The sequence below is a fragment of the Tasmannia lanceolata genome, unplaced genomic scaffold (assembly GCF_043159265.1).
Source record: "Tasmannia lanceolata isolate RefF3 unplaced genomic scaffold, GAP_Taslan_0.1 ptg000019l, whole genome shotgun sequence".
NCBI classification, from domain to species: Eukaryota; Viridiplantae; Streptophyta; class Magnoliopsida; order Canellales; family Winteraceae; genus Tasmannia; species Tasmannia lanceolata.
In genome coordinates this window covers 5,457,068-5,522,301 of record NW_027518696.1, presented here as the reverse complement: position 1 = coordinate 5,522,301, position 65,234 = coordinate 5,457,068, and the positions used below count along the sequence as shown (strand labels likewise).

Genomic DNA, 65,234 nt, shown 5'->3' with positions numbered 1-65,234 from the left:
GCTGCATTGGATCGCATATGCCTGAAAATATCAAATTCATGCAATTATATGATCTAATAATGTGTGATTTTTTGGCATTGAAAGTGGTGTATTTTACCGATATGTAATTTTTGATCATACATGATCAACAACAACAAAAAAAATACCCATTATTGGATCTTATGCAAAGCAATCGAATAATGTATATGGATCAAATTCATACGGCGAGCCCTGCCATAGTGCCATTGATCAATTCAGACTGGCCATCAATTGCCGCACCCGATGAGCTAAAAATTGAATTATCAGATGAAATTATCTATCCAATGAAGAGGAGCAGTTCATATTCAACAGTAAAAAATTACATTAGATCGTACAGTTAGGATTGCAAATACAACACTGGCCTTGACCTATCCATGGTTAGCTCCAATGGGGATGTTCTCTGTGGGGATAGGAAGCCCGGGTTTTTTTTGTCCTTGTTTAGGATTACTATCCTCCGTTCACTATACTTTTATCTTGAAGAAGCCCCTGATATTGGCTGCCCTGCTTGCACGGATACCCTATCCATTGGGGCCATTTTCGACCTAAATAGAGGATAGTAAACCTATCCTAGGATAAAATGAACCCTGACTTGCTATATGCAACGGTTCACATTCTAAATTCAATGACAGATGATGCACATTATCAAATGGTAGGATTGAATAACTATGTGCCGTAGGAGATCCAAAGCAAGTACTATCAGATAGATGTGGTTCAGATCAATCAAAGGTGGGACCCACTATGCCATGGTGGGCGCCACCACCCTACTGAGGCATCACTGAGAGAAGTGAGTTGCTACAAAGTATGAGTAATGCAGTGAAGAATAAATGAGAAGAGGAAGTGAAAGAACTTACTCCAACATAAAAGTCTCTTACAAGTGCTGCGTACGTGGCCCAAACACCTCCATTGAGGAAGAGGAAAAAGGAGAGAGAGAAAGGCATGAACTCTACGCTTTTGGTCTTTATCACTATCCTCTGTTGGTTTCAGATTTCAAGAGAAGAGTGTTATGGTGGATCCTCCTATTAGAATAGATCAGATCTATCAAGATCTGACGGTTGTATGGTTCCGCTATTAGATTAGGAAATTATCCTAATCAAGAATAATTTCCTAATCTAATAACGGAACCATCCAATGGTCAGATCTTGTTAGATCTGATCTATTCTAACACCTCTAAAGCTTAATGAAGTGATTAGTAGAAGGAATTGTGTCTTACCATGGCTGCCATTGGTGAAGCATACATGCCCACAGTTAATCCAGCACATATGCATCCTATCACAGTGAGACGCATATCTCCATGAATCGCGAAGAGGGTGATGGCGATCACTGCTCCCACAGAAGCCACGTTGAAAATAGCCACCAACTTGCCTATCTTAACCTAAAACACATCGATGGTTGATTACTTTGATGGTGGCTATCAACCAAAGATAGGACCCACTATGGCATAGTAAGGGAGGGAGCTGACTTCATTGTAATACAATGAGGAATGCCTACTATGGGTCCCACTTTGAATGATCTGAACCGTTCATCTGGTAGGCCCTGCTTTGGATCTCCTATGACCCAAAAATCAATTTCATCACGCAATTGTAACATCAAACAATGTGTGTATTGTTGAACATGGACGGTCAAAAACAATATATCGCCAACGATTCCCAGTCTACAACTAAAGACGCGAATTATTGGATGTTATGATTGCCGTGATTTTGGAGATCTACCATAAGGACTTTCAGATGGACGGTTCAGATTGGTCAAAGGTGGGACCTCTCAACTAAGGGCCTGCTTGATACTGATCTTATGTGCATGAACTTAAACCTCCATTTCTTTTCATCCTAAATATTGAGTATTCTAATATCCATTTTTAGAGAGAGAGAGAGAGAGAGAGAGTTACCCTTGTATCTTTAGGGGCAAAAATGAGAAACAGAGTGACATAGGTGGCTTGGAGGGCAGAACCCACTCCATTGACAGTGAGAATGAGTAAACCTCCAGGCTTGAGAAGACCATAGTAAGTCCACAAAGATGTGCTTAACAGTGTAGTCACATATGGAATCCCCTTGAAATTCTCTGTAGATTTATTCTTCACCACTCTCCAAAACGTACCTCTATCATCACATCCACCAACATTGAACAATTTACTATCATTCCAAAGCTAAACTCATCTAAGAAATCTATCAAAAGCCTTTCAAATGAATAAAAAAGGTTAGAGAATAAGCTTCTTAGTTCTTACTTACATTGGAGAAGCAAAGACTAGTATGGAAATTATATTGCCTGCAAGAAGAAAAGATTTTGCATAGAACTCAAAAACCCAGAAAGCTTCACCTAAGAATTCCTTAAAAAATCAATGTTTTATGAGGTTTTGAAACTTACCCACAATTCCTACAATGAAGCTTAGGCTTGCCATTGCAGGAACTTAGAACAAACAAGTGGGTTTTTCCTTGAAGGGTGTTTGCATGTTAAGGGAGGAGAAAAGATGTGGTGGAGTTTGACCGGGGGTAGGCACTAATGCACTATTGTCAGCCAGGGATCTAGACCGTTGGATGCCTGCCACGAATGCAGCTAGGTACTTCATCAGAGGGCTGAATTTGGACCGCTTTCTTTTCCATTATTTCCCTCTTTTGTGCCCATCTCTTTTTTGTCTTGCCTACTGTTTTTAAGCGATGGATGGGTCACCTCTTTGATGGAACACGTGGTCAAATGGGTCAGACATGCAACGACCGGTTAAGATGATTCCAATCGGGGCAATCTTTTAAAAACGGCTAAGTGTTAAGATCCATCAATTTGGTAGCTCAAATTATAGGTGTTATGTAACTTGGAGATTCACTGATATAGTCCATCTCCCCGCCCATGTTGCTTAGTATGTTTTGTTATCATACTCGACATTTGGCGGAATGCAAGAGTTGCCACCCGTTGCAGATTAGCAGTCGGGTGGCACAATCTGGTACGTCGATTGCAAGATCAATTTACTCCAACAAAGATGATGATAATGTTGGAATTAATTCAATCGGTGACTAAACTTGTGGGGCCATCCAAGCCACCCAAGTCTATCTTCAGAAATTGTGAGAGTCCTAATTAATTAGAGTTGGATGTAAAGTTGAGTCGGATCTCATTGTTGGGTAGATTGTATCATTATCTTATTATTTTTAGAAGAAGTTAGTCCATGTGTGGGTAGGATCAAAAGAGACAGAAACGCCTGAATTTTTTGTAACTCGTAGCAACATCTATTAAAAAGCTGTGTGGAGATTCCTTCTGCCTGAAAGTTGAAAGAGATGGCATTGGATATGGACTGTAGCGTTTAAAAAGCAGATAGAGATAGAGAGAGAGTTGAATGCCGACCCAACTCTTGCAAAAGCTGGTGGTAGGGGACTGAAAAGGTTAAGAAAAATGTGACTGAAGAAAGGCCTCTGCCAAACTACTGTACGGCCCTGTTCGGCAGACGTGGAAAAATTTTCCATGGAATATAGGAGTTTATCCAGTGGTAAGAGAGAGGGACATGTAGCCGAGGGTGGGAGAGGGAATGAGTTAGGACTTAGGAGTACCGTGTGAGAACTGAGAAGTGGCTGAATTATAGGAAAAATAAATTCAAAATAGAGTTTTATTTTTCCTATTTTCCAGCCTCCTCACTATGCTGCCACCTGAATTCTCTCCCTCTCTCATTCTTTCTGCCTACCTCTCATGTCACTTGGCAAACTAATATTCCCTGAAAAAAAATTAATTCTTACAAACATGGCCTACATGTGGGCCCTGCTTTGAAAAATCTGGACCGTGATACAGCTAACCACGCCGCCCCAAAGTCAAAAGTAGCGATGAAGCACGTCAGTAAAATGGATCATCAGGGTTATAAACTTATAAGTTATAACAACAGATGGGATTGAGATAGACAGTTGACATATGGTTATTACTCCAGCTTAAGCTAGTGGCATCATAGGTTATTTGGCATGGCATCAGAGCAAAAAGCAAAGGTCCTGGTTTAAAACTCTCTATATTAAAAATCCAAATATAATGGCCAACCCAAAAGAGGGCCCACATGTGCCATGTGTAGGGAAGTGTTAAAAGTATAAAAAAGTTTAAATAACTCCTCCGACGCCTTAAGGTTTTGGAGTAATTTGTTGTTTGACATTAACAAAAAGGGGGATCCGCCCCTCTTATATTTTTTTTACCTGCAGCTGGCTGTCCCATTTAAAGAAAAGGGACAGCCAGCTGCAGATGGCTGATATACTTCGCATAGCGAGGATTCAACGGACATGATTGCCAAGTACACCGCAGCTGGCTGTCCCATTTAAAGAAAAGGGGCGAATTTATCATTTACCTAACAAAAAATGTCAAGGCTCACATTCAATGTGCAGAAGTCCATTTGATTAAATGGGACCCACTCCAAGAATGAAATAGAACCGGTGATTTTGTATCACCAACCCAACACTTAAACAAGTAGCAGCTCTGCAACAGATGCCTTCTCTTCATATAGATTTGATAGAAGCTTTAGATGACAGAAAACAACTAAGATACTAACAAGGAACTTGCAGGAATGTAACCGAATCTCAAGCTTTATTACTCTATCAGCTGAATCCTGATGACATTTTTATGTCCATAGAAGATCACCATCAACAAGCTCATCAGCCGCTACTAAAACTAACACTGCCTCGATTCAAGATGCTCCACAGCGTCTTATTTAAATAATTTCGGTCTACAGCCTTAACTTAGATTTACCTGAGATTGGGTAAGCACAAGGGAGAAGACTGTGATATGGTTCTACAGACGGGACTTGACCGGCTCCGCTGGGGCACTCTGCATGGGTTTTAGATGTCATGAGTTCACTCAAATCAGCAAGCAGATTCTATAAAGTATTAAGCTGAAAACCCACATAAGAACAGTATTTTCTCACCAGAGAAGCCCCTTTGGCAGCTCTTTCTGCCAAGTAGGCACAAGGCTTAAAGAAATCTCCATATGCCTTTGACCATGCGTCCAGTCTCGAATAGATGTAACTGGATCCGAAGGAATCAGCCCAAAACATAACACCCCCTCTGATCACAAAGAAATGCTAGCAGGTTAAAGAGTGATAGTTCTACATAGTTTTGGCAGCAAAAGAGTAGTTCTACCATTAAGGAAAATCAGAGGACCTGTATGCTGGGAATCCGAAGCCCATAACGGAGGCAATGTCAAGGTCTGATGACTTCACTGCAATTCCCTCAGCAAGTACACGGCATGCTTCATTCACAACTGGGAAAAATATCATCTCCACAATATCCTTATCAGATATCTTCATTAGCTGCATGCAATACGTATCGTAGACAAATCAATACAACTTTCTGAAATGCAGACCCTCAAAATGGTTCCGAATCTCGGAATATAAAACAGTAAGAATTTCAGACACAGGCAGGATCTTAGTAAAGAGACCCAAAAAACAGATGTGGTTTTGAGTTCTGAAATGGAAAGGGCATTGCCATGGCTAAGTTCAAAGAGATAACTACACTGAAATTATTAACAGAGATTATTGAGTTGCAGGATCACATTCTAAGCTTGAATATGAAAGCATAGAATCAAACAGGTGCACGCAAGCACACATAAATACACAAACAGAGAGAAAAGAGGGGGGGGGGGGGGGGGGGGGGGAGAGACCTTGGGATCAGCAGTCACACCAACAATGCTCCTAGACTTTTCAACGTATTTCTTTAAATCAGGGTCTGGACTAGCCTTTCGCTTATTATCGTACATGTAAAAACCCTTCCGAGCAGCTTCACCTGATAGACGTGACATAAAAACGAACTGTAGAATTAATGGTGAATACATCCTAGCTGAAATAATACAAAGATACAGCATGAGCAATAAGAAATGGGAATTGTAAAAAGTAGTTCAGTTAAATGAGCACAAACACAAATTCGTCGTCACCTGTCCTCTTATCCTCAGCCATGATGGATATCAGTGGCGATTTGTAGATTCTTTCAGGGAAGTTTTCAACAAACTGTATACCCGTAGCCATCGCTACCCCAAAACCAACCAGATCAATCATTCTGGATAATTAAGGAAAGATCAGAGAGATTGAGTTAGTATGTAACTGATACAAAAACACTGCAATTCCATTGACTTAAGGACCTGAACTTATCTTCAAAATGTGGGGAGGGAATGATTTCTGGCAAGCAAAGGGAAATCACAAGTCCAGAAAAGTCGTGACTTAATTACCTGAATGGGCCCATTGGCATTCCGAATTTGGTAATTGCACGATCAATCTGATAAATATCTAAACCATGATCAACAAATAAGAATGCAGATTGTGAATAAGGAAAGAACATCCGGTTTACAGCAAAACCGGTGCAGTTCCCAACCACAACAGGGGTTTTACGGATCTTCTTTGTGGCATCTAGTAAGTCAACAATCACTTGAGGAGATGTCTTTTTAGTACGAACTATTTCCAGGAGTGGCATGACGTGAGCAGGACTAAAGAAGAAAAATTCATCAGTTGGCTATAAAAGAAGAAAAACCAATCTATAGAACTGTTCTGAAAGTATGCTTTACCTGAAGAAATGTGCCCCAACAATTCGGTCATGAGACTTGGTTCTTTCTCCAATCAAATTCAAGTCAATGGTAGAAGTATTACTGGCAAGAATGCAATGGGGTGGGCAATACTTTTCAAGATCAGCAAAAATTTGTTGCTTTAAAGATACATTCTCAATAACAGCCTGTTCGAATACACGAGTTTCCAAACTACGGTAAGGATAAATCAATAGAGAAAGGAAGATAAGAATGACAAATCAAAATAAGCTAAGCTCACCTCTATCACCATGTCCACATCTTTAAAATCTTCATAGTCGAGAACGCCCTTAAGAAGAGAGAGAGTTCTCTCAAACTTCTCTTGAGTCATTTTTCCTTTCTTTACACGACTTTGCAAGTTGGCTGGAAACACATTGCATGCAAATAAGAATTCCCTACCACATAACAGAAAAAGGTGCTACAGTCTAAAAGGATTCAAAATAAAAAGGTGTTAAATTGGAGGAAAGTACTTGTCTTCAGGTAGTATTGAGTAAATTAGAGGTGGTTTATATTGCTTGGTACATGATAGACAAGGAAGTGTTGGCATGGATAATCAAGTGTCCTTGATTGAATCTCCCTATTCAAGACCGTAGAAGAATATTTGCAAGAGGTAAAATTTGATGAAAGTAATGAAGATTTCACAAACAACATGTGGATATTCAAGGTTAGAGATATCAAAGCCATAGATCAAAATTCTTCATGGAATAGAGCTTTTGATCATAATAACTTAGGCACTAGGACAAATTTTGACGGGAAGATATGTTATTGTACAAAAATCATAGAAAAAACTTACGATATTAGAGATGCACAGCTTGTAAAAAGGTATGAAACTCTACTCCAAGTATGTGATTGAATGGAAGGACTTTCCACAGTACATTTCAAAGAATTCACAAGCATTCGAATTTCTGCAATGTTGGAGTAAGCTGATATGTGTGTGCTTCATGATTGAAACTTGAGGACGATTTGCTTCAATTGGGACGGTATGATGCAAATCAAGTGGGCCTACATGCCTCGTTTCTCCAAAGAAGCTCAACCAAAATGGAGCAACAAGAAGAGTCAGAAAAGGGGATACAAACAAACCCAATCGATGAAGGCATCACTCATGCTGATGTCAGCAGGGTGCACAACATGGTCTGTTTGTCTTGAAAATGGGAGAGGATGGTTAATTGTATACACAATTATTTTACGCTTCCCAAAATTTTAGAACATTCCAGACTGGGTTTTAGAAAGTCAAGTTTAGGGAGATCCGTGGTTCACTGGTTCTTAATCAGTAAATTATCGCAATTTAGGTTACCATATGTGTTGTGATTTGAGTTTAAAGTTGTTTGGGAATAGGAAAGTGGTCTAAGAGTAGTAGTTAGGGTAAGATTAGAAAGCGAGAGTCCGAGCCTCTATAAGATAGTGGATTTCATATGTCAGAGGCACCTTTTACCCTTCAGATCACTATTACTGTTACAGTACACAAACCTCGATTTTTCTTCAAGTGCTGTACCAAGTACCAACAGCTCTAGTTAGTTTTTATTGATTTTATTCTTGTTTTCAATTGTTACTAGCTTGAATTTTTCATATTCACAGCAGGAGGTTTTGTTTATTGCATTAGGCTATAAGGTCCTTTTGGAATCAAGGAGCAATCACATTCTTCCGAGAATACGTCCCCATGCCATTTCATGAGAGAAATGGAAGGAGATGTATGAGAGGATTCTTAATTAGAAGTCGGCTCCTACTTGGAAGATTGTCGAAGGATTAATTTCAGAATTATTCATTGGGGCATTGGTTAATATGGACTTAAAAGGAATTATAGAACAAGATCTGCATAAAAAATGGAGGGAAGTCATCAAAAAATGATGGTAGAAAGGTGATAGCTCAAGTAAGGCAAGGAAGAACAATGAATGAATGCACTTGACCTTAACTTTGATGAGAGTTTTCTTGGTGACTTGGACCAGCCAGTTTAGGTGGTGTGTTTTGGATCCATAGGAGAGCAGTTGACTCAAATTAAAGACTAATGAGGTGACAAGTAAAGCTTTCTTAGAACGTTTAAGGATTTTGAATAAGAACCTATGGGGGAAGATTGGCAGTGAAGGGGATTCAAGTAATGCAAATGCTTGGCCCTTGAAGAAGAGGTCAGGGCGATAGATTTGGCAAAGCATTATATAGATGAAATTGGGATTTTGTTGGTTGATTAGAGGCATGGTTTGAAATATCGGATGACACGTATATGTGTTCATATAGGCAAGGTCTGATACGATTTGAAAATATCGACTAATATGAACAATACGCAAGTTGTATTGAATGATATGGCCGATACAACTGATATGAGGTCAATACAAGGTCAATATTATGTCATGTTCATGCAAATACCTCGAACTTCATTTACTCTTTCTTTTTTGCCATCTTCAAAGGGGTTAAGGGGTTTTGCTTGATTTAAGGTTCTATGGCCTAAATCAATATCGATCTACTAAATTCAATCACGAAAAATATGATTCTCTGCGCAAATCAATGGATCAAAGTTGGATTCACAAAATTTTGAGAATTTTCATTTGAGCTAAAATCCGTATTTTCTCTCTTTTTATTTATGGATTAGCTGTCATGCATCAAAATAATGCATGATTCATTTGACAAGCCTGTTTGCAACAAGATTTGAAAAGATTTGGGTGTTATTTATGGGTCTTATATTGTTTTCTATCTTTTTTAAATTTTCAATTTTTTCGTAATATTTCATATTTTTAAATGATAAATTTATGTGTATTGTATTTTATGAATCTTTTCTACATTTTTTTTTAATGGTTACAAGCTTTCATTCAAAAGAAAAAGGAAGACCGAGATGGTCAACCCAAAGTAGTACAAAAATAACCAGAGCGTAGACAGAAAAGAAGATACAATAGCAAAACAAAAGATCAAGGGGGGAGAAAGTCAAACATCTCCAATTCCTGCTTCCCTACACTTTCCCTTGCTAATCTATCCGCTATACTGTTAGCCGATCTTATGCCCTCTGGGAAGGGTGGCCAACCATCTGTATGGAATCAGTTACCTCAGTGAAAATTCGATCCTCCTGGTCTCCCCCTCCGCCGGGGTCCCTGAAGCTCAATTTTGACGGTTCTTCTATCGGCAATCCAGGAGCGGCAGGAGTGGGGGGGTTATGTCGGAATCACAAAGAGGAAGTCATTTGGGCCTATTCGGGGCCTATTGGATTTGCAGACTCGACTGAGGCGGAGGTTAGAGCCGTTCACAGCGGGATTCTCTCCATGCCTTGCTTGGAGTGCGACAGACTGATAGTCGAAGGCGACTCCATAAATGTTATTCGTTGGCTTTCGGGAGCCGCTTCTCCCCCATGGCGACTTCTGCCTTTCTTTGAGGAAATAGAGGATAGAGCTAAGGGCTTCTCCATGGTCTTTCAGCATGTCCGGAGATCAGCCAATGTGGCAGCCGACTCCCTGGCTAAGAGCGGTGTTTCTCGGGCCGAGTTGGAGTGCTTTGACTATCTCCCCCCTTGAATTCTTGTATAGCCATTTTCTTTTCTCTTTGTTCCTTCAGGACCATCTCGGTTCTGATTATTCATCTATATATACATATTATGTTGCCTTCTTCAAAAAAAAAAAAAGAATATGATTGATGATCCTCCTACTCGATCTTGAATCTTATCAAAGAACTGCACAAATCTCCAAGGGGATACCCTAGAGCCTCTAAGCCACGGAATTATATTGAGGCAAACACCTTCCACTACCACCCTGTCAAGGCAATCTTTCTCCAAGTGTTTAATCCCCTCGAATACAGGCCGAACCTACGCCTCGCTAGCATCTACTATCCCAATAGGACTTGAAAAGGCCCAAATGACATCTCCCCGTGAATATCTTAGGATGCTCCTGATACCACCCGGACTGGGGTTAACCATACTAGAGAGCCATCAAAGTTTAACTTTAGAAACTTAAGAGAAGGTGGCACCCATTCTTGAATGGAGTAGACCTGTCAAGTTATGTATGGTTTTTGTTTTTGTCATTTTATTTATTGGCTTATTTTTAATTATTTTAATTTTAATTTTATTTTATTTTATTTAAAAGGGAGTTGCTAGCGTCCATCGTAGAAGGCATTTCGTGGATGATCTGTTGCATGTGAGAGCATCCACCTCATGAATCAAGACAAAATCTGCTGAAAAGTGAGCCTTGGTGGGTACTCTCACATGCAACAGACCATCTGTGAAATGCCTTCTGCGATGGACGCTAGCAAATCCCTATTTAAAATGTGTTATTTTCTTATTGTTATATAGTTAGATTTACATTTTATTTTCTGATTGTAATATAGTTAGATTTACATTGTAGAGGGCGAGCCTTGGAGCAACGGTAAGGTTGCTCCATTGCTCCATTGTAACCTGGTGGTCACGGGTTCAAGTCACGAAAACAGCCTCTCTGCAAAGCAGTGGTAAGGCTGCGTACATCTAGCCCTCTCCAGACCCCACAATTTCGTATTTTTTTCATATTTTAAATTTTTAATAATTAACTACATTTCGTGTTTGATATTTTAGAGATTTTGACCTAAATCCATGCGTAGCCTTATCTTGTTTATATTAGACTATTTTTTTAAACATTTTAGGACTTGTTAGTACTTGTGCAATTATCATAGTGTTTCACCTATTTTTATTGTTTTTATCATCAGTCTTTAATTAAAGAATTATTTCTATAATTTTAGTTCAAGTGGCATCATAAAAAAATTGGCACATCAGCAAACAGAAAGGCAACTGATACGCTCACCAGCATAGCATCTAATAAACCATATTAAAATTATCAAATCATAGTTTTAATTGAGGTAAATGGGCCATAAATCAATAAAAATATGGTCAAAACATTGCATGTCGCTTTGTTTTTTCAACTATGAGAATTTGTATCGGCAGAGTCACAAGTTCATCATTGATAAGACCGATGCGTATCGTCTTGGCCTCTGACAGATACGTTGACAGATACTGAGTTTTTGAACCTTGCTTAAAGGTGCTCTTGGTCATGTTATTGTAAGAAATATATTTATGAAGTTTATGAGCCCCTTTCTAACATTTTATGACGGTCAATGTAATTCAATTTAGATAGGTTTGAGCGTACTAGTGTAATGATGATAGAATACAACCAAAGAAAAACTCCTCTCCTTTCCATCCATGCTTTTAATCTCTTCTCTCCTTTATTTCTAACAGTTGCGATGTGAAGCAATTATTAAGCAGGTTCTTAAGTTCTTTTGTTCCTGATTTCTGCATTGAACAATCCCTTCCGTCTTGTAATTCCATTTCGTTTATTCATTAAAAATAGTAAAACAATAAAACAAAATAAATCATATATGCATTTATGAAATAACCAGGGTGCAAGTTTAATATGATGCTCACCTTTGACTCTTCCAATCCCTGCCTCTAGGAATTTTTCATTTACTTCTTTTAGGATCACGGGAAAATTACTCATTATCAATGAAGTTGCTATTCCTGAACCCATTAATCCTCCTCCAAGAATAGCAACTTTAGTTATTCTTCTCGGCACCAAACCCAGGTTAGAGATCCCAGGAACCTGTTGTTCATACGAGAGACAAGTAAATAAAATAATTGTATCAGTGAATGATGACTTGATGAGTAAGTGCTATCTATGTCTGCACAAAATATGTGTGTGTGATAGTAGTAGTTTAATTATGATAATGACAGTAAAAATCACCTTTTCAAAAAAAAATGACAAAGCAAAAAATAAAAATATAAAATATAAAATTAGAAAGCACTAGCATAATGAAAGGGAGAGCTACCTTAAAGAGATTGGCAGGCCAAGAAAGAAACAACATAACTATTTGAAAGGAGAGCTACCTTGAAAAGGTGGTTTCTTATATTTATTTCGAGTTTTTGTATGGTGAATGAAGGGGAATGCACGTGCAGTAAACAAATATAGTGGGCCCACAGTATTGGTGATCTAACCCGTTCATTTGTTGGGCCCAAACATAGATAGGTCATGCCCCAAAAACCCTCTCTATAGGATGATCCTAACCCTCCAATTTGCGAAGGTTTAAAATGGGCGGAACAGTATTAGAAACCTCCACAAATCAGTGTTGGGATCATCCTATGGAGAATATTTTTGGGGCCCGGCCTAACTACATCGGGCCCCAACAAATGCATGATCACCCAGTCCCACTTTTTTCTTTTTTTTTTTCTTTTTTGCAGCAGTGCATGCATAGGCATCCACGATATACAAACTCATTTATTAGTACACTACAGACAGTTCATGTCTTTCAAGAAAAATTGAGGAAACACTTGATTTCTCAAGCCCTTTCTACATCTCAAAGACATAAAAAAAAGGTAGAGTACCCAATTCCAAATGTCTGTTCACACAGTTAGTAATTTGATTGACAAAAGTTAAAAGGATAGTTGATGATATCAATTCCTTAGTTCACGGTGACACCCATTTTCATGCGAAACATGTGCATACACATGCATACAACATGCAGAAGAAGTCAAGAGCAAGGAAATGCCCAAGCACACATGCAAGAACAAAGCCACACTAATGCATAAATATAGTAGAAATTACAATATTTTTTTACCTTTGAGGTTGCACGTTGTGCGAGGAAGATGTGGACCAAGCTCTTGCAGGTTTCAGAGTTTACAGCTTTGTTAAAACCCTCCATCTCCTACAAGGCCAGATGTGGCATCATACAGTCTGCAAAGGCTTAAATACTGACTCTATCTTGCAAGGGAAATCTGAAGTTAAATGTACCTTGTGAAGTCCCGAACGGGAGCCGGAAACAATGCCCTCCTCAATGGCATCAATGCAAAAAAATGGGTGCTGGAGATTAGCAGCTTGTTTTCTGGCTTGAGCTCTTGCAAACTTGAGTATTTCCCTAGCCTCCCCAAGAGGCTCTAACTTGTCACTCCTGAAAAGACTAAGAACCCATGGTCTTCTACTCTCTGCAATATCCAGAGCCCAACGGCGAGCTGTCATTACCAATTCATTCGGTGAGGCTATGGCATCCACAAGACCCAAGGCATGAGCTTCCTCCCCTTTGATTGACTTTGACATCTGTTCAGACAGAGAAGAGTGAAGGTGTCAGAAATTATTTTTGACTTGAAAAAAAATAAATAAGTATTTAGTAACAGAAAAGTGTTTGTGTGTGTGTGTGTGTGTGTGTGTGTGTGAGTGTGTGTGTGTGTGTGTACAACTCAACTCAACTCAACTAAGCCTTTGTCCCAAACTAGTTGGGGTCTGCTAATGAATCCTTTAGAAAATTTTCATGAAGAAGCTGGTAATGACAGCATACCAGCATCATTTCAAGAGCCTTAGAAAGGCCAACGAGGCGGGGTAGACGCTGTGTTCCTGAAACAAGTCATGAGGGTCAGATATCTAAGGAGGAAGAACAACAAAGTAGAAAAAACAAGTTTCATTAATCCCTAGTGCATGAACAACAAAAACATTCAGAAATTTTTGTTAAAGATGATAATGCAGGAATTGCTTGTTATCAATTTCACAGTATGACAATATTCAGTTCATTAGGTTAGCATGGCAAATGAAGTTATATAAGTTTTATAAATATCATTTCGCAGTTGAATGATAGTCAATTCATTCTGACTCAAATTTGGTTCCAAAACTTCAGAATATAAGAGTCAACCACGGGCCTCCAACTTGATCATTGCATTGGACCATGCAAAGGTAAAAGCGTTAATATGATGTTTGTTGCTCAAGCAGCATCAGATCTTTTCTTCATTTTATTATTAAAAAAAAATCGACCTCGTATCGCTTTTCTTCCAAAGTCTAAATTTCCAGTGACATTCCCACATCAGTCTCACCTGTTTGAAGTTATTTGATTGCTGTCTTTCTAACCGTTGAAACATCAACGTCGTGTTGTGTGGGGGGATATTCGATGAAGATCTAGAGGTCAGTATCGTGCCCGGTGTAGAGTTGATCCAAGGTTCAAGGCGAAAAAACATGAAGTGAATGGGTTAACCATAAGGACGAGGCAGGAGAAGCTTCTGAATAGGGGCCGCCACGTAGGCAAGAGGGAGTAGGGAAGCACTGTGCGCCACACATAATTCCTTACTTTACGATAAACAAGGTGGCAATCTGAGAGACGTGCTATGAGATAATCTGAGGATACCCAAAGGGCAGTGCCTCTCCGCAGAAAATGCTATAAATACCAGAACCTTCGATTGGTCCGGGGCCTTCGCCAGACACACATCATCTCTACTAATCTTTTACTTTATCTTTATAACCGTCGGCAATCCCGGGGCGTAGTTTAGCTGAGCTTAGTGTAACCTTAGCACAGGATATCATGTCTTGTATGCCACTATCATTAATGCAATAAATCCCTTTTGTTGCTTTCTCTCTTTCGTCGATGTGGTCATTATCTTCACCTAATAGAATCGCACTTCGGCCACCGGCCAATCACTACCACCACAACCTGCCTCTTCACTCCCTTTGTTAAAATGGTTGGAGACAGAGGAGACCCATAGCACCATACAGATGAACCCAGACCTCCATAGGACGATTGATCGAATCGACGGCCAACAAGCCTCGATTGTGAACAATCAAATGGTTAGTTAGGTGCTTTGGGTCACAATTGGCCGATTTTATTGAACCTCGACGGTTCTGGCACGCCCGCGAATGAACACCATAGGCTAAGGTGCTTGGGATTGGCATTTGTCCCCACTCATCGAGTGGGTGAGGCATCTGTCTCCAAACAACGAGCGGCCCGCCCAGTGGGACCCAGTGAAAAGGCAGTCCCCGTCAACATGCCAAGAATGAAAGCCCCAAGCGACCAGGCTGAGGCACTAGATGCCACGGACAATCTGCTCGGCGAGGAGTCAATGAACTATGAGGTGCAGTATGCACCAGCTTCTGATGCTCAAGTCGCCCACGTGGATGGCTTGGCCCAGTTGAGAGTCAATTCACTACGGGTTTCAAAACTTGATAATCCGCATTGAACTCTTCAAGGCTATTGTCTGCCAGGAGCAGGCCAAGATTAGGCACGAACAACAGCCCACCAAAATCAATGAGAACTTAGACCAACTGATTGCCCCCATGGGAGAGCAAATACAGCATGGTTCGCGTCCTCCAGATGGATGGAGAGCCACCTGTGGCTAACGGGAAAATGTGGCAAACGCCATTCAAGAGGAGGTTGGACAGGTCTACCCTCGAAGGATGGCCAAGCCGGCTTATAGAAAGCCCTACCCAAATTGGGTAGACCATAATTACAAATTCCCCAGGGGCTACAAGATCTCTGAGTTCACCCTCTTCCCGGCAGAGGGATTCCAATTACGGTTGAGTACATTGGCCACTTTACCATCTAGTGTGACAAAGTGTCAACCAATGATTATCTTAAGTTGAGGTTATTCGGCAATTCCTTGGCCAGATTGGCCTCTCGAGGTACATCAGCCTCCCTCCAAACTCAGTTCATAGTTGTGCCGAAATGGAGGAGAAATTTCATTCTCAGTTCTTTATGGCTCAACCGGAAGTGTCGATGGCAGACCTTTCTTGACTACGGCGACATCTAGACAGGAAAGCGGAGAAATTTATATCTCGGGTCAAGAATGCCGGGAACCGATGACAAGCTATTCGATGACTAGCTATGCTTCCCGAGCTGAAATTCGAGAAATTCGATAAGCTGGGTCAAGAAGGCCTCAATGTCGAGCTTCGAAAAAGGTTCGAAGGCGGAGAGTTTGAAGATCTCTACAAGTTGTCAGCCCGAGTCAATCGTTATGAGTGACTCTCGAGAGAAGAGTGTGACCTGAGGAATTCATCCTTCGGTAGCTATATGAATGGCCCCAACTATGACCTTGCACCGGCTGAAGTGGTAGGAAGCAGACCTTTCACCTGCCAAGCACTGCCAAAACAGAGTCAGGATGTTCGCTAACCCCAGCAAAACAGATTCTAAGCGCCTCTATTCGTTTAATAGAACGAAGGTCAACGAAATTTTTGATCTTATGTTGGCTGTTCATTTCATTCGACTTGCTGCCGACCAAAGGCTTCCCTCGGCCGAAGAGTTGAAAAGGGTTGGGTTCTGCAAGTGGCACGACCGGAAATCACATTTTTTTTTTTGAAATTTTTTAGTTTAATCTTCTTTGTAAATGGGACATTAAGGGCGTGTTTGGAAAGGCTTTTCATTCTCGCCTGATTAAACAGGCAGAAACAGATAGATGAGAATTATCAGAAGCGAATATGGAAATCACATTCAACTAACAATTGTGTTGTCTTCCGCAATGTTATCCAAGATAACATCGAAAGAGGCTTGCTAAAGTTACCAGATGACCAGATGGGGGTCGACATTGATACGTTCCCACATGCCATCCGAGCAGCAATGGAGTCAGCCGATGAATGACCAATGATAGAAAACAGATCAAGCCCAAAGGACTATTCTGCCATCTTAGGAAAAGACACACGATAAAGAGATATGAGCGGTTTACCACAAGGACGAGGCAGGAGACGCTACTAAATAGGGGTGTGCCACGTAAACAAGAGGGAGTGGGGAAATGCCAGATGCCCCAGGAAACATCATTACTTTGTCAATTCATGAGAAACAAGGCAGTGATACAGGAGACGTGCAACAAGACATTATCAAGGGACCCGATAGGGCGGTGCAGTTCCCTAAAAACTGCTATAAATACCTGAACATTCAATTGGTTTGAGGCCTTCGCGCGCGCGCACATACACACGCCATCTTTACTCATCTTTTCCGTTAACTGTGTAACCTTCGGCAACCCCGGGGTGCAGTTAAGCTTAGCTTAGTGTAGCCATCATCGGTGAGATACCTGGATGTCTTGTACGCCCCTATCCTTAACGCAATAAATTTTTACTCTCAATGTCATCCGCCTTTAATTTCACCAGAGAAGCACAACACTAAATCATTAGCTTTCAAGCATTGATCCCTAGAATGAAAACTAATAGCCAAGAAGCATTAATCATCCACCAAGTTAGAAAGAAAATTTTAAGAACGTCCATTTCCCGAGTGCTTGCAATCCTTCGCCAACGTCCTACTTACTCAACACCCAGCTGACTAGACATCTAGAATTGAATACCTTGCATGAAATGTGTTGTAGACAGCATTGAAGAAGAATAAGAAGAATGAAAAAGAGGAGGAGAAAGGGAAAGAGAAAGAGAGAAGGGAATGGAAAGAAGTTCAAAGTCCTCAATGCAACTTACAAAACTTCATGTTACAGCTACCAAAGAAGGATCAAATGAAAGGAAACAATGATTCAAACCATAAAAAAAACAGAGGCCTTGTAGTATATGTTATTGCAGAGATTCAGAGATGATTCATTTCATAAAATGCTTTTCACATAAACTTCGCTCACTCAATATATACAATAGCTTTCTCAACATTTAAGAAAAAGAATGCTTGGGTTTGATTTCATAGAAAACCTGTAAATTTCATAAATTAAAAAAATACTATATTATATTTGAAGCACAGACAAAGCATGTAAATTTCGCTTCTCCTAGCGAACAAAATGAAAGAATATCCAGGATATTAACCCTATATTAGCAGTCCAAGAACCACCTCAGAGTCATGCTATAAGACTCCAATGTCACATTGTATATTTCATAACCATACCTCCAAATCCAGGAATGATTCCAAGTTGAAGTTCTGGCAGTCCTAGTTGAGCAGTAGAAGTAGATATGCGTGCATGGCAAGCCTTACAAGGTAAGAATAACCAAGTCAAAGAAAGGCAGCAGAAACCCAAGCATACATCAATATGAAAGCATGGCAGAAATAAAACACAACACATACCATTGCAACCTCTAGTCCACCGCCAAGAGCAAGGCCATCAATAGCAGCCACTGACGGTTTTCTTCCAGCTATGAAGTAAAATATCCATGGAAATGATAAACACAAATCAGGCCCAAAATTAACCACAAAACCTCAAATGTGGAAAAACAAAGATGGAAACCCTTACCTTCAAATGTGTCAGTAATAATGTCTATTGATATGTATCCAGGCTTTTGAGGCACTCCTGTGGGATGCACATATGATTTTATTTTTTTTAAATTAATTATTAGGATTTAACCTATCCATTTCAAAAAATATATATTAAGATTTAAGGCACAACAGATACTAATCATACTCTGCCCCCCTTGCATTCCACCAAAGGACATGATATCGAAACCTCCAGAAAATTTGCCTCTCGAACCTGTCCAATTAACTCAAGCAATAAGACTTATGCCTTAAAGACTCCTACCCTGACAAAAATGAAAAAGCTATAAATCACTTCATTAACCTGTAACAACAATTGCTTTAACATCGTCTCTTCGCAAAGCTTGCTCAAAATTCTCCTTGAAGCTGTAAAGTACTGGAAAAAGAAACAAAGCTTCCTTTGAGCATTTAAAAAAAAGTTAGAAAGGCAAGAGATAAAGAGATCTGATAAATGATATATACAACCTACATGGCCAACCTTAACAGGACACATGCTTCGTCTAAACCTAAGTAGAAACCCAAAATGCAATGTGTTTTGGTAGATTGCGATGGAGCAGTTTTTTCCTTGGTTGATGAAAATAGAGGAAGTTATTCTGTCTTGGTAGTGCTAAAAAAATTGATGATAACTCGTGTTGGCTGCTAATCGGAGTCAAAAGCCGGAACTTCGCTGCTGACCATAGTCAGTTTTGGGAAGCACTTGATGAGATAAGAACGTTGTGGCAGCATCCATGGTGTTTAGGTGGAGACTTCAACGTCATGAGATATATCGAGGAAAGAGAGGGTTGTAGCCAAGCCAAATTAATCCTAGAATGGCAGCTTTCTCTGATTTCATTAACAAGCAAGATCTCATAGTCATAATCTCCCCTTGATAAGGACATGATACACCTTGTCGAGGAACCAAAGCAAAAACAGGCTTGATCATTTTCTGTTGTGCATGATTTGGGCAGTCCGTGTTCCTCACGTTTGCCAAATTGCTCTTGTCGCGACAATTTCTGACTGTTGCCGGTCTCCTTGGATCCTCGGATGGAGACGTGGGGTCAGTCCCCCTTTCAGATCGAATTAGCAAGGCTTGAAGAACCAAATATGGAGGAAAAGGTTGTCAGTTGGTGGAAAGAAGCTGATTCCTTAGGTCCAGTTGATGTGAAGGTAAGCCAAAAAGCTCAGATTTGTGATACATAAGTTTGAGATATGGAATCGGGAGCGACTTCAAAGTCTAGCCAACAGGAAGCCACTGGATGGCATCAAGAAGATTAACATTAAAGAGGAGATAAACCAAATACCGTCTGTATGCCTGTTTTGTGGTAGTTCTACCATCATTTTTTACTGAATATGAGGCAGCCTCATTATGGAATTCTCATTCATCTTACCAGTAGTCTTATTTCTCAGAACTCAGACCCCCAATGTCCCATTTCTTTGTTTTCTTTTTTAAATTAACCCAACGTTGCCCTTCTTATTGGAATTCTCTTCCAAGTTCTCCATTGAAAGCCCAATCATGAAAACGGTTTTTTGTCCAGCCCGTAATATTTTCCACGGCCTTTTCTGGACTATCACACCTACTGCATACGACCTTACAGTTACCCTCCTTCCAAAAGGCATCTCAAAATAATTGATACAATTTATTGATGTTCTAACTCATTCCAAAAAATAACTAATGGAGTTCCTTCCCTTTTCCAGCGCTGAGTATGTACACCCTCTTACGGATGGCAAACACTTGGCCATTGAAGACGAAAGTGGGCAGATAGGGAGTAGCTCACAAAAGATCAGATGTGTTTTTTAATCATATCGTGCACGAGGAAAATGAGTTAGTAGATGTGGTAACTAGGGAAAGTATAGTTAGATTGAAGTTAGGTATTTGGTGATCTTTTCCCCTCTTGTGCAGAACTTCTGTTATCTTATTAGTGATGCAATTATTTATCACGAATGAAAAAATCATAAGAAGCACGAAAACACATCAGTAACAAGCTCGCATATTTTGAAATTGTCGCATAAAGATCTATAATTCAAATTTCAAATAAATAAAACAGTTGGGCAGATTCCCTTTGTTTAAGTTTTAATTTAAAGACCTAAATAGACATCCAACAGGGCAAGTCGCTTGCACTGGCCCATCGATCTTAATAAAAATCACAAAAGCAGGCATAACGAGAGATACGATCATGAATAAATCAAAACCCCCTATTACACAACGAATTCCTACATAGATACCCAATTCACCCCAAAAACCCTTACATAAAAAATATCACCCAGGACCAAACATCAAAGGAAATTGGAAATCACACAATTTAGAGAAAAGGGAATTACCATCAAAGGATAGTGAATTGACAGGAGGGTTTGTGATGGTAATGAGAGCCACACCATCAGCTCCCACTTCCATGTCTGTTCTTCCCTTTGTGCTGCTACCCATCTCTGATCTCTCTCTCTCTCTCTCTCTCTCTCTCTCTCTCTCTCTCTCTCTCTCTGTGTGAGATCCGGGTATTGCTCCTAGGTTACTAGTAATGAAAAGAAAATCAAAAGCGGTTGAGATTATTAAATAGGATTTCGTGAGCCAGTACGTCTGCTGTTTACGTCATAGACGTTTGTTCGAAAGCCAGGTTTAGGGGTTGGGATTTGTAAGTTTCCTTCTCTTGTGTTTTGTGTTTATGCAGAGAAGCAACTAGGATTTTAGATTTTTGTGGGATGTTAAAATCTATGTTTGGATGAGGGCGAAGCTTTCGAGGTTCACCCCTTTCGATGATCTGCAGCTGCACGTGCGAGTCGTGTGGAGAGAACACGCAACTAATCTTATGACCGATCATCTATCAAATGATTCAACGGTCCAATGGTTGTTGGGATATGACATCTTCCCCATTCTAACAGCAATTGGGTGGGCCCCTTTTTGCAGTTAAAGTTTGAATTGTTCCAACGAATTGGTAGTGGATAAGAGGAGATGTGCCGATGCATGGATTTGCAAACTATGCTATCATGTGATTAGGATAAAATTTGCATGACATTAGCATGATTTGGATTGCTCTAGGTGGGCCCTACAATGGAGATGCCATAGCTTAGAGTGCCTTTGGATTGCCGGAGTAAGAGTTTGAATTGGTATCCTATTCCAATTCCAGCATTTGGTGCGGAATGAAGGTGCGGAAATGTCACCAGGTGGAATTTGGGGGAAATGCTGAATTCTGTTTCCTGCCCTAGTAGGCGGTATTTTGGTTCCGTCGGATTGGAATGAATTTTTTATTGAATTTTATTTTTTTCCCATTCTATTTCCAAGGTAATAGGAATAAGAGTCGGATTGGGATACTATTCCAATTCCTGATTCTGGTAATTTTCACTCATTACCAATTTCTTTTGGATCCATATGTGAGTGCCACTGGTCAAACAGTTACACTGCGTTTGGATTGCCAAAGTTAGGAATTAGAATCAGCATCCTATTCTGATTCCGTTATAACGGAATGAAAGTAAATTAAAATAAAAAAAGTAATTCAAACTCAACTCAACTCAACTAAGCCTTTGTCCCAAACAAGTCGGGGTCGGCTAATGAATCATTTAGAAAATTTTCATGAAGAAGATGAAAGGATCTACCCAGCTCAAATTGACCAAGTCTAATCCCGACACTATTTGGGTTCGTCTACATGAATCAATTTCTTCCATTTTATCATTTATAAGGTCATGTTCTCTATTATATTCCTAGCCCTCAAGTCTTTCCTCACTGTTCTTACCCAAGCTGTTTTAAGTCTGCCCCTACCTTTTTTAACTCCATCAACTTGGCACGAGTCACCTCTTTTCATTGAAGCATCAAAGGCCTACATTGGATATGCTCAAACCATCTAACCTTGTGTGGTTGCACATCCATCTAAGCATTCACATCTCCGCTACGCTTATCTTATGCATATGTTGCTTCTTGGTGACCCAACATTTTAAGCCATACAACATTGGTGACATAATTTCAATAAAATTTTCATTATAGACAATAATAGAATCTGACTGCTACCTTAGTGTGGGAAATTGATCCTGGCATTTTCTCCCTTTAATCCCGTCAAGTGACATTTTGTCCCATGATTCCATTCTTTTTTTAACCAAATGCCGAATTGGGAGGAATAAGAATAGGATGTAGATTCCGACACCTGATTCTAGCAATCCAAACATTCCCCCAACCCCAGGGTATTAAATGTCCCTTAACAGCACTCCTGCATTTTTCAGAAAGTACCATATGGATCACATGGACGGTTTAGATCATCCTATTATAGCTTGGGAATAAAAAAAAAACAAACTAGGGTACCTGTGGGTCCACCGACCCATACGGGTGGGGTCCAGGTTCACAAAATAGTGACCCATAAGATTCCGGGTCATTTGTGACCCAGCCCTTACTACCCGGACCCATTCGGGTTGGGTGAAACCCGGCCCGCCCGGCCCGTTTGCCAGGTCTACTTTCCGAGACCACACTGTCCCGCGCAAATATAAAATCTCTCCAACCTTTCAAAAACCCGCTGAGAGAAAGACGATACCCTCCTCACTCCCAAACCCTCCCGCCACAAGACATCATCATGGACACCGATCCCTGCAACTCTCCACCACCGCCTCTAACCGAAGCTGCTATCTTGCACCTCGCCCAAACATGCGCACCCCTCCCCTCCTCCCTCTTATCCTCCACCCCTCACTCCACCCTCCTCTCTGTCCTTCAAACCCTCTCCACCTCTCCTTCCCTCACTCACTACCTCTCCTCCCTCCTCTCTCATATTTCCCAAACTACCCCTCAAAACCCTTCTATTTCCTCCCTCCTATCCTCTCTCCTCCTCTCCTACATCCACCTCTTCCATTCCCAAACTACCCCTCGTGACAAAAACTCTTCTACTCTCTTCCACCTCTTCACCCTCCACATCCAAAACCTCCCCAAAACCCTAATCCCATCCATAATCGATCTCATAATCTCCGATCTCCCCAAAATCACCGACCCCGAGGATTCACAGCCGCTCGATCTGCTCCCTCGCTTGCTTGATCTCATCCAATCAACGGACGAGATCGAAAGAAATCATCATTATTTCGATTCAGTACTCGACCAGATCCTCTCCGTCGTCTGGTCTAAGGTCTTGCTCATGAAGATCGTGTCTCTGCTTCGCGAATTCCCCTCAATTGATAGAGATCGAACTCACGAATTTCTTGATAAGGTTTTTGTTGGAATGAAGGGTGTAGATTTGCAAGATCTTCCTACGCTTGTCTATCAGCTTTTGCTTTTGGCTTCGAAGGGGTTTGGGAAGAAGTCTGTGATTGAAGGGATTGTGTTGTTTTTCGGGACGAAATTAGGGTTAGGATTGACAAAGGGGACTGCGATTGTTAGGCAAGTTGAAGGGACAGTGTTGTTGCATCTGAATTTTGCTGTGAAGCAGGATCCTTCTTTAGGGCAGGAGATTCTGGGACTCGCGAGATCAAATCTTAGGGCTTTTAATCATTTCACAATTGCGGTTTTGCTATCAGTTGCTAGGATTCGAAGGTTCAATGAAAATGTGATGGGGATTCTGAAAACTGCTTTGGTTACATCGTATCGAGATTACAGGTTTGCTAGGTATGGATTGCGTCCTCCCAATTCTCTTCACATTTCGTTTTGAAATATTTAGAAAAGATTATAGAGAAATTCAAATAGGCAGTATTGATTGGTTCAACAATTTAATTCAAGAGTGTTTTATTTTTTTCCTATGTTTCGTTCGTAATTCAATTCTCAAACTTGCAGAGATTGTAAATGGCTGCCGGATAGCTTGAGAGGAGATTGTATTCAAAGTGTTAAAAGAGTAGAGAAGGCCGTGATTCGAGCTGTAACTATATTCTTGCCTTTTGCACCTTGCTTTTAGCACCAGACACAAATATGTTCACATTTGAAAGTGAATTGACAATTGCACATATGCACCATCCCATATACATATTGGTACATTCCATGAAGTCATGAATATATGATACTTTGGTTCATGAATGTAGGACTTTCTTTCCACATGTTGTAGGTTAATGAAAGCAACTATGGCAGGGAGCATATCTTACCTAGCATCGTCCAATTTGGTTTCACTTTGCTTGAATCTGTAGAAAGTGGGAATAGTGAAGAATTTTCTTATTTTGATGGCTTGATGGGCATTGTGGAGCTTGGTATCCAGACATTGAAGACTCTGTTTGAGGTCCATGACATGGCAAGAAATGAGGTCTGTTTGATGGACATTGCTACACAACTGTTAAAAGGCATTTTATAGCTACCAAAAGGACTGTTTTGTGACATTTTCTCTATGTTTCCTAGCACTTCTGTTTGTTTATTTATTTATTTGTTTTATTTTGTATTGTTACTCCAGACATATTCGTAGCAATTGCAGTCTTTCTTGTTGTTTCACATCCACTTTCCTCAAGATTTTTCTACCCAGATTTCTATTTTGTTAGCATTTTGCCATTTAGATATTCATTTCATTGTTGGATGCAGATAATCGAGCAGTGCAAGTTTCGTATCCTTTCTCTTAAGCCCCAACAAAGCATGCCAATCATCAAGTAAATACAGTTTATATCTCCAGAGGACAACTGTTCAGGTTAATTTATATTGCTCACATGTATATGTCTCTGCAGATTGCTTGGATATCTGGTTCAGCGATTTCCCTATCATATGCTGGAACATGTTGCACAACTGAAGGAACTGTTGGACTATTTCACATTCATTCACGAGAAAACTGCCACGTCTCTCATTCCAGCTCTATTGCCACTCATCAAATTCAGTCGCAATTTTCTGGTACTGCTTCTTTCACTGTCTTATCCAATCAAAGTCCAATATATATATATATATATATATATATATATATATATATATATATATATATAGTATCGAGATCCATATTTCTGATGCTAATTCTGCAGGATTATACTATTTTGGTTGTGCGGAAAGCTATGTTTAGAAGAGAAGATACCGTTCGCATTGCTGCTACTAACGCTATTATTGCTGTAATAGTTGCGGAAAAACTATGTAAGAGTAATGAGCTGAATTCTATGCAAGAGTCATCTAGCCAAGCTAGTTGCAGCCAGCAAGCTGATATGCCTTGTGGGATGGGAATAAGTCTCTTTAATGATCTGAGTGGATTACTCCGGAGATGCCTTTCTCAACAGGTTTACTGTTCCTATCTAACTTCCATATTTGTTACGGACTATTTCTATTATATGTCCAAGCGTGTTTTTTCTTACAGTTAGATCACTTAATCAGGTTAGAGTTAAAGAGATCATGTATCGGGGGCTTGTGAAACTCGTGGTATTGGACCCAGTTATTGCTGGGCCTGTCTTTGATTTTCTTTGGCTTCACTTCCTTCAATTTTATCATGAGGTAATATGAATCTTGTTTCAATCTTTTAGAACAGGCATTTTTGTACACACATTTATAATATTGTTTATAATATCACGGATAGCACACACATTTATAATATTTTTAGAATAGGCATTTTTGTACACACATTTATAATATTGTGGATAGCGCACACATTTATAATATCAGATTTTAGAACAGGCATTTTTTGTAGGAAACAGCTTGAATTACTGCTTTTAATATCATATGTGCCACTGTTGCCACACTTGACATTGAAGCACATAGTCTTCCTTGCAGGATGAAGACGTCCAGCTTAGAGTTAGCAGTTGTGTTAAACAAATGAATGGCAAAGCTTGCTTTGAAGAACCTCTAGATCGCCTTCTATCATGTGTCTCTTGGATTCTTCTCCTTCAGCCACAAAGCAAGATTGACCGTCCATCTGAGTTGTGGACATGCTTTGGGTTCTCCCTTTCTCAAGACAATGAGGTATCTTGACCATTCCATGGGTGAAATTGTGTGGGGTATAACATGAAGTTATCAATATATCTTGTAAGTTGTAACTGCACTGATTCTTTAAAGCTACTGCAGGCTGGAAGAGTTTCTTCTAGTGAGTCTTTCTCAAATGCTTTGACCAAGATACGAAAGTTTTTGAGAAATGGAAGTTTGGAAGGTTTGTAGAATTCTCTGGACTAATGTTGTTTATCTCTTTATTGCAAATTTCTTTGAACTTCTGAATTTGTGGTGTCCAGAATTCATGTACTTTTACTAATTTCTATTTTCTCTCAATGTCATATCAGATGTTGTAGCCAAGACCCAGGATCCGGGGTCTCGATCTCTTGAAGGAGAAAAGACTAGTTGCTGTGCTCAGATTTTGTTGGGAATTATTGAGGTGTTGTTAAATACAGTTGCAACGGAGTTGGAGAAAGCAAAGGAAAGTGAAAAGGTGGATCTTGAAAAAGAACTCATGGATTTCATTGTTTTTCATGAGTCATTACAAAAAGATGCATGTATTACTAAGCAAGTGAATGGTCTCACAAAGAGTTCTTCAGTAAGTAGTGCTGAGTATACCTTGGATAAGATTGATCATAATACAAAAGAATGTCCTCGTTCTTCCCTCCTGAAACCTTTGCAAGCAAGAAGCCCTTTGTTGGGAACTTTAAGTATCTATCAGCTATTAGTGACGGCAATAAAGTTATTTAATGCTGATGGTTCTAATTCCCGTGCAGTATCTCAGAATAGCCAGTCTTCTTTGTGCAAGCCATCACTTAACTGTTTGAAACTAATTTCCTTTGTGCTGAAGGCTTGCCTCCATCAATTAAAATCTTACCCTTTGACTGAAAATGATGATCCTTTGAAAACCTTGATATATGGAGATGTCAAAGTATTGGGACGCCCGCTATTGCAGTTGTTGTTGCTGCTCAAGTCAGCCTCAAAGTTGGAGAGAGATCCAAAGAAGAAGGAAGCCAAGGGAAAGAAAGATGTGGAGGATAGAGTGGGGCAGATCCACTTATGCGTGAGCTGCTTGTACGAATTGTTTAAAATAAGTTTGCATGGGTCTCATTTGACTGGTCTGATTGAGGAGTTGTTGTCCGTGTTCTCACTTGAGTACCGCTTAGAACAAGGAACAGATGCCTGTGGGGTTGATGATGGTGAACTGGACTCAACAATTAATGATCAGTGTGTAAGAAGTATCCATTTGTTCCTAGAAAAAGGAATCAAGCCATTGTTCTCTGAGCTTCTTGGACTTTCGCTTTTCCGCGAAACCGAGGTAAATGTGCAAGTGTTTTTTCTATGATATTTTCTATATGTTCTACACAGATCTTTTTGCTTTTTCCTTTCTGAAATCATAGGATGTGGTAGTAATGATATCATATATAGATGAACTATTGTGTTACAAAATATATATGGTTTTCTGCAATTACATCCTCTGTTTCGGGTAGCTTAATCTTATCAAATTATTTAATATTTTCCTCTTTTCACCCAAGCCTAAGGATAAGTTATGTAATTGTGTTAATCTCTAATAATGGTCTCTCTCTCTCTCTCTCTCTCTCTCTCTCTCTCTCTCTCTCTCTCTCCAGTTTTATGAAACTTAAATCCCTCCTCCAAAAACTTTTTTTTTTTTCAGAATGTAAAATGGATATATTTAGAGAGTCCATGTAATGTTAGCACAATTTCTAACCAATCTCGTACATACCACATGTTGAGAGCTACAAGTTATGAAGAAAACCCCAAATGTGGACGCATAGAGATCAAGAGGTTGTTGATAATCATATGGATGAACTAAGACCACCGCATGATGTTCAGGTTCAAAGTTCCACCAAAGCTCCGTTTGGTTGCCATTGGTTTTTATTTTCCAGGAAGTTTGCTGGAGAATAGCTGCCACATAGGACAAATTCCTCGTTTGGTTGCCAAAATAGCAATGGACTCCCCTTTTACTCCCTTGGATGCTCCCATGTAATAATTGCTTGTCTGGTGACATGGACTCCTTGTCCCCTCCTTATGACTTTTAAAACAAATTATTTCAAAAGCAAGGACTTTTGGTTGAATTTTCTAGGGAATTGTGCTCTCTCTCTCTCTCCCTCTCTCTATTTGGTAATGACACCCCTACTTATTCTCCTACTCTCCGAGTATATGCTGTGCAACCAAACACTACTTACACTATTCTCCGAGGTAATTCTAGACAAATCAAAATGCTTGTCTCCTCCCTTTTGACTTCTTTTGACTTCATATTCCACTACTCTCCGAGCCACCCCCGAGCAACCAAACGGAGCATAAAAGTGCATGAAACCAGCGACAAGAAAGAAAGCACATTGACAACAAAAAAATATTTGTTGTATTTATTATGACAAATACATTTGACACTTAAATTATCAGTCTACTTTTTTTTTAACCTCAGATTCTTTTTTAAATTTTATTATCTCTCTAAAAGCTTTTCGATTTTTGCTCGGTGATTGTTAAGTGATATATCTTGTTATAAATCACTTTCGAGTCTAATTTTTTTACCTCAAATTCTTATTTTTAAAATTTTATTATCTCTCTAAAAGTTGCTTGATTTCTTCTAGGTGATGGTTAAGTGATATATCTTGGTATAAAATTATAAATCACTTTGGATCTATGATATGTGGGCACAGATTCGCGTGTCAATTGTTGGAATGGAAATAAGGTGTCCTAAACATGACAGCCCCTAAAAAACTAGAAACCAATGGATATAGGGTGTCCGACATGACAACTATAAATCTAGAAATGAGAACACAACCCTACATATACATGCATATAAAACTATTGATAACTATTCATATTTACAGCAAGATAAATGTGGCTTTCATTTAAATTAAGAAATCTTAGCATTAAGCAACTACAAGTCTAAATTAAACATGAGATAATCAAATAACAATGCATTCATCAATCTAGGTTGTAATTATGGACTTCTCTTTGATACCCTATGACGGCCCTACTTCTCTAGTTCTCTCCATTTTTCAAATTGCAGGGTTTGGATCTGGAACTTATCTTGCACACTTACTGTCAAATTCTTCTACCTCCATATTGCTTGTAGCTCTCCCCCCTCGCATTTGGTCAGAGTCTAGAGTATCCCTGCACTGCCTAGAGTCTGCGCTTTCATGTGGACTGCCTTCCAGGATAAGATCTTGATAGTAGATCATCTGCGCAGCCGAGAGATCCTACCACTGCAGGCTTTGCGTGGAGGCAGGTGAATTAGTGTATCATCTACTCATCAACTGTAGGTATGTCAGAGATTTGTGGTGCCACATTCGTGAGAGATTTGGCGTGTCTTGGGTGTTCACTTTCTATCTATCAGACCTTTTTTACAGCTGGTATTTTATCCCCTGGCCCAAGAGAGGTAGGATTCTCTGGAGGTCAGAGGCCCTATGTTCTCTTACTTGAAAATATCTCGCTTATTCCTTGTTTTAAATTCTTCTCTAGCTTTGACCTTCACCGGTGCTGGAAGAATATTTGTTAAAGCTAGGAAAGGTCTGAAATTTTAAAGCATTTTGATTGCATCTGTGAGACTGTCTAATGTGGTCAGGTGGCATATGGCTTGCCTATAGAACGATATAACCAGCAGTTATAGAAACAATTACATCTGTACAGCATATTTGTATCTGATGCTACTGGAGGTATTCTATGGTTTTACTCATATTGTTGTAGCTAGATTACTTGATCTTGACCCTTTTCTGCAAATACTTGAACTTTTGCTAAATAGTCTTCAATGTTGATATGGAGCATGGTATGCAGGATCAACTTTCCATAAATATCAGCTTGCCATTCTTCTTAGATCCAGGGGTAGGCACATATTGTGTTCTTTGTTTTGAACATCCATAAAACACATGTGGTGGAGTTTGTGATGTCGGTTTCAATCCTATAGGTTGGGGGTAAGGTAATTTGCTAGAATGAATGTTTCGTAGGGGTCAATCTCTGTGCTAGGTAATTCCAGATCCTAGATAAGTTGAGAAAAGATTTAGCTCCTCAATAGCTTGAGAGACCATGATCTTTCGCTAGCCGAGGCTCTTTGGTCTGGGAGTCCTTTATGTTATTAGTCAAGAAAGGAATAGACAAAGGAATAGAGGAAAGGATTATGTGCAGATTAGAATCAGGTATAATTCAAGAATTATGTGCAGTACAATAGGAGAAAGGAATAGTTGGCTTTTTGTAACTTATTTTTGGCTACTTTTAAACTGGCTTCGGGTATGCCCATGCCAATTCATCTTAATATTTTGTATTGCAGGATGGGACTCCTGGTCCCGAATGCCTTCTGAATATTAATGAAATTTGTCATCTTTCAAAAAAAAAACACACCTTCACTGGGCCTTCTATTTTCGTTCATGATATCTCTTTGTTCTTTCATTTCTGGCATATATCTTATTGTATTTGCCAAATTTTTATATCAATTTTATTTTCTTGAATGGTTGGTCCTGGGGCCGAAAGGGCTGATGAGAGTTGCCCATAACCTCATTTCAGCTATGCGTATTGCTTCAGGGGATTGATGCTGAATTTTCCGTAACTTGTCTGCAGGATAAAAGTAAAACTTATTTTCTATTTTCATTCACAGGTGCTCTCTGATATGGTATTGATGATTGGGATCAAATTGCCAGGCAAGCTAAAGAACTCTCAGGGAGCCTGGGCTGTTCATATCTGCAGAACCAGTAGAGTGGTGAATTCCAGGGCTGCACGGAGTGTAGTAGCACTTGCCATCCATTTAAGATCATCTCCAGATGATTTAATGGTATCACACGAAATGGCTTCAGAGCTCTTGAAAGTAATGGGCTCCGAGGAGACGGCTCCAGTGGAGAAGTCTGAAACTTATCCTATCATAAATCATTCAACCGGGAATACAATAGCTTCTATGCTATTGCAGCTAATTGAATCTGTAATTGTCGATTTAGATTGGGCTATATCAAAGCTCAAGGCATTGTCTGCCATCAGTCACAAAAGCATTGAGATTGACAAAAATGACCATTGTGGGGACAAGTCACCTGGACTGATATTGGAAGAGGCACTCTACTCCAGGTCAGAAGCCCTGGTGAATTTGCTATCATGCTTTGCAGAGATGAGTCTCAAGGGTAAGTTTCACACTTCAAAATTTCAGCATTTTGGTTCTCAAATCTGTTTACAGTAAGTTCCATTTTATTCTTAATGTGCAGACCCTCAAGCAGAGCAGTTATTAAAATTGGCTGCAAGGTTTTACAGGCATTTGGCTCGTGTGACTAAACTTCGGATTGCTCCTAAAGGTTGCAAGCAAACTTTACCTGGACAAAAGTTCGAAAAGATAGCAGAAGTAACCTGCAAAAAGCTCACAGGTCCACTATACGACTTCGTTGCATTGATGCAAAGGGTATGGAAGACTTTCTACTGCCTTTACATATACACATACACTTCTTTCAATGACTCCAGTGCATGGTTTTAAATTTTGGCCGAAATACGGACGAAATAATGTAACGTTTCAGGTATCCCCAATTTCGGTAAATTTCAGTCGAAATTTGAAACCATGGTTGGGACCGAAACTGAAATCACCAAAATCCGAGATTTCTGCCAGAGTTCAGAAATTTAGGTAATTTCAGCCAAAATTTTGGGAAAATGTGATTTTTTAAGGTTTTTTTTCCAAAATTTCGGTACATTAATGAAAATTGTTTTTTTTTTACTGAATGTCGGCTGAAATTTTGGTTTCGGCTATGTCCCAAACCAAAATTTAAAACCTTTCTCCAATGTTAATCTGGTTCAGTTATATTGGGTGATGCAGAATCAACAAGAAAATGTGCAGAGTAGGGGAGTAATAAAAAAGATCAGAAGGGAGAACAGATGTATTCCAGACCTGATCTTCCACATAGAAGACTACGAGAAATATCTCATCCAACTTAGCAAACTGACCAAAGTCAATTTGTTGAGGCATGCCAAGCGCAGCATGGCCAGGGATTTTAAGATACTAGATGTAAAAAAGATGGCTAAACAAGAGCCGTCTGAGCCTGAGTCTAACCATGCTAATTCAAGTGCATCTCAGAATGAATCAAGTGAGGAGTCTGATGGTGAGGAAGAAAATGGGTCTGAGAAGGTTGTATCACCTGTGCCCCGTAGTCCTGTGGCGGCAGATGATTCTGATAGTGAAGATCAAGGCATGGTTATTAAAACCAAGAGGGTGAGAACTAGCAAGATTGTGAATGACTCAGATGAAGAAGCATAGTAAAAGGAAGCAAAAATACTAGACACATCTTGATCTGGTTGTTGAAGAGATTTCAGGATGTTTGGCAATTACACAAGGCAATGGAAGTGAATCTGTATGTAGTGTGTTTACAATAATCCAAATAGATTAGATCTTATGTCAATTTTGTCTGTCTTTCAAAATTTAAAGGTTCTGAGGTAATGAAAGCATGAGGATTCATGGGTTTGGAGAGGAAGCTCTGAAAACTAGTATGCAGTTGGAAAAAACACATGGTTGTAAGTCGAATTGCCGGATGATTCAACCCCTTCATTGTTGATCTCTGCATATTTCTTCATTCTAAACTGGGAAAAAAGGTGGGTTTGATTGTCCCAGGGTGTCATCCTAGTGGTGGTAGTGTACAAATCTATTGCTGGCAGGGTCACTAGAACCAAAATTTCTGGATTCTTGATCTCAAATACTCATTGTTTTAAGTTCTTCCACATTACCTGTTTTGTATTGGCTACAGCTACATATACAGAATAACATTATAGTTACAGTTTTCTGAATGAGAAAATGGACTTGGTAAAATTGTATTTTGCAGTGTTCAAAAACTCGGACACAGACTCATCTAAGGTAAAACTGTGTGGGCAAAGTCACTGATTGATGTACTAAAACTCGTACATAGACAAAGGCTCATCTAAGGTAAAATTGTGTGTGTCTTACATTATTTTACAGAGTAATGATACTTTGGACATTGAAGAAACAAAGAAATCAGGGGGCGAGAAGGGTGAAAATGTACCTGCGTGTAAAATATGTCTCGAATTCTATCATATTCCTATGGGTCCCTCTATCACGTGAATGTTGTAGTAGGTTACATGATTGGTATGCTTTAACTCGCTTGAGTTTATATAAGTTGTGTGCAGCTCAAAACAAAGGATACTAGTAGTGATCACATGAATGGATGAATAGATGATCCTATCGACTTGAGGGATTTTCTTTTGCAGTATGGGTCTACTCAAGATAGGACCTACCAGATGAATAAGTTCCTAACCTGATTGGGCGGGGCGGGACAGTTTTCAGATGTTAGCTTCATCCACACCTTTCAGATGTTGGCCCTTTAACAATTTTGAATTTTAAAAGGGAAGTGATATATTTGCCCCCTTTTCTTCCCCGGCCAACTCCTCTTTTTGCCTTTTTACACCACAGGGGCGAATATTTCATATCCCTGATGTAAAGAACAGAATAAAACAGGTGCTTTGGTTAGAGTTACTTTTGTTTTCTGCGAGGAGTTAACCCCGCCCTACTGTTTTGGTAACTTTCCACCCATGCCTTCGTCTTATAACGCACGGCACACGAAACAACAATAATAGCAAGAGAGCGAAAGAAGCAAAGCCCAAGAGAGGTGTGTGAAAGCAGAAGCTTCAGCTTTCTGAAAAGATTAAAAAAAAAAAAAAATGGCGGAGGAGAGCAAGAAAGGGGTAGCAACCAAACCCTCTTCTGCTACTACTGCTGTTGGGAAGAAGGTGACCGTGAAGAGCGCCGATATGAAAGAAGAGATGCAGAAAGAGGCCATCGATTGCGCTATCGTGGTCAGTGAATTCTCATTAAACCCTCCCGTTTTCCCCACATTTCTCTCATTTCTACACTTGGATCTTCTCTCTCTCTCTCTCTCTCTCTCTCTCTCTCTCTCTCTCTGTATGTCTTATGATTTTCCCTTTCGAAAATGAATGAATTTTCAGGCATTCGAGAAGCACGGAGTGGAGAAGGACGTTGCTGAGTACATTAAGAAGGAGTTCGATAAGAAGCACGGACCCACCTGGCATTGCATCGTTGGCCGTAATTTTGGTACCCATCTCTCTCTCTTCTGCTTTTCGTTTGAATTATTGATACATTTCTCTTCTGCTTGCTTTTTGTGACTAGTATCTGATGTTGAAGAATCATTTGCTTTTAGAGCGAAATCGTAACAGTGATCGATGATAATGTAGATGTTTCCCTATGAAAGGATATTTTGTTGGTGTCTATATGAGAATCATTATGTGTTTTGGTGTTTCAGTGCTTCGAATGTTATTTGTCTTAGATTTACATGTGGATGATTGCCATCCTTTTGGTCATTAAATGGATGACTTACAGTTTATTTACTTTCCTAGTTGGCATTTCTATAGCTAGATAAGAACATAAATATGTGCAAGCTAATTTAAAATGTTTCTTTTATAATAGCATGTATCATTCATCAAGAGACTTGATTAATAACTTTAATCCCAGATCTTTTCCACTATCTGTCCAAGAAATTCTATAGTTATTTTACCCATAGATCTGTTTCAGATTTCAATTGCAGATTTTACCTAGATCTGTTTTCCTAACACATGTTTAACCCCAGAACTGTTATAGAATTGCTGCAGAATTTTTATTGCAGATCTATTCTTTATTGATTTTATTCCAGATCTGACCTGAAATCTTCTCAGATCCAGGATCAGATCCACTAAATCCTAATTTGTAACTGAGCAACCTGTACTCAAGCCTAGAGCCTAGACCCTTCCATACTTACCTACAACTGTCCTTAAACCCAACAGCTGCTGCAATTTTTTATGGGTCGACAGCCTATAACAGTCCCCTTTAATCTCTTATGAGTCTATTCACGCCTGAACAACTTTCCTACAACCTGCACTAATCCCTATTCCCTTACCCAACAGTCCCTGCACACTCCCTATTACTTTATGAAAGATGTAAAATTGCTACAATCTCACCTCATTACTCATTGTATTTACTTAAGAAACAAATGCATTTGTTAATGTGGACTAACCCGATGCCCCAACACTACATGGGAAGATACTTTGGAGTTTGGACAAGAAAGTGCATGCTGGAGTCAGCCCTAGTTGATAATGAGGTTCAAAACCATTCATAAGGGTGCATTTTTATTACATCAAAGAAAAATAGTGTCCCAATGTCTTGGCCTCAATCTCTAGAACGAGGAAAAATTGTCAAGAAGTTGCTTTTTATAAACATAATGTCTGCAGGAAGCAATAAATTTATGTGAAATCGATTCTTTTACAATTTCTTTCCAAATTTTGCCTAATCTAAATATATTCACTCGTCAAGTCAAATCAGGATGGAATTTCATGGGAACCAGTTTAGATAAAAAATTGCAAGATAGCTGAAATACCCTCATCCTCACATATTCCTCATGTGGCAGCTGACCACATTCTCTCATAGTTGAAACAAATAAGGAGATTTACTACACGAGCATACTAATTACATATTATTTGATGTCATTTTAGCAAGGACAACTCTAAGGCCCTAATATGAAATTACCAAAATATCCCTTGTGATCGTTTCTAATTTAGCAAGTAAGCAACATACTATACTATGCCCATTAGTGACGTTTTGGGTATAATCATCTGTGATCTTGCTTATTATTTCAAGACCTCGGACATTCTTCTTAATTGCTGCATAACCCATAGTTGATATGGTGCGATAGGGCAATGCGCATTCTTTCCTCTATTGCATTATAATAAGCATGCTTCATGTTTTTTCTATCGAATAGTAACCATGCTTTGCCATTCAGGAAAAATACACATAGATATGGTAGAGTAATGTGCATATAAATTTCATGATCTTAAAGATCACATTACCATAGATGCATATAATTGTACAAACACTTTATCTAATGCACATGCACATGCACATCTTGGACGATGTATATGTTTTTAAGAGTTGAGCTATCTAGAATTAAGCTTACAATGGGAAGTCCACTTCCAATTGGACTCCCTACATGTTTGTTTGGGGTTTGTAATTTTGTAAGGCTTCTATAAGTATATATTGCACGTATCGTGTGGGTCTACTTTCATGGATCTATAAACAAATACATTAAGTTTATATAAGTCTCATTCTCAAACATGAAACATTGTTCTACAACTGCATTTCACTGGTCTACTAAACCTTAACCTCATACCCGTTTGGCACTCGTGCAATGCCTACATGGGGCAAGAAATACAGATTGACACTAGAGGTTCAGAGATGATTTGCAATGAGAAACTCACCTCTAGTTATAGGCTTGCTCCTATACCAGTGGTCGTGAGCACACCATATGGTAATCATAAACATCCAAGAGCATCCCAATTTCCCAACAACTTGTAGACTTCCTTGAATTCTCTACCTCTACATTTACAAAGGACCCTCAAGAATACTCAATACTTTAGAAACTTCAACACTATCTAAACATATCCACAATTTCTAGATCTATGCAAGTCTTCTACACTACTCCAGAATTCTGGAATGTTCTATACTCGTCCTGAGACCCTCTCAACCTTACCTTTCTCCTATGCTTGAGAGTAACCATATAAGGAAATCTTTCGCCCATGATGCCTATCATTCCAGGCTAAGGTATGGGAGTTACCTTCGCAGCACACAGGAACTTCGTACCTAAGAATCGCATGATGATTGTCATTCATCGAAATTATCATAAGGTCGATGATTTCCGTCCATCCATCAATCTTGAGTTCCTTGCCTTTGACCACACTACCTATAGGCTTGGCATCCGAGTTCACAACTTATACAGACATAGTGTCCTCAGGTTGATGACCTAACTGCGTTGCCTCCTAAAACATGAAGTTGTGAGTTGTGCTTGTGTCCACCAAGCCCTCGTGATCTTCTCTTTGATATGCACGTCCATATACATCAACTCTCTATTCAAGGGTTATGGCGACCATCGTGTGGCCCTTTATTGCATTGGGTAGTCTCTTGAAACCGTTCTATCATTCTCTTCACCTTCACTAGACGTCTCACACTCTTGCTTTCTGCCTTGATGATACTTCTTTATTTGGGTGTTCCTTGCTCGATGGCCTCTGCCACATCTGAAGCAATCCGATGTCTTATCACAAGACTTGGGCTTGCTCCTATTGTTCGGGCTCCTTCTGAGCTCTTCTTCTTGGTTAAACTTCTTGTCTGTCTCTGCTTCTGTTCGTGGGTCTTGGTCTTCTCGGAAGACTCATCTATCCTTTTGTACTCCATCCTCTTCGCAGGCACCAAGGCCAAAACAAGTTTTGTACACCACACTGTCGGAGTTCTTGATCGGCCCAGGATTGCAATCCTATCATGAAGAAGAAGAGCTTATCATTCTCCTCCATGCCCGAAAAATCGAGCATGTGTTGTGACACCTACTTCATACACACTTCAATCTCGTGTGCTCGAGGAGCACCAGCTTTTTTCGAGCCAAAGACACTACATTTTTATGAAGGGGTTGATCCGAGATGTAATGGTTGTGCAACACGGAAGTCAGGGCTCCTACATACTAGGAGAACGATAATTGTTTTGTTTTTCTGTTTTTTTGCTTCCTGTATTGGGTGATTTAAGGGGAGCATTTGAGGGTCCAGCGGGAACTCATTGGCCAAAGCCTTGCAAAAACTTCTTAGGACAGCAATGGAAGTGCAAGTGGCTGGACTATATAATGGAGTAGATTATGATCTCCATGGTTCCAAAAAGAAAGTAAACTGTGGTGCTTCTTCACTGCAGCTTGTCCAGAAATCACACATACGGTAAACAAATCGGAGAGAGTTGTACAAGGAGGGGTCAAAGATTATAATTATATCAGAACCCCATTGAAATTGGGGGTTTCTGGTGCCTGCAGTGTAATCTCCAGAATCTTCCTTTCGGCGTTCCTAGGATTTAATCATAGTCCGCAGTTTGTGGTAGTCTGTCCCAGCTGGACTTCTCAATGAATCCGAAGGAATAGAACATTAATGCCGCTTAGACAGTTGGGTTTGGCATTGATTGATTACTATAATTTAATTATACCGAACTACCTAAGCTAGTGTTGTATAGGGTTATATCAAAGGGGATTGTATAAACCTCTGTGGGTGGGGCTGTAGAGATGTCAGTAGTTTCCCCTCCGGGAAGCAATCTGATCCGTCTCAAAATATATCTCCTGGTGGTGACGGGTGATGAACCAGGAACGAAGTCCAATCCATCTTCTGAACCAACGAGTTAATAGGTACGAAATGTAATCGATGCATCGGCGTAGAAAAGCCCAACTCCTAAATAAATCTAGCGAGTGAATTCAAGATAAGCGATGGGGGTGCTAGAAGGAGAGGCGGATCCATGAAGGGGAAATTGTTGAAATCTAGAAGATGATCTTCGAAATGAAAATTCGATGTTTTCAAAGTTTGTCTACTAGTCATTGATATAATTGTGACATGGTTGAGTGAAATTGGGAGAGGCTGCAAAGTAGTGAGAGATCTCCTCTAGAATCATGATCTAGCATTCATTAAGGGAGGAGTCTTTTGAAATAGATCCTTATTTGAAATGGATTTGTGTGACTTAGGATGCGATTCAGGCTGATCTTTTGGAAATTTGGGTTGAACTTTACGTCGAATTGGGTTGAGTTTGTTTGAATTCAATTCATTTCTTAGCATCAACTCAACCCAACCTCGCCAACCATTTCTGATAAGTAGAATTCTAATGTCACCTTCATGGTAAGTTTTCATGTCATGAAGTTAGGTGTCCTTTTTGTGTCTTCCGTCAGTAGATTCGAGGAACACCTATTTTTTTCTGCATATTTTGCACAAAGCATGTGGAGAAACTAGCAACTGGATGAATGTAAAAGAAGTGTTAGGGGTGGACATGTGTGTTTGAATGCCTTTCTGAGTTGAGTACTTGTTTCAAAACAAAAATTTTATTACGAGTGTTGAAGGATAAGCAAAAGCATTCCAAGCAAAAGTTTCCCAATAAAAGATTTATTGAAAATAATTGAAAATGTCATCTGCATCCATCGATAAACAAAGAAACAAAACGATACCCATCAACCTTTTTCTCCATCACCATTCCAAATTGGGCATTCAATGCTCTACTTGCAATTTTAATTTAACCAACATGGTTTGGTGCTCTTACTGCCTTTTATGAGCTAGAAATTCTTCTTATATGTAGAAAATATAGCTCCAAAATGCTGAAGAAGATTTCTTCTAAAATTATATTATTTCATGTGCCCTGTTTCCCATATACCTAAGGATTCCCCAAATCTGCAAATTGAAATAAAATGGAGATGCCATACACAGTTTTCTTCTTATAGGACTATTAAACCCAACAAAACTACTAATGATTAGAGCAAATTCGCTGTAATTTCCCAAAATAAAAAAATGACTACTGTTTCTTCTTGCTTGATTTGTTTCTAAGGTCCACTTTTCATGATAGCATGTGATCATGATGCCATCACGTCATCATGGTGATGTCACTAGTGTGGTCCTCTCCTTTTTCGATACTTCCATTTGTGGCTTCCTTCATGGGAGACTTTAGTGTATTGGAGCCTAATCATCAACTTGGAAATGTTGTGGAAATCTCAACTGGTCAAGGACTTTGATTGAAGGGACAAGCGTTGTTTTCACAAGATGATTCCCCAAAAAAGTTTTCCTCTGGTCCTCATTATGAAAACTGTTGAGAAAGTCAAAGAGCACATGGTTAAAAGTCTAGCCTCCTATGACATTTCAACTTAAAACTTTTAGTTTCTGAAGTGCTGATATTATGTATAGTGTATATAAGTTGAAGGATTGTAAATGAGTCTTCTTCAATTTGTGCTCCATTGACCCCAACAATTATCTCATCATCGATTGTCAGAATTCTTTAAGAAATCATCCTTGTCATTTTCAATATATTTTGTAGACAGCCCCTCCGTTGAATTTTGGTTTGTCTTCTTAGTTATTGATTGTAGATTGGATCACTGAAACCTGGCTACTCTAGAAAACTCCCTTTTCCACGATGCTATTGGACATCATCCTGGAAGTGATTGTGAAAAGGCTCCTTGATTTCATCTCTTCTCAGAGTCCTTGTTGACTCATTGCAAGTGATCTTCCTTGTGGTCGATGCAAATTCTTTACTTATTTTGTTAGCAATGCAACTAGCCTTGTGATGCCTTATGTGTCTTCCTTCCAATGGGCTTGGTGATCCACAATGTCCCGTCCAATCGGCCTTGGTCTCCTTGTAAGCTTTGAGTCTACATACAACACACCTGTAGGGATCAAAATCAATCAAGTGGATAAAGAAAATCGAGTAAGCCAGGATAGAAGATGATTACACGATCATTAAAATTGAGAAACAATTGCCAAAAATGGGTGTACCATATTCGGTGGGGGTCATTTTACGGAACTGGTGTCGGGTAATGCAGGAAAGAAGGGCTTCCAATCGTATCACACCAAGATGGCATCCGCCTCCAATGGGTTGGCTCAAACTAAATTTTGATGGGAGTTCTATGGGTAACCCGGGCAGAGCAGGTTTTGGGGGGATCATTCGTGACGGGGAGGGTAGTACCATCATGACATACTTGGGCTTTGCAGGCATATGCGATGCAAATGAAGCTGAGGTGAAGGCATTACTATTCGGTCTTCAATGGTATGAAAAAAAACAACTTGGGAGTTGGGACCATTGATTGTGGAAGGGGACTCCTCTAACACCATTGCGTGGGCATCGAGCCTCTCAAGCGAACTGTGGAGATTCTATCAAACGCTGGATGTCATACGAGATTTAATCCAGCTGATTCATCCCCGTCTACAACATATGATGCGGTTGGCAAATTTGGCGACGGATATCTTGGCAAAGGAGGGGGCCAACAGGGAGGATGATAGGATTATCATTTCCGGCCCTTCGGCTAATTTACCCTAACTTTCTACTTGTATTCTTTGTATATCTGAACTTATTGGCCAGGTTTTGGATCTTCCTTGGGGGGACATCTTGTCCCCTTTGTAACGTCGTGATTTTTAATAAAATTTGGTTTATCTTTCAAAAAAATAAAAAATAAAATGAGAAACAAGTCTCAGTTCAGTGACAAAGGTATAAGTAGGAATACCAAAACTCCCAGCAGACATGTCTATGTATGACTCTGTCTCTCCCTAAAAACAGTATGTATGACTGTCTAACCCTAAAAATGCCTAACCTCCCAAAATTTGAAGGAGAGCATGGGGGAAACTCTTGCGGGTTTACCCTCTTGTGACTTTACATTCTTTGGCTCAAACCCTTCTTCTGTATCCTCTCTCAAGTTATGTGAACAACCCGACCCTACTTTAGAGATCACATCTCTTGTCACAGCATGGAAATTCCATTTATTGTTTTAACATATGGGATTGGCAAAGGACTATGAATTTTCTGCACCTTTTCATTGCATCTTTACTTCACTCTGGACTAAAAGTTTTGCTGAGTTATGTGCAGCTGATTTGGCTTGAGAATAATGTTATTATTGCCGTTTTGTTATCATTTTTTTCTGTTCTTTCAGGTTCCTACGTGACCCACGAGACAAACCATTTTGTCTATTTTTATTTGGATCAAAAGGCGATCTTGTTATTCAAGTCTGGTTGATGATGACAGTGGCGACGGTGAGGATGAGGACAATTGTGGGGGCAGTGACTATGATCCTAAAGTACCATCTCTATTGTATTAATTGACAACTTGGGTGTGCAAACCTCTAGCAGGACATTCCTTAGCTTAATCTGTATATTTCATTATGTTTCCTGTATGCCACAGCTGTGGTTAGGACATGAAACTCTGGCTCCTTGTCGCTTAAGCTTTTGTTTTCCGTTTTTCCAAGTGATTTGAGCTTTTCTAATTTCAGAGTTCAGAATTGAATCTAAAACAGCTCTACTCTGTATCTGTACTAAGTTATAAATCTAAAATCCATTAGATTATGCCACCTCTGTGGACTGTTTTATGCTTATTATTCCTGAAATGACCCCACTTGCTAAATTGCAAATCCTCTTTTCATACCCATTTTATCCCCAAATCCCCACTTTATAGAATACAATTTTGAAAGCATGTCACCTTTTGCTAGAAATGCCCCTCGTTTGATTCCAATTTTGCAGCTCTGTCTATAACTTTTTCTCAGAATACATACCCTCACATGTTAGACTGCAAATTCCTAAGGCAACTGTTCTTTGGTAACTTTCTGATTTATTAAACACTCATTTGATTGCAAAGTTGGTACTCCATGTAATCCTTGTATCAGGTTGTGAATCATAACCCGTTTTATACCACTTCTTCCTGAAATACCCCCACTCGTTAGATTGCAAACTTCCACATACACAATTAGTTAATACATAATTCTCTAATTAATTGTACCAACTACACTTTGTGGGGAATTTAAATGCAACTAAGGTTTCCATAGTTACCACTATGCCAACGATATCAAATCCCGAGCATACGTTACCTCTTTTTATCATATAAAATATTTAATTAATAGATGAGGAATTCTAGACTGAAGGGAGCCCTTGCAAAAAAGAGGTGAAAGGGCTCTCCTATTGGTTACACATCACCATCATGCATTAATAAAAGGGCTCTCCTATTGGCTACACATCACCATCATGCATTAATAACGGCTGAAAAGTCGGTGATGTGCAGCCAATTGGGGGTGCCCTTTCACCTCTTTTTTGTAAGGGCTCCCTTCAGTTTAGACTTCCTCTTAATCAGGGATGATGCCAGAAGTTTTGCACAAGGGGGGCAAAAATTATAGTAATTTTTTATCTATCTTAAAATTAAGATAGAAAAAATTTCTATATGAAATTTTGCAAAGGGGGGCAAAAATTATAGTAAATTTTGCACAAAGAAGGGAGATAAAGATGGTAAAATTAAAATTTTAAACTTATTTTCTATCTTAGGAATGATTGGAAAGGGGGGCACATTTTTTTAAAAAGGGGGTAATTATAAAAAATATTAAAAAATAAAGGTTTTTTTTTTTCCAAAAAATTAAGGGGGGCAATTGTCCCCCTTTCCTTTCAAGTGGCATCGCCCCTGCTCTTAATAGAGAGATACATTTACAAAGTTTTAAATAACTTAAGAGCTTGTGTGTATGACACCCTTGCCTTTCCTATTTATTTGTTTTCTACAAAGCATTATTTGTTTACATTTCACCAAACACGTTAATGCTAGTATTATTACTTGTTTATTGTAAGTAGGATGAAATGAAATGTCCAACATCGTTATGCTTTTCACCCTCCAGTACTTCTAAATAAAAAATCTTAGGGAAGCTAAATATTTTGTTGAGATTGAGGTTACTAGGGACATTTAAAGTTAATCTACTTGTGAAAGATGCAGCTCTATTTCCAACCAGAGAAAATGCAAAATTAAAAATAGATGATGCTGACCCAATAGGTTGATCTACGTCGATATCGAAGGTTCATCGAGGAATCGTCCACATATTATTGCCTTCTTTATGATACTCTTAACCACAGATGAATCGAGAAAGCATAAATTGATGTGGTTAATCGTGCTTAATGATATATGCATCACCATCATTGATGGGGTCCAAAATCTCTGTGCTTGTGCAGCGCAGGACTCCATTGGCCCTTCAGCTGTGGCTTGCCAGATCAGCCCTTCCGGCCCTACCATAACCTGTTACCAATTTTAGACCTAACAATCATCATCTACCAATCCTTCTATTATGAGTTCAGAAATGCTTATTGGGCAAGGTGTCCTTAAAGTGGTCACTCTACAACTGGCCATTGTACCATAAATATGACAAACATGTTTTCAATTATTGGATGGTTGATTTGAGGGTCGATTGTCGCTTTCTACAAAGAGTAGTTTGGTCTCCTTAAAATGTGAAAAGAAAATTCTCATTTGGAGATATTCTATCAAGAAATTCAAAATAAAATTTGAAATCCACTATTAAGACCGTTTATTATCTTGATAAACGAAGACTACGACAATGCATCATACATGTGGCAAATCATGGACAATGATTTGACCATTAAACATATATGAACAGAGCAATCAAAATCTCGAATTCACTCCGTACATTCCTAATTTCATTATGTTTATTTGCTACTAGTGTTCTATTGCCTGAACTGTCATTGTTCTCTCTCTCTCTCGCCGTCTCACACTGGACAATCCTGCTTGATGTAGCCATAATTTTTGCAATTTTAACATCTTAGGCCTTTTTTCACATATCTTAGATCTCAACTTGCCTTACTCGGATCCCTTATTAGACGATCTTCTTCTTTGATTCTCTTCTTGAGCAATCAATCCATGACCATGAATGCCATCTCGATTGGACTTCCTCATAATCTTATTGGACGTTTTTTAGCTTTGCAATTTCTTTTTCAAACAACAGCCTAGCCACCAAATTGTTGTAAGAGTAAGGTAAGTAGCCTTATGACTTTGTCTTCTTCTATCATCTTGACATCAAGTTTGTGAAGCTACTTTAAGATTTCATTAAATATATTCATATGTTTTAGAAGATTACTATCTTTCCTAAATGTTCACCTCATGCAAACAGCACTTCAAGTACAACTCACCGTATAGAGCTTCTCAAAATTATCTCATAATTTTAGGATTGATCCTTCCTCCATAACTAACGTTTAACATAAGGGAGATGCTATTTTCACTCCCCTCCATTACCCATGCGCTCCCCTTATAACGTGATTTGACGTGAAAAATGGGCAACTTAAACGCTTTTTGACGTCAAATCACTTTATAAGGGGGGCGCATGCGTAATGCAAGGGGGAGTGAAAATATCATCGCCCTTAACATAATAGTACTTGAAATATAAATGATTAAATTGCACAACTCTGAAAGCCTAAGCTTTTGGAGTAATTGGCTGTTTCACATGGAATCATAGCTATTGCCCAAATTCAAAACCCAAAAACTCCTTAATTTTAAAATTCACCGTGTACGCAAACCCCAAAACTGGCTCCAAAAAGAGGGGTCACACGTGAAAGGGAGGAGTTTGAAGTATAAAAGATTAAATAACACCAACTCTGACTGCTTAAGCTTTGGGGGTGCAATTGGTTGTTTCACACAGACCCTTTGGCCCGTTTCTTTTTATTTCACACCGGGAAAAACATTCTAGAAACTGATCATTCTTTAAGCTTTGAGTGCCCGATGGAATCTGAAAAATAGACTCTATACATAGATAGATAGATTATAGAGGATAGATGGATAGATAGGATGTCTAATTAAATGTGTATTATCTACTAAGCTTATCTTATCTCTTACGTTCTTATCTCTATATGTCTTGATTTGAAACCAAGAGAGATGTTATTGTCATTCCTGTCTGTCTATTTTAAACTTCTTCGATAGGTTGTTGATATCTGGTTGGAAATTATGCAAGTTAATGAATAGAGGGTGCCAATATCATATGGGGGGAGTGCCAATATTAACTCCTTAACAGTGAACGAAAGCCATAACGTGGCAGTGACACACATAGGTAATAGATAAGCTATTTAATGAATAAATGGAGGAATGCAAGAAAATCCAGCCAAAAGAAAAAGAAAAATAATATAAAATATATTATCCATGTCTAGACATTTTAGGAAAAAACAGAGAAGATGGTGTGAAAATATCATTTTCCTATGGCTCTGTTCACTTCTTTTCCCTGGTGCTGTTTTCCATGAAAAACAGCCTTTTTTTTCCTGACAAGACAGAATTTTTGTGTTCACTTCTTTTCCAGGGAAAAATATTATCAGACGTGGAATTTTTTATTTAAAAGCTGAAAATAATGTAAAGAGGCTTTCCAAGGAAAATGAAACCTTTTCCTCGACAATGTCCCTGGATTTCTTTTCCTTCTGCCATGTCACCCGGAAAGGAAAGGAAGTGAACAGAGCCTATATGAAAATACTAAAAAGAAAGCCATTGTTAGCTATCCTTTAAATATACTTACTAGGCCTCATTTTTGTCCTGTTTATGCAATCAGATCCATTGATCCTAACAATAAGTCCAGCTAAACACTGTTGATAAATGATAATGCCTTGAACAGATGAACCTAGGCCCTTAATCAGTTAAGCCTCGTTTAGAATTTTGCCAAGAAAAGTTAACCCTTTGATTTTCTTACTCCTCCATCTTATGCGTGGGATATCTGTTCTAAATGGGGTTAAGATCATCTGGTTCACATCGAGATGTCCTACAAGATCAACAGTCTTGATTTCATATACATGCCCTCCTATGCCCCTTTTGCGAGACCCAAAAATTGTTTTTTACCATTAATTGTGAAACCACGTTTTTTTGTCATCCTCATATGTAAAATTGGGGATCAAACCACTTTTTTTTGTTACTTTATAATTCGCTAGATTAACCGTAGGGAGATGATTTTTTCACCACCCTGTAGGATGTATACACCCACTGTTAACGTGATTCGACGTCAAAAAGCATTAGAAGTCCACCCACAATTCACAAAAAGCTGTGTGTACCATCCTCCGCCCCGGGGGTGTGAAAAAATCATCTCACTTAACAATAGTACTAACCAGTTAGGCCCTGCTCGAGTTAGGCCATGTTCGTTTTAGATTTTGACAACCGATTGTGAGTCTAAATCAGTTTTGGACTCACAATCGGTTGTCAAAATCTAAAATGAACAGGGCGTTAATTTTCTTAGAGGGAACTAGTTAAGTCCGGTAATTCACAATACGAAATGTCATAGAACCTTTTGTATACAATTTTGTGGGAATTGCTAACTAGTATTTTATGGGAAGTGATAAATCCGCCCCTTTTGATTACTTGGGAAACCCAGCAGTAGTGTACGTGGTAATCAGCCTTCACATTAGAAGGATTCAATGCGGCTGATTACCACGTACACTGCTGCTAGGTTTCCCAAGTAATCAAAAGGGGTGGATATATCACTTCCATATTTTATATGTCAAAGACGCATTTCTTGGATTTCAAAACCATGTTTCTAGATTTTGAAGTCATTTTTTGAATTTCTCAAACTTTAGGACTTGAAAACTTTACTAAGAATGTTTATTAAAGAAAACTAATGTCATGCGGAACCTTCGACCTATCAAAACGCCCAAGAATCATTCTTATAATTTTCTTTGTCGCTATTGAAATATGGTGAATCAGTATGGTAAGCTGAAATTCATTCCCCCTTGTTGTGTAAAAAGAGTAGTCATAAATACATTAGATGGGGTGGCCCGGGGAAGAAAAGGGGGTGAATGTATCACTTCCCTATGATTATTATATTTATAAAGCAAGTATAACAAAAATGTTTGTAGATGATATTTTCACTAATAGATCTCCACTTTGATTCAAATAATTTTGGTATAATCTTCAATAGAGTTTGAAAAATGTTTAGTTAGAGGAAAACGCAAAAACCAAGACCCTCTTCGTTTTAGATTTTCAGTACAAAGCTGATTATTGGACTCAAACTGGGCACTTGGATGAGTGATCGGAGCCATTCATTTGGTGGGCCACCATGGCATTGTCCCACTTCATTAATTTTACTGCATCAAGGAAAGTACCTCTCCAATTTATTAATTTTACTGCAAAATTCATGGTCGGAGAGATCAGGAAAAAAAAAAAAAAAAAGTGGCACCGGTTTAGTACTGGTACCCAGGAGCGTAATTTAGACACGTCCCATAATATTTCATTAAAATGCGCCAGTGACGGAAAATTACTCCCAGTTTACAAAAACCTCTCTCAGCCAACAAAAGATCTCTTGTGCCTCTGATCATAGAGAGTAAAAAAAAAAGATTACAATTTTTTGTTCTCTCATCAATACACAAACAGTCCACCTGCTTTGTTTCTATTGCCTTTTCGATGACGAGAAGATGAAGCAGAGACTGAACACTTCTTTTCCCTGCTCACATTCTCCTCATCCATGAAAATCTGCCTACACCTGCAATCTACACTGCAAAATGCTCTATCTCCTCTGCCCAAAACAAAAAGCAAAGAAATAATCGATTTTTTAGAAACCCATTAGGACCCAGTTGTTTTTAGCCAAAAAAAAGATATGGGTTTTGTTTACCTGTACATATAAATATCTTTTCCAGGAGATAGTCTCTTCTTGCAGAGAAAACAAGCATCTAGAAAAGAAATAGCCCTGAGAGGTGGGCTAGAATTAGAAGGAAGTGGTCTGAGCATGGTGATCTTGCTAATGATTTGTGGGTTTTGGTTTAGATTCTTTTGCGCTTCAAGGAGAATGCTTAAACCCACCATCTTGTACAGTCTTTCTCTCACAAGGAAAGGCGGTAGTGGTGGTGGAGGAGGGGGTGGCTTTAATAATAAAAAGTAGGGGGAAAAAGGTAAAGATGATATAGGGGGATTTGGGTCCTACTGTGGGGCAGCAGTTGCAGGGGAAGGACGCTGACAGTAGTGGAAACTCTAACTTCTAGTGCTCGTTTGCCTCCACGTAGCCACGTTAGTTTGCTCTTTTTCATCTCTAAGTAATAATTGAAAGTTTGAAATCCCCTTTGATTTTTGCTCTTTATGGAAAACAGAAATCCCCTCTCTTTTCCACCAACTCTAAATGCGAAGGCATTTTACAAATGTTTTGATACCCTCATCGAGTTGTTTATTGATATTGATATTATGTTGGGCCTGATTGGCGGGCTTGTGTAAGTTTTTATGTGGGGGGCTCAAGGAGGGATGGCCGATTGGTTTTTGGGGCTATATTCTGAAACTTAAGTATGTCGACCCTTGTTTGGGGTTCCTCAGTTCTTTAAAAACAAAGGATTGTTGGGGTTCCACACAAAAGCAAAAGATCCTACAGTGGAAAAGTGGATAGATGTGGATGGGCTCATAAGGACTTGGGCACCCTACCTTTTACTTCTAACTTTTAAGGGTGAGTTCTACCTGGGTCCCAACAACCCTATGTCTACATTTGTTTTGTTTAGTTATCGTGATGGGCAATTGAAAAAAAATCTTCATCTATGGAATGATCCTGACCGTTTGATCTATCAATATGTATTTTTATGAATTTTTTAAATATTGGTGTTCAAAAGACAAAAATAGAAAATATCTTGTTTGAGACAACTACATTGAGTCGACATCTACTTGATTAGATTGAAGTGCTGAGTAGTTGACACGTGTATCACCACTTGACAAAAGAATCAAGTCCATGGATTATGTCAGGGAAATGATACCCCCCCCATAACGTTATTAGTTGGGTTTTAAAGGCAAAAGAAAAACGTTAAAGGGGCGAATTTATCCTAGAGCAGCGAACCACTGTCACAAAAACCGTTAAGGGGGGGATTTTATCAGTTTAAAAAAGGGGGGGGGGGGGGGGGGGGGGGGTTGCATTTCAGCACCCTTTCCTTTACCCTTGAAACTTAACGGAAAACGTCAAGGGGGGAATATCACTGCCCTCTTTCTATATCCCCCGAGAACGTCCATTTTTGACTTGACTATGAATTCCTTTTGGATTGGATTCTAACGAATTTTTCAGAAACTCATAATAAACCCACCCCTTATGATCGACACGTCATGTAGTGACTACTTTCTTGGATCTCGATAATACGAAGCAATGAGCTGGTTATTAGTCATATTAATGATGAAATCCGAAAGGAGTGGCAAAAGGAGAGAGAAATTGGATGGTTATGAAAGATCCAATCGTTTGGCTATCAAGGAGCAAAAGAGGGGTGCAATCATACCAGCACAAAAATGTTTGGATAATTTTATCTTGAATAAACCCTTGAGATTGAATACCCAATTGGTGCGGTATACCCTACCCATTGCGATTGTTCTCAACATGGACTGAGGATAGCAAACTTATCCAAAGATATATTAAATTTACTTTGGAGATGTAAATTTTTTTTTGAAATGGAAAACGAATAGAGATGTAAATTTCTTTGTAGCTATTAAATAATTTACATTTTTTAATCTCCGGCTCTGATTTTACATCATAAAAATAGTCATAGAGCATGTGTTTTTTAAAATCATGCAAACATATAATTCGAAATTTTGCAGACGATTATCTGTAACTAGGGAAATATGATAGAAAGTAGTGGTGTGGGCCTCGGCAAATATGGGTAGGCCTGGGCTTCCACAAATCTGCCGTAGGCTCAACCCATTGATGCCCACTACAAGGAGATATGCTACATATTAGCTTATTGTAGTATATTTATTGGAAAAAGCTAAAAAGACCTGGGCTGTAAGGTTCCTTACTAATATACACTCATTGGGCTGTGCATTTGCCTAGTGCGTGGGATCAGATCCGTTGATCCGAATGGTGATCATAAGTCCGGACGAATATCATTGAGTACACCTTTATTAGATGATCCTACGCACATGATCTTTCAAGCTTTGTTTAGATTCTAAGAAGAAAAGCTAAACCATTGATTTTTGTAGTCATTTATGTTACAAACAGGATGTTTGCTCAGAATGGGCCCAAGACCATGTGAATTATCTCATGATGTTCTACAAGATCAACGGTCTAGATCATAAATATTTGTCCCTTGTGGGACAAAGAATTTGCCTGTTAGGATTCATATTGCCCTCTCTCCCTCTCTCTCACTGATTATTTGTCTTCTTTATTCTTTAAAGGGTGAGATGGTCCTCCCGAAGCTTTATTCTAGTTCAAGCAAGAAATCTTCTCTAACTTATTTGTTCCTTTACTACCGTAAGCTTTTGGAGTTTTCAGCACATGAAGACATATTCTAAGCCAAGCAGAGGACGAATTCCAATGAATCTGGTTCCTTTTTTTGGGAGTACTTTTCCTCAATTGACAGTTTTTTCTTTTGTTTTTTAATCATTTTTTTCTTATCTTGATCTCCTCGAAAGAAAGCACACAGATTGTTTTACTTCCAACGTACTGGAAATTGGTATTCCGACTGACTCTCTAAGATGGCCCATCTTCTCAGGTGGTCCCTCCTCCATGGCTTCATTTATATTTTGACTACTGCTATATATGAGCTAGGCCCACATTACAGGACTGTTGGACCAAGCCATTATTAGTTTTTCATAAATTTACTGGGTCTGGGCCTTGATTGAAATCCAGGTGGAGATGGGTCTGTGTTACTTATGTAAATTAAGAGAAAATCAAGCCATTCTGAGATCAATGGGACTATGTTTGGACCAAACTGAGTCTATGAGCTGAACTTTCTGTTCTAAAAATGATAAAGGCCTGGTACAGCACATAATTGACATAGGACTGAAAAGAAAAAACCAAGTCCAGCCTAACTTGGTGAGGCTACAAATTTGAAATCTGACTAATGAAGAGATCTATAGCAAGACTCAGAACCTGCCCATTGCTCTTATTGAACCCTGCCTTTGCTGGATAGATTTTCTGGGCCTACACAGACAAGCCCAACAAGCTGGGTTGGGCCTATTTTTCAGGCATATTGGGTAAACAGAGTGAGCTTGGGCAAAACCCAATTTGGGAAGCCCTTTTCAACCTTGACAACTCAAATTGATTATATGGGTCATTCATTTTTTTAAAATGGGCCCACGACTATGACCCAACTCACGAATATGATTAAAATAAGTGTGGGGTGTTTCCATCATTCATGCCACCAAAACTAGTCCTTATTTGCAAGTAAGATTGTTTTAGTTTAGGACCAATTACCAATGGGGGACAAACATTAGGCAGAATTATCAACTGGACCCAGGCTTTTCAGAAATTACCAATGGGGGACAAAATCTGTCTTTTCAGTAAAAGCTGGACGAAAATACCCTTTGGCATATAAAACACGTTTTGACTTTGGAAGGGGGTTTTCAAGTCTCTACGATTGGGGTTATTAGGTATCAAAATGGGGTTACCAATTTCAGAATGGGCTTATCAAGTCCCTGAAAATTGACCGAGAGTTCTGGAGTTTTGGAAGAGGGTTTTCAAGTTTTTAGGAATGGGGTTATCTAGTATAAAAAATGGGGTTACCAATTTCTGAATGGGCTTACCAAGTCCTTGAAAATTGGCCGAGGGTATTGGAGTTTTGGAATGGGGTTTTCAAATCTCTAGGATTGGGGTTATCAAGTATCAAAATGGGGTTACCAATAACCCCAATCGTAGAGACTTGAAAACCCCATTTTGATACCTAATAACCCCAATCGTAGAGACTTGAAAACCCCCTTCCAAAGTCAAAACGTGTTTTATATGCCAAAGGGTATTTTCGTCCAGCTTTTATTGAAAAGACAGATTTTGTCCTCCATTGGTAATTTCTGAAAAGCCTGGGCCCAGTTGATAATTCTGCCTAATGTTTGTCCCCCATTGGTAATTTTCCCTTTAGTTTAACCTTATTTGTAAATGGGACATTAAGGGCGTGTTTGGTAAGGCTTTTCATTCTCGCCCGATTAAACAGGCAGAAACAAATTAATAAGAATTATCAGAAGCGAATATGCAAGTTAGGAAACCGGCTTAGTGGGTCGGGTAGCCAAACAGTATTTTCGAGATTTTTTTTGTTTGTCTCGGCCTAAAAAAGTGGAAGAATCCGATTGAATAATGGTTGCCCAACATGCTATTAGGCTGCATTGAAAGCATTCAACCTTTTTTGGTATGTAAACACTGTGATTGACCCTCAAATCTCAAGGTTAAAGAACGAAGACTTGACCAATTGAGCTGGAAATTGTCGTTTCTTAAACTAATATAATCATTAGAGAACGTGATTTATCAAATCCGATTCCTTCGTCCCTTGAAAAGAAGAGCGCACCTATAGAATGAATGTATTACTGAGGGGCTGGGAAATCTGATTTGCAAAATGGCCTAGACGCTAATTCACAAATCTTCACATTTAACTTTAAAATCATTTGGGCACTCCGTCTAGAGATAGAAGGGCTAGGATCATCCTATAGAGATTATTTACATTGTGGTTCAAAAAATAAACGGTTTGGATCATCATTTGAAGTGAATTCACTGGACTTTTGAAAAAAAAATACTGGACTTCTTGCGCTTAACCATATAAAATCTCTTACTTAGAGATTTGTAAAGAATTTGAATAATTTTTGAAACACAATAAAAAAGCCTACTGATATTTGCACTACCAATATATAATAATGCACAAACTTGGCTTCTCTTTTCTTTTTTAACTTGCTCATGAGATCTTTTTAGAACTCATAAGTAATGCAGTTTTTATTGGGAATGGGCAACTCTCCTCGAGAACTCTAGAGGAGTTGCTAGATGCGTTCAATTAGGTATTCCTTATATTCACACTAAATAAATATTGGCTGTTTCTTTGTAAATGAGTAAAGGGATTTTATTTTTACTATTGTAGTAACTAATTTTTTGATTAATAAAGTTTAAGGTGCCACCCCAGGTTCCTACATAAATTCCGGGTTAAAAAAATAGATTTTTTAAAACTAGAATAGTCTTTGACTGCTTTTGAAATAATAAAAGACAAGACGAGTTAATGCAATTATCAAAACATAGTAGTGCCAACATCAGTGACCTAAAAAATAGTACAAGAATAAAATAGAAGTGGACCAAAAAAGAAGCCCACCCTTTACGAACTGGGTTAGGGTAAAAGTTGAAAACCATGAACCCGAACCACGCGAACTGATGAATAGGGCTGCAACTCGAGCCAGGTTTTACCCGACCCGCATTGACCCGACCCGAAAATAGCCTGGGTTGGGTTCAGGTTTCATGAGTTTCGGGTCGAGCCGGGTTGAGCATTCAAAAGCCCGCATGAATCTCGGGTCGAGCCGAGTTTGAAGGGCCTGACCCGACCCGACCCGAGTTACATAAGTTATAGTATGTACATTTTTTTCTATTGTTAGTTAAAAGTTAAAAGTGAAAACCCACGCACCCACTGTTATTGTATGTGAGTGTAATTTATGCTTCTATGAGTTGAGTTGATTCAAGTGTTTGATTCAGCATTGTTTGATTGTAATTACAACATTGTTTGATTACAGCATTGTTTGATTCAAGTGTAATGTGAGTGTAATTACATCATTGTTTGATTCAAGTGTGATGTGAGTGTAATTTCTACTTCTATGAGTTGAGTTGCCTTGCCAAATAAGAATTTTCCTTAAAAAATTGCGTCAACGTGAAAAAACCCGACCCGACCCGACCCAACCTGAGATTTATCATGGGTAGGGCCGGGTTTGGGAATCGTGGGTTTTCCGAAAAAAAACCCGACTCCCGACCCGAGATATTTCTCGGGTAGGGTTGGGTTCTCCAAAACCCGACCCACCCGACCCGAGTTGCAGCCCTACTGATGAACCATGTATAGTAGGACTCAATTGGTGCAATCCTTAATCTTGGCCCACCAATGTGGTGGTGCCCACAAGCCCATACTACACTTCCAGGCCCATTCAGACGAGCTTGCTTAATAACCACGCGCGGCTAACATGCGCACTGCAGCTCCGCTTGCCCACACTCCGCTTCCCAGGCCTCTCTAACTTCTTTCCTTCTCCCCGTTTCGCTTTCTATCATATGTATAAATCGCGTTCCGTTTCACACCTTTTTCGCGTTTTTGTTCTGTAATCCCTCCATCCCAAAGCCCAGAAGATCTCCACCCACGCTAATATGTTCAAGAAGTGAGTTCCCTCTATTCCTCTTTCATTGGGTTTTATTTTTTTTTGTTTGTTTTCGAGTATATATGTTTAGGGTTGGTCTTTCTCGATTTCATGGTATTTATTTTATTGGAATAGTATGTGTTTATAAATTTGCATTTGATTGCTTGATTGATGATCTGGATGTGATTCACTACCATCTCATGTTCAGCGATTCATTTGAGTTTGGTCTGTTAAGTTATTAGAATTAATCATCATTTGGTTGCATCTATTGTAAAAGGGCTGATGGGTATGATCCTGGTCTAGGCGGGGTGTGTGCTAGAGTGGCACACTGTGATGATGTTGCACAATTTTTTGATGTCTGACCCTCCTCATGGATGACCTCATAACTCATAAGCATTAGGAAATGGTGAATTATTTTCAAAATGACCAATGATTGTGGAATGGGTTTTATTAATGTCGTCCCGTGGTCTTCTATTAAGGAGTTATACCGTGAAGAAATTGACTGTACTCATAAAATATGAACCAATATGTCTATAAAATGATGGTTGGATTGTGGCTAGATGGGACTGAGTTGGTAGATGAGATATTGGATACTGTGGAGGGCCATTTGGCAAATGGGGAGGCTGACTGGCTCGTTCGTGATTCGTGAAGGAGTTGATCGCTTGTCATTAGAGATATTTGATTTGATTTTCTTTTCTCTTTACATATTTGAATTTTCTTTGGGATTTTAAGACATTCTTGCATTTTTTGGAATAAGAAATTTCTATTGGATTTCTGTGGGTTTGATCTATGGTTATAACCCCCTAGTTTAGGTCTCTTTTTTACTGTAAATTTTCAATCTTTTAGATTGCTATACACTGAAGATTAGTTGGTACATTTTACTGCCATAATTTAACTTCGTTTTTTATTCCAGATTTGGCATATTTTGTTGGTATATGCAAGCAAGAGCAACCCATCAACTCATATGTTTTTTATTTTTATTTTTGTTATAAGTTGCATCATTATTTGGTATCGGGGTGTCAACTGTAGATTTGTTCTGCTTCATTTGGTATCAGAGTGTAAATCGTTTATTCTTCTATGTTACACGTATATTATTCCATGTTACTTTTGTTAGAAGAAGGAAGTCATATTAGTTGGTGTTTCAGATATTGATTAGCTAGGTCATTCCACATCAGGAGATGGGTTACAGGGTACTTTGTTCTAGTGAATGACTATGTTCTAGTGAATGATTGTCTGATTCTGTGGAGCAGTAAGATGCAAAATGTAATCGTAAGATCAGTACAAAAGTGGGGTATGGAGCGGATTTGGTTACTTCAAGTTCAACTACTGCATGGGTGATTTGGTTAAGTTAATTTCTTCAAGAGATACAAATGCTTTCAAAGGGACATTCAAAGTTGTACTGTGGTAATCAGAGTGCAATCAGATTATCACAAAATCTAGTTTTTATGCCAAAACAAACACATAGATATTGATTTCCATCTTGTTAGAGAGAGTGAGATGTGGTGAGATATCTCTTATTTTTGTCCCGAGCGAAGACCAAGTAGCGGGGATCTTTTTACTGAAGGCCTCACAATTATGCTCCGACTTTTGTGGAATTTCCGCAGGAAACCCATGTTTGGTTGGTGGGCCCAAAATAATCCCAGGAACCAAAATAACCCCGCACGAAACCTCAGGAAGGAAAAAAAAAAACTCCCAGGAACCAAAAATAAGCTGGCAGAAGAATTTTTTTTCTTCCCAACAGTTCAAGCAACCAAACAAAGCATTTTTTTTCCCACCATAGTCCGGTCAACCAAACATGGGATTTTTATTTTACCGGGATACTTTCAGGGAGTTTTTTTTCCCACCAATCTCCCAAGAAGTTTTTTGTTCCACAAAAATCCCAAGAACCAAATAAATTCCGGCAACCAAACGCATCATTTGCATTTATCTGACAAGGTATACATGTTTATAGACTAATTCAGTTTGAGGGGAGTGTTGGAAATAACCAATAAGACACGGTTTCAGTATGATGCATACGTACTTTTGTTATAGTGCATTTCTTCATTAGTGGCAGTCATGTAATTGTTTAACTTTACGTTAATATATGAGTTAGTGGTTAGGCCGCAATCTATTATTAAATTTAATTCAAACCCCACGAACAGCTGTGCTCTGTTTTCTCGTCATCTTTCACACGCGTTCTCTCTCTCTCTCTCTCTCTCTCTCTCTCTCTTATACATTAGATTATGATAATATTGATAGTTTCTACTATTGTTTTTAGTCCTGACTGCTGCATTTGAAAGTATTGATTGTTATCAAAACTTTTAGGCCTCGTTCGTTTAAGATTATGACAACCGATTGTGAGTTCCAAACCGATTATTGAACTCAAAATTGTGTTTAAATTTGAGTCAAATAATCAGTTTAGCACTTACAATTGGTTATCACAATCTAAAACAAACAGGGCCTTAGTGGTTGAAACAAGCTGGGATGTGCAGGAGATAATATGAAGTTGTCATACTATGTAACCCACGCCACAACTTTTTAGGATCCGTATCGGATTCTTTTAATGACGAAGAAATATGTACTATTTGTTGTCATTGAGCCTATGGGTCCTTTTTTTTTCTGTGTTTCCCTTTAGTGTCTTCCTTGTACAGAAAGTCTGATGGCTTCTTAAGCTCTCTTGTTTAATGGTTTGGGGACTTTAGGGCCTCAACAAATTTCGGTTTAATTTTTGGCAGGTTTACATATGAAGATGTCTCCTCACAAAATCAAGTGAAGGCATCTGTACAGCGCAAGATCCGACAGAGTATTGCTGAAGAGGTTTGAGTTAGAAGTCATTGACATTCATTTACTTGCTTTGTACTCGTGCTTCCAGAAAAGAATGAATGGTGAATACATTATATATGTTCTTCTGAGATGGTTTTTACTCTTATTGCAGTACCCAGGCCTCGAACCAGTGTTGGATGACTTGCTTCCAAAGAAAACACCTCTCATTGTTGCGAAATGGTTTATTCCAATTTTCTTTACCTCTATCATTCCTATCTAAGTTCAATAAGAATAAGTTAATGAAGGATGATTAATTGATAATATCTTGGCCTATGATTTTTTAAATATGGAGAATTGGTCATGTTTATCCTAAAAGACCTGTAACTCAAGGTACAGACCTGCTGTGGTAGACTGGACACTTCCCGACCAGTTGTGAGTCCTTCTCAATACTACCATCCTTTTGTGATGGTGGATATCTATGCACATAAATAATTGATTCGGTCTTTAGTGAATCTCGGTGCATAGCCTCCCTCTCTAACCACAATGGAATCGTTTGATAAATCTTGTTTTTGTGAAACTTATGTGAAACTATCTACATGAAAGTTCGTTGATCAGATAGTTAGGGTCATTCAATCAGTTTGATTTTCAAGCTATGGTCATCCAGGAGGTGACCCACAACTGAACTCCCCAGATTGATGGGCATTTCCATTGTTTGGATCGTAGAGATGGTATATATAGAGTTTGTACTTCGTACACAAGACCATAACCATTCTCACTTCTGACAAACTGCATTATTTTTAATTTCATCTAAGAGGACACTCCCTCCCTCAGTATTCCTAGAAAGACTCAAACAACCCATCCCCCCTCCCTCAAAAAAAAAAGGGGGCCTGATGTACCAGTTGTGTTTGGCTGTTTTAATGGTTAATGTAATTCCTCAGTTTACTTAAGAATTGGTCTAATGAATTTCTTTATTTTACTTTTCTAGCCAAAATCATTTGAATCTGGTTCTGGTGAACAATGTGCCATTATTTTTCAATGTTCGTGATGGCCCTTACATGCCTACCCTACGGCTTCTTCATCAATGTAAAGTATTTCCCACACCAACTTATATCGTCTCTTATTATATGTATTCTCATTTAGGGCATTTATGCATATGCTTTATAATTGGATGGGGTGGTCTTCCTACTTCAAGATGATACATTCATGCTAGAGTAACACTACGTTGATTCCTGTGTTTGAATGAATATTAGAGGGAGAATTAGGGTAGTATCCTGTACTTCTTTTGTTTGTCATAATTTTAGTTAGATAATGAAACAAAATCTCTCCTAAGAGATTGGGAAATTCTTCTGGAAAATCAGATCAATTATAGGACCATCATCCCAATTAGAGCGCCAAACACTCAGTGGCTGCCAAAGAACAAACTATACATAGTTTTTTAGATAATCCTTGAAGCATGTCAACCGCTGCTTCTTAATCTTCCTATTTGTTATGCAGATCCATATATCATGAAAAAATTACAAGTAGATAGGGGTGCGATCAAATTTGTCCTCGCTGGTGCAAATATAATGTGTCCCGGTCTTACTTCTCCTGGTGGTGCTTTGGATGATGAAGTATCTGAAGAAACTCCTGTGGTAAGAGCTATTACATTTTCCAGCTGATACCATCAGAGTAATGTGTTCTTTTAGTAATCTTTATTGATTACACTAGTTTCAGCTTCTGTATCGGCAATCATATGGGTGTCAGTGTCCTGTCAGTTTTTCAATAACCAGCCAGCATAATATGCTTTTGTTACTCTTCATTTCTTATGGGTATCATTTGAAGGTGTCAAATTTTAAATTTGTTCATATCTTGCTTATTTATAGAACTGAATTATTCTCCAGGCAATAATGGCTGAAGGCAAGCAACATGCTCTTGCAATTGGTTTTACAAAAATGTCAGCGAAAGACATGTAAGTGTTTTCTTTGTTGATTACATTGATTTTGCAATCAGTGTATTTTAATTTCAGCTTTTATGGGTGAAAATGGCTATAGCTAATTCTTTGGTCTTGCCTTCATGTTTTGTACACATTTAAGCTCACATAATGACTATTATGTTGTCCGAGCACTAGAAAATGTTGTTTTGCATGCACCTTGATGCTTCATTGGATGCTTGATTGCCATACTTTATATTATGAGGGGAAATAAGGCCTTTTAACAGAAGAGCCATCTTTACCAATGAAAAAAAACTCTGTTAGAATGTTACAATTGAAGAAAGGGAGATGATTTTTTCGCAACCCCCCAACCCCATCCCCCCCCCCCCCCCTTTTAACGTGATTTGACGTCAAAAACGTTGTAGTCTGCCCACAATTCACGTTAAAAGGGGCGTGTATTATCCTACGCGGGGGGGGGGAGGAAGAATCATCTCCCTTGAAGATATTGAACTTTATCGTTTGTGTCTGCAACTTGCAGAGCTGTTCCTTGTGGTTCATTTGGCCAAGAAGTTTCAGATTAAGAATTGGAAAACCTAGAGTACTTTTTTGGAATTGAAGTGTCGCGTCAGAAAAAAGACTTTTTTGTGTCACGAAGGAAATTTGTTCTTGATCTCCTTAAAGAGTCGGGAATGCTTGGATGAACACGCCTTTAGATCCTAATCATAAGCTTGGAGAAGACAGTGAGGGTGATCCGGTGGATATTGGAAGATATCAGAGATTAGTAGGGTGTATATAAGTTGGGCTATTTCCACCCCTCCCTCTCAAATTGATGCATTGGGTCATGAAGCATCAATTTGTGAATCATAAATTTATGTATGATGCATGCCATTGTCTTTGTAAAAATATCTGCAAGCTCATGCGCTAAAGAAATATTTGGCAACATGATCCATACTTTTGAATGGCATTGCCGAATTTAATGACATTCCACCTTATTATTCATTGTTTGCTTATGAAAAACTACAATGGTGGCAATCTGAAGAACTCTCTTATTATTTGCATAAAGAGGAGTTGATGGAGGGTGCGTAATGCCAAAGTCTGAGAGGAGAACAGATAGATGTTGTTGACATAGATTTACATTCAACTTCAACCAAAAATTTAGAAATAACATTATGTTTTTTCGATTTCCATGAAATCAAAGAATCTCCGAGGAATATGCACCAACCTATTGTTGAACGACTTGTGTTCGGGCACCTTGCCCATTCAGCATCAGTATCGGTAGGTAACTCTGGCGGATGAAGAGGAAAAAAGGAGATTGGGCGTCAGTGCCACACAAGTATCTTATGATCCTATGAATGGCCGCAAGATGGGGGGTGTAAAAGGAGCAGAAACAATTTAACTCACTATCTGAACGACCTATGCATTATCGAGTATGGTCATCATCAAGGAAGCGTCGACGATATGTTGTCGAATCATCAAGAAGTACACCACCAGTCTCTCTATGCTTGACGTTAAGTTCAAGTGGTGTGTCGACTTCCATGTTATCGGTCAAATTGGCAAGACGAATTAAATTCTTGGCATAATGGTTTGGATCGTGATACTTCTAAACCCAGAAAATATGTGAGAGGACCCAAATCCTTCATTCGAAAGGATGACTGAATATTTTCCCCCCTACAGTTGGAGGTCCGATGTTTAAGCTTTTTCATTTTTGCATTCATGGCATTGGACCTTGCTTAAATCATCTGGTCCTAGTATTTGAATGGGAAATGGATAGACCTAGGCATTCAAATGGGATATTAGGACATATCTAGTGTGTTGGGTTGTAGATCTAGTAGCTATAGGTTAACATAGATCTAGAAGTTTGGGTTTCAAATCTAGGATGTAGAGTTGTAGATCTAGAGGTTTGCTGTATACACGCAATTATGTTGTATATTAGTCGATTATATTCCACAGTTTGCAGAAACTCAATTGCTGGTCAATGGCAAAAAATGGAGCAGGGGGTGAGTTTTATTTTTATAGGAGCATGTTTGTCATAAGTCTGTGTTTTGGGGATTCTATCCAGGTATGGCTGACACCCTTTGTTACCTCTTTTTGATTATGGATTATATCCTGCATGTCAAAATAAGAAACGAAAAGGTTTACTTAGAAATAAATGAAAACTTTTTTGGGCAGTGAAAATAGCTTATTTTTCTTGTCTTCTTTATAGTTAGGATGTGAAGCAAATCACATATGTTTGTTTGTTTCTGCAGAAGGGCTATCAACAAGGGAATTGGTGTGGATAACATGCACTATTTAAATGATGGCTTATGGAAGGTTAGTCATGACAAAAACCCGCTGTTCTCTTCATGTATATTAATCCATCATGGTCTGGTTTTGGTTTCTTATTAGTTAGAAAATGTAGCACAGATTTCCTTTATTGGATTTTTTTTTAAAATTGACAATTTATTAATCTTCAAATAGGTAGCACGGGACAAGTTGTCCCTTCCCAATTACAAGAAATGGATCAAAGATCCAAGATAAACCCAAAACATGTAAGAATTACAAAGAGGATACAACCAACATTTCGTCCCTGAGAACACCAGCTTTTGCTAGGTATCCGCCGCCTCATTTTACGACCGCCTCCGGTGCTCAATCTTGGGATCCAAAGCTCTTATTAAATCCAGGATTTCCTCTAATAGATCTTGGAATTTCCACCGGCCATTCGAATGCTCAGATGCCCATGCGACTGCATTTGTCGAGTTGGCCCCCACTATTAGCGGTCGCTTAATATTCTCATATGCCTATTGCAAACCAAAAAGCAGGGCTGTAACTTCAGCCTCGTTCGCATCACATATCGTCCCTTATCGGCCCTTCTATTCCTGCCTTCCCAGGGTTGCCTACCCTATCGAACTTCCATTAAAATTAAGCTCCAGCCACCCTACCGGCGATGCCTTCCATTTCGGCTATGGTTTAGTCCGAATTGTTTTATCCCAAATTATGGATCACCAATGTCTTATTAGGTCGTCCACTCCATAGGGGATTTTCTTTTTCACCTTAGCCCAAGTGAGGATTTCCACCTTTATATCCGTCACCAGCCCACAAGATGTCTTAGTCTTGCCCTCGAAGATGCGCCGGTTGCGTTCCTTCCAGATATTCCAGACTTTGTTGGAATCATTAAACTGGATGTTTGAATGCCACAGTTTCAGTGGCTTTATTTTAAGAAACAGACCAAATCTTACGATTAAAAAAAAAGCGAAAACAGACCAAATCTTCTGCTAAATCATGGAAAAGGTCTCAAATTCTTTGTAGGTGGAATCCTTCAGTGAGTAACAACTTCTTTGTAATACTGTGAAGCATGCCTTGATCACATGATGGACCCCCTCCCGTCCACTGGTCTATCCAGGATTGCACACGTGGTGGTCTTTGATCTCCCATGGCTATAGCAATCAATGGCTATACATTTAATTGGATTGTTAAGATATTTGAATCTTTTTTGAAATGGATTGTTAAGATATTTGAATCTAATAGTTGGGATCTTCAAGCGATGTGTTTTTGGCGCCATTGGGAACACAAATATAGGACCGACCAGGTGGATGGCTCAAATCGGCCAAAGCTGGGTTAACCTTTGTTATGTGGGCATCTGTTCTTGTAAATTGAGTAACCTACTTTTGATATTGATTACGAGCACCTACTATTCAAAAAGAAAAAAAAAATGATTACGAGCACCTTTGGTTGGTTGATTGTAAGCATCTAACATTTCCTGCTTTTCCGAACAATCTTCAGTTCTTTTACTGAATGAGTGCAAATTCTATTGAAGTAGTTGGTTAGTTTGAGAAACAACACACGCCGATCTTGTTGAGTGGGATTTTTAAAAATTTTCAAGATCTGCCAACTGTTTCATATTCAGCATACTCGAATCGATATTGACCATATTTATTTTGAAATAAGAATGATCATTTATCTTTGAAATTAAAGGTCAATAACATGGAAATTTATAAACTTGACATGAACCTCTCAATAATGGAAATCACTGTTTGCTTTTGCAGATGGTACAACTGGATTGAGGGTGTGCTGAAGGTGACTGCAACTCTACAGTAAGAGCATCATGTATTGATAAGTAGATCCTCAATGTATTTATCATATGTAGTGCTTGTGATTTTTTTTGCTAGTGGTAAAAAACCATTGATCTATAGAATGGTAAAACTAGTTTTGAGTGTGCGAAGAACAATTCTATATGATGTAGAAGGGGTAATTCGATCAGCAGTTGGGACGTGTTGTTACAGACTTACAGGTGTCCTTGTAGAGTAATAGTCAAGATGTCTCTTGGTGAAATAGTAGTGAAGTTGTTTTAAGTAGTCTTCAAGTATAAGTGTTTTTTGGTTGTCATGTAAAAAAGGCTACTAGAATGCTGTATAAGTAGAAGAGGGTGTGTTTGCTAGTAGTTTGGTGAAGCCCGAGTTCTCTTTGGTTGTACAATTTTTAGGGGTTACTAGGTGTTTTGGTTGGTTTTGGGGTGCTACGTCTTGTAGTGGTGTTTGGGTGCACGTCTTAATTCAAACTGCTAGGAGACTATATTGCCTTCTCTCCCCTGTCTTGCTAAAATAGCAGATGTGGCAGACGTGCACCCCCTAATAGCAGATGTGGTAGCCAAAATAGAGAATAATACTGAGCAAAGCTGAGTTTTTAGGCATACAAAGTACAAACAAAGGATTGCTATTGGACATGACCGGGAGTTGAACTGAATGATTGTTTGCATAACAGATGATGCAACTTACATTCACAGCTTTCCATGCGCGGGGTGTCGAATCAGGAGCATAGTTAGCAAAAGTGAGTCGCGAAAGTGACCCATCCTGCAAAAGTGAGTCGCGAAATTGCTTAGCAAATCCTTCTAAATCTACATCTATTATAAACCCATCCTGTCTCATTCATCACTTTGCTTGCTTTGGGGTCTGGTTCGCAGTTCATACAAACCCAGCTCATACAATTCTGAAATATGACAGAATTGTATCATAAATCATACAGAGTTTACATAAGATAGTGACCAAGAGCCCCCCTTTGCATACAACGTTTGGGGGCCCAGGAAATTGCTTCCAAGCCATAAAAAAGAGAAAAATAAAAAAAAAGTGGTCCTTGTATTATTCCACTATACATCCAACCTTCGAACCAGAACCTCCTAAAACTGCTGTCATCCAAAACCTTTATAAACCTTCAAAAACCCTGATAGAAACTCATCAAAAAACTTTGCGATCTTCCATTGAAGATCTTGAAGTAGACTCCCCTTCAAGACGTGCATTTCCAGAGATTGAATAGGGCACCAGTCGAGAGGGCATGGAGAGAGCATGCAAAAATCCTGTTGGCTTTAACTTAAAAGCTCAATTTACTAGGGGTTGGCTTCTTGAGTTTGAAATCCTTAGCACTATCTTTAGTTTTAGATAGGAAATATATATAGGAGTTGAAAATAAGAAATCTGAAGTCGACTCGGAGGTCGAACAGCTTACCTTTCGGACATGTTCGGTGACCATGGAAAATTATTTCATGGAATATTCATGGGTCCAATTGTGAGAGAAGAGCTGGTAAGGAGGGCGGGGGGAGAGATTGAATAGGGGGTGAGTCGAGAGGGCATGGAGAGAGCATGGAAAATCCCTACAAAACACTGAAAAACTGACACTACTTCAAATTGTTTTTTGGGGCCTTTTCATGATCCCCTCACTCCCACCCTCTTAAGTCTCTCGCTCAGCCCATCTCTCACAACTGTCCCTGCTAATATTCCATGGGATATTTTTTTCATGGTTGCCAAACATACCCTGCATGTTGGTTTGTAATTGGTTAATTTTGACGAATTATCACGAACCTTATATTTCATTCCAATTGATCAGGAAAGGGTTTTGGGAGATTGTTCTTATTTAAAGTTAAAATGTAGTCATTTTCAAGCCATGCTTGGGTGACTAAGATTGTGTGTTGTAGGACCTTACCTTTTCTAGAGTACCAATTCAACAGTTAGAATTGCCCCATTAGTGTAAATTTAGGCACAAGGCCTGTACATTAGAATGTGCCTAAATTTGAAAATGTGAATGTATTTTAGTAAGCAAAAGATGAAAATAGTCCTA

At 39.0% G+C, this 65,234-nt stretch overlaps 6 protein-coding genes across 6 annotated transcripts in view; 3 read left to right on the top strand and 3 right to left on the bottom strand.

The window, feature by feature from the left end:
* Positions 1-2,514, bottom strand: part of LOC143852836 (bidirectional sugar transporter SWEET16-like) — a 3,222-nt gene extending 708 nt beyond the window's left edge. The window contains exons 1-5 of the mRNA XM_077362457.1: positions 2,377-2,514; positions 2,241-2,277; positions 1,901-2,111; positions 1,229-1,390; positions 870-989 (exon numbers count right to left, since the gene is read on the bottom strand). Of these exons, the coding sequence (XP_077218572.1) occupies positions 870-989; positions 1,229-1,390; positions 1,901-2,111; positions 2,241-2,277; positions 2,377-2,410 (564 nt within the window). The 5' untranslated portion in view covers positions 2,411-2,514. The remainder of the gene's footprint in view (positions 1-869; positions 990-1,228; positions 1,391-1,900; positions 2,112-2,240; positions 2,278-2,376) is intronic.
* A 2,020-nt stretch (positions 2,515-4,534) lies between these two features.
* Positions 4,535-21,124, bottom strand: LOC143852835 (glyoxysomal fatty acid beta-oxidation multifunctional protein MFP-a-like). Its single transcript, XM_077362456.1, has 18 exons — positions 20,734-21,124; positions 18,740-18,811; positions 18,587-18,652; positions 18,419-18,475; positions 18,253-18,320; positions 18,076-18,157; positions 13,792-13,847; positions 13,251-13,553; positions 13,078-13,164; positions 11,891-12,065; positions 6,773-6,894; positions 6,517-6,680; positions 6,184-6,438; positions 5,893-6,014; positions 5,623-5,744; positions 5,124-5,272; positions 4,889-5,027; positions 4,535-4,791 (listed from the first exon to the last, which is right to left on the bottom strand). Exons 1-18 carry the CDS (start codon positions 20,834-20,836, stop codon positions 4,756-4,758), a joined length of 2,178 nt encoding a protein of 725 aa, XP_077218571.1. The 5' UTR covers positions 20,837-21,124; the 3' UTR covers positions 4,535-4,755.
* Positions 21,125-22,892: 1,768 nt separating this feature from the next.
* Positions 22,893-33,529, top strand: LOC143852917 (fanconi anemia group I-like protein). The gene is made up of 13 exons (XM_077362570.1): positions 22,893-23,977; positions 24,143-24,224; positions 24,408-24,599; positions 24,869-24,933; positions 25,009-25,168; positions 25,294-25,539; positions 25,634-25,750; positions 26,027-26,215; positions 26,318-26,399; positions 26,527-27,497; positions 30,795-31,305; positions 31,387-31,577; positions 31,983-33,529. Exons 1-13 carry the CDS (start codon positions 22,962-22,964, stop codon positions 32,418-32,420), a joined length of 4,260 nt encoding a protein of 1,419 aa, XP_077218685.1. The 5' UTR covers positions 22,893-22,961; the 3' UTR covers positions 32,421-33,529.
* Positions 33,530-33,678: 149 nt separating this feature from the next.
* On the top strand, positions 33,679-41,958 carry LOC143852918 (uncharacterized). Its single transcript, XM_077362571.1, has 3 exons — positions 33,679-33,967; positions 34,118-34,223; positions 41,629-41,958. The coding sequence occupies exons 1-3, from the start codon at positions 33,833-33,835 to the stop codon at positions 41,709-41,711; spliced, it is 324 nt and encodes a 107-aa protein (XP_077218686.1). The 5' UTR covers positions 33,679-33,832; the 3' UTR covers positions 41,712-41,958.
* A 5,720-nt stretch (positions 41,959-47,678) lies between these two features.
* LOC143853362 (DUF581 family protein, putative (DUF581)) lies at positions 47,679-48,358 on the bottom strand. Its single transcript, XM_077363112.1, has 2 exons — positions 48,082-48,358; positions 47,679-47,985 (listed from the first exon to the last, which is right to left on the bottom strand). The coding sequence occupies exons 1-2, from the start codon at positions 48,270-48,272 to the stop codon at positions 47,829-47,831; spliced, it is 348 nt and encodes a 115-aa protein (XP_077219227.1). The 5' UTR covers positions 48,273-48,358; the 3' UTR covers positions 47,679-47,828.
* A 5,961-nt stretch (positions 48,359-54,319) lies between these two features.
* Positions 54,320-63,411, top strand: LOC143852198 (pseudouridine synthase and archaeosine transglycosylase (PUA) domain-containing protein). Its single transcript, XM_077361577.1, has 8 exons — positions 54,320-54,521; positions 57,215-57,296; positions 57,415-57,482; positions 58,228-58,325; positions 58,737-58,873; positions 59,123-59,190; positions 61,398-61,461; positions 63,174-63,411. Exons 1-8 carry the CDS (start codon positions 54,511-54,513, stop codon positions 63,189-63,191), a joined length of 546 nt encoding a protein of 181 aa, XP_077217692.1. The 5' UTR covers positions 54,320-54,510; the 3' UTR covers positions 63,192-63,411.
* Positions 63,412-65,234: the final 1,823 nt, after the last annotated feature.

Excerpts from the sequence above, each read along its gene's own strand:
- LOC143852835 (XM_077362456.1), bottom strand. The coding sequence starts at position 20,836 with ATGGGTAGCAGCACAAAGGGAAGAACAGACATGGAAGTGGGAGCTGAT. Across the intron at positions 13,165-13,250 it reads CCCGTTCGGGACTTCACAAG|GAGATGGAGGGTTTTAACAA; the intron begins GTACATTTAACT and ends CTGGCCTTGTAG. Across the intron at positions 6,015-6,183 it reads ATGCCAATGGGCCCATTCAG|AATGATTGATCTGGTTGGTT; the intron begins GTAATTAAGTCA and ends TTAATTATCCAG.
- LOC143852917 (XM_077362570.1), top strand. The coding sequence starts at position 22,962 with ATGGACACCGATCCCTGCAACTCTCCACCACCGCCTCTAACCGAAGCT. Across the intron at positions 24,225-24,407 it reads AGAAGGCCGTGATTCGAGCT|GTTAATGAAAGCAACTATGG; the intron begins GTAACTATATTC and ends CACATGTTGTAG. Across the intron at positions 26,400-26,526 it reads GAGAAATGGAAGTTTGGAAG|ATGTTGTAGCCAAGACCCAG; the intron begins GTTTGTAGAATT and ends ATGTCATATCAG.
- LOC143852918 (XM_077362571.1), top strand. The coding sequence starts at position 33,833 with ATGGCGGAGGAGAGCAAGAAAGGGGTAGCAACCAAACCCTCTTCTGCT. Across the intron at positions 33,968-34,117 it reads CCATCGATTGCGCTATCGTG|GCATTCGAGAAGCACGGAGT; the intron begins GTCAGTGAATTC and ends ATGAATTTTCAG. Across the intron at positions 34,224-41,628 it reads CATCGTTGGCCGTAATTTTG|GTTCCTACGTGACCCACGAG; the intron begins GTACCCATCTCT and ends CTGTTCTTTCAG.
- LOC143853362 (XM_077363112.1), bottom strand. The coding sequence starts at position 48,272 with ATGGTGGGTTTAAGCATTCTCCTTGAAGCGCAAAAGAATCTAAACCAA. Across the intron at positions 47,986-48,081 it reads AAAGATATTTATATGTACAG|AGGAGATAGAGCATTTTGCA; the intron begins GTAAACAAAACC and ends TGTTTTGGGCAG.
- LOC143852198 (XM_077361577.1), top strand. Across the intron at positions 57,297-57,414 it reads GACAGAGTATTGCTGAAGAG|TACCCAGGCCTCGAACCAGT; the intron begins GTTTGAGTTAGA and ends CTCTTATTGCAG. Across the intron at positions 58,874-59,122 it reads TATCTGAAGAAACTCCTGTG|GCAATAATGGCTGAAGGCAA; the intron begins GTAAGAGCTATT and ends ATTATTCTCCAG.